The following is a 71,506-nucleotide window of genomic DNA, read 5'->3' as shown; positions in this document are numbered from 1 at the left end:
AAAGAGATATATTTATAAAAAATTTAAGAAAGATATATCGATAAATCTAATAAGATTCTATGCTAGATTATTCAATAATTAAACATATTTATCATAGAAACATAAAATCTAATTCGATTAATCTTATGAGTCTAAGATTATGCTTTAACGTTACAAGATCCATCGGAATATAGATCCTATCTATTAATGAGAAAAAAGAATGAATAAATCGGGATTAGATTAATTTCCAGTAAAACAAATCCAGATAAATAGGCTAAGCTCGAATATAAATCATTTTGATAGAGGGTTGCTCATGATATATTCAAATAGCGGAATTAATTATTTACTGTAATCTAATTTTACAAATGATCTTACACAATTCCTAGAAAACCTTTTATTCTAAGTCTTCTCCCTATATCAATATTAATATATCCAAAACATACTCAATTCCCGTATAAGGATCTTTCTCCCTAATACTCCCTATATAAATATTTCTAAGATCCTGGAAATTATTTATAGGCTCCTGGAAATATATATTAATTAGTTATACTAGTTTTCGATTAGAACTAGTATAAAAACTAGTAGTTAATCCAGGTAGTTCTTTATTTCTATAAAAGAACCTCTTTATATTACTATATATTCTCTTCCTTTCTAATAACTATATATATAATAGCTTTTTCTATTATTGCCTTCTAGCCTCTTTTTCTATTCTTTTCTAAGCCTTCTTTAATTATTTTTAATTAATTCTATAATATCTTCTTCTAGCTTTATTATTTGCCTATATAATAATAAGTATAAAAATAATCTTATAGCTTTCTTTTCTATTACTAGTAAATACTTAAAATATTTCAAGTATTTACTTATTAATTCCTTTATCTTATATATTATAGTACCTAATAAGAAGAATTATAACCGTTATAATAAGGGTTCTAAATCTTATATATTAGTAAATTCTTTAGTTTTAATATTTATTAAAGCTAATATAATTTCAGATTCCTTACTATTTATTAGAGGCTTACCGGTTCTAGAAAGATACTATTATAACCTTTAAGAAATTTCTTAAAATATATCCTAAATAGTATTATACTAATAAGAATAATACTATTAATTAGATTTTTAAAAATTAGAAAAATACTAATAAGCTTTGGAATTCTTTTTCCTATTTTAATAAGACAGATAATAATACTATTTGGATTAGTATTCTAAAGATAAGTTTTTTCTAATATATTTAGATATTTACTAATTTCTTAAAAGAATACTATAATATTTATTTTTAAAATATTAATCTTATTACTAAGCTTATTACCGAAATTACTAAATAGTCTATTACTAGTATTTCAAATACTAATAATATAATACTTATAGCTATTTAGAACCTGATTTTAGAAGTTCGGGCCTTTTATAAGATATATATAACTATTATAAATTCCTTATTTACTTTTTTTAATATCCTTAATACTAATATTATTATAATATAACTATATTTTATTAAGAAATAAGCGGATTCCGGAAAGTATTAGCTAATTCTTTACTAAATTCTAAATAGGGCTAGTATTTAGTATTCTTATTTTAGAAATTAGGAATTTATAGGAATTAGAGTTTATTTATTTAAAATACCTATAGCTAGTTTACTTATAATAAATCTTTCTTAATCCTAAATCTTTTTCTAATAATTTAAATATAATTCTTATAAGCCTTAATAAAACCCTAGAAAACCTTTATAAATAAAAAACCTAGAGAAAGAATATTTCTATTATTATTCCGGGCCTTTTCTTAGCTATTTAAGTTCTTTCTTTCTTTTAAATAGTCTTTTTCTTAGTAGTCCAGAATTCTTTTTAATTTTAAAAGATTATTAAAAAATAGTTTTGGATTCTAAACTATAGTTTTAGTTATATAATTTCAGAAGTTTCTTAGAATTTTTAAAATTAGGAAAAGTAAATAACTAGATATTATAATCTTTAGACTAGGCTTTCTATTTAATTAAATACTATTACTTCTTATTTCTATTATCTTATTAGTAATTAATAATAGTTTCTATTTCCTATTCTTATTCTTTATTATTATTTACTAATTCCAGAAGTTCTCTAAAAAAATATAGATATAATTCCTAATTCTTTTTTATTATATATTCTTTAAAAAAAGAAATATAAAAAGTTAGATATAAATAATTATATATATTTAAGGATCCTAAATAGACCTATAAATTTTAGTTTAAGTTTTCTTATCTTAAGTTTAATATTTCTTATTAATAGTATTATCTAGGCTTCTTTAGAATAGTATTTAGCTAACTAGTACCTATTATAATAGGTTTCCCGGTTATTTTATATATAATATTATAAATTCTTAAACTTTCTCTATTCTATTTTAAGGGTTTTTAGTCTCTTATATATAGCTAATATCTTTTCTATAATCCTATTTTCAGGATTCTATAGAAGTTAAGAATAATATCCGTAATATATATAAAAAGATATATTTTATAAAACCTAATATTTTAAGTTATTATATATAAATTCCGTAAAAGATAACTTTTTAAACTAGTTATTTTTTTAAGTATTATAATAATATCTCAGGTAGTATTTTAGGGCCTGGTTCTGCCTTTTTATTTAATTAATTATTTAAGAATAATAAGCTATATTTAAATATTATTTATATATTAAGTAAAAGTAGAAAACAGACTAGAACTAGCTAGTAAATACTATTTCTTAATTAGAAATAATTCTATTAGGGAAGCTAAAGATTAAGAAAATATATTCTTATATAATCTTAGTAAGTTCTAAAGAATTAATAGTCTTATAATATATAATATATCTTATTATTTTAGAATACCGGTTAATAATTATAAGAATTATATTAAAATCAGGACCTTCTATTAGGTTCTTATATAATAGCAGACCTATAATAAAATCTATAGAGATCTTATTCCAGGATCTCTTAGGCTATAGTAAACTACTAAGTAAACTATATAGTAAATATCTCTTTGCCTTAATTCTCTAGCAAATATTATATTCTTAATAATAATTATAAATATTTCCTTCTATATTCTCCTAATACCAGGACCTTTTAAGGAACTCGAAAGTCTTTTCTATTCTATAATATCCGGTTATTGGGTTATTATAATAAAGCTTTATAACTTCTTAATATAAACCAGGATTATTAGATATAATAATTTTTAAATAATACCTAAATAGGCCCGAATTATTTTTCTAGATTTCTTTTCTTTTAGTATCTTTCTTACTAAGCCTCTATTTTATAATATTCTAATATTAAGAATTATTTTTCTAAATTACCTAAATAATATCCAGAAGAAATTCAAATAAAGGAACTAGTACTATAGCTCTTTTAGTAGCCATATATATTTATATATAAGAAATTAGATATTTATAACTATCTAATTCAAAAACTCAAAGAACTAAAAAGTCTTTAGTTCTATTAAGTAATATGGTTATAGATATCTCTATTATCTTAGCTATAATAATAGAGCTTTTAAGGTATTTCCTTATATTTTACTTCTTAATTAATTTTATAATTAAGGGATCTATAAGATAATCTATCTGCTTATTTTATAATAAATATTTCTTCTTAGCTATTATAAATATAGCAAGTATTAAATAATACTTATTTTAAAGAAGAAACTTTTTAGATATTTATAAGAACTTCTAAATCGCAATTATAAAAACTCTTTTTAGCTTATTCTAAAAAGTCAGAAGCCAAGTTATATTAATAGGACCTTTTTTATAATTAGGTCTTCTACTAGGTCTATTTACTAGATTTGAGGTACTTTTATAGTAAATAATATTAAAATTATATATTATAAGATATATTATCTAATATACTTAATAGCTTTCTAGATACTTTATTTCTATAAAGTATTAGAGATTATTATAGTCTATAATAACCTTAATTATAAACCTGGACCCTTTAAAGTAATAGTACTAATATTTAAAGGCTTTAATAATTATAAATAGCTCTCTATTATAAGTACTATAGTTATATTTGGCTCCGGAAAGTTTCCGGAACCAGAATACTACTAGATACTAGTATTTTTTCGGATTATTACTAGGATTAACTTATTATAAAATAGTACTAATAATTATAAATTTCGATATATTAGTTTTAATATAAATCTTTTTAGAAAAGTCAAAATAGACTAGAACAGGTATTATAATAAAAGCTTTTTTCAAAATCTTAAAGCTTTTAGCCGCTTTATCTATTTATATAAAGGGACTGGATTTCCGGCCCTTTTCTATTTCTTTTAAGAGGTCTATTAAGCCTATAGTTACCTAAAAGTAATAGTAAATAAACCTATAATAGAAATTAGTAAATCCAAGAAATACTTGGATATTATAGAATAATTCTGGTTCTAGCTATTTAATAATACTATAGATCTATTTAGGATCTATATAAATATCTTCTATTCTAATAAGAAAGCCTAAAAATTCGACTTCCTTAATATTAAATTCGTATTTACTAAGTTTATAAAACAAGTTATTTTTATATAGCCTAATAAGTATCTAATAAATATAATTATAGTATTTACTTTTATTTCGGGAATAAATAAGAATATTATCCAAATAAATAATTACGAAATAATCCAGGAGCCCTATAAGTATAGTATTAATATATACTTGAAATATAGCTAGTATATTAGCTAGCCTAAAAGATATTATAAGATATTTAAAATAGTTATAATAGGTCTTAAAAGCCGTTTTCTATTTATATTCTTTATAAATTCTTACCTAATAATATATATTCTTAAGATCTAGCTTTATAAAAATCTTGGCTTCTTATAGTCGGTTAAAAGTCTTATTAATAAAAGGAAACGGATACTAATTCTTAATTATAACTTGGTTAAGTCTATAATAATTAATATAAAGATATAGTTCTCTATTCTTCTTAGGAATAAAAAGAATAGGTACTTTTACTAGGCTTTTACTAGGCCTTATCTAATATTTATAAAATATATCCTATAAATATAAATATAATATTTCTAGTTAGGTTTCTAATAGATTATATAAAGGCCTATATAAGACTATACTATCTATATTAATAGAGTATTTAATACTACTAAGATTAGGAAGTTCTAAAGCTTTATTAGGGTTAAAAACCTCTAAGAAATCTTTATATTTATTATTCCAGAAATAAATAGATACCTCTAAGACCCCTTTCCGGAGGATATTAATTTACTATATTAAAAACTCCTATTTAGTATTACTAGAACTATATAATAAAGTAAAGACCTAATAACTATTATAAATATATAAAGCCTATTATCTAGGATAGTTATATTTGCCTTTAGTTAAGAATAAGACTTAAAGTACTAGTTTAAAGTACTAGTTAAGTTCCTTATTGAATTCTTTTAGTATTAGAATCTTAATATTATTAGGCTATATAAATATATATATCTATTATTTCTTAATATAGTCTATATATTATATAAGAATTACTTTATAAAATTCTATACTAAAAACAAGACTATAAGAGCCAATATTCTTATACCTATAAAACCGGAGCTTAAAAGAATATATCTTATTATAATTATCTATAATAAATAGCTTAAGATTATAGGTTTAATAGATCTTGAATTAGTTTCTATAAAAGATTATAAATTCTTGATTATATTTAGCTAAGATAATAAAATCCCGGCTTTAAATCTAATTATTATTAAGGAAATTATAATCTAATCCGGTATTACCGAGTTTACTATATATTTCTAAGGCACCTATTTCTGGCTATATTAATCTTACTTAAATAGTTATATAAAGTAATATACCTTTTTTATTATAGCCAAAATTATTAATATTTAAGATTTAGTCTTTCCTTTTCCCTATTTTTTAGAAGAGTCTTCTCTAGAATACTTCTCTATAGCTATAGTATTAATTTGCTTCTATAAATACCTTAACTCTTTTATAGTTTTGGCCTTATTAGGGTTCTACTAAGCCTATTTAGTATATTTGAAATACTTTATATTTCCTAAGAAATATTCTTTCTATTTATAAGTCTAATAAACTATACTTGAAATAGAACTAGTACTTTATTAAGGCCTTAAAGAGACTGAAATATTACCTGAGGATTTCTTATATAATTTTCGGAATTTATTCTTTTTTTTTTAATAGCCTTATAAATTAGAATTTGCTAAGTTAGGGTTTTTGGAAATAGAATTACTCTTATTAGATTCTCTTATCTTTATTCTTCTTAATTTAGGATAAGTAGTATATTTTGCTTTCTAAGCTTTCTTAAGCTATTCGGAAATAGATACTATCTTATTTCCTAAGAGAATAAATATAAGTATCTAATAAGTTTTATAATTAGATAAAGTAGTATTAAGAGTCCGGACCCGGTTTCTTTTAGGATATAGGTCCTGGTTAACTTCGAGACTAATTATTCGAGTATATAATTTAATAACTATCTTATTATTCTTCTAATAAAGATCTCGGAGTTCCTTAAAGGTATCTTATTAATAGGTTTAAGATATTTGGAATATATTAGCCAAATAGGCCTTAAATTGCTTTTAATAAACCTTATATAATAGTAGGCTTTACTTTATTATAGCTTTCTAAATATTATAAGATTTGTTCCTAAAGGCACTTATAGTAGAGTTAACTCTAGAAGAATATCTATTATAAGTTCAAGGTTAGGTTCTAAAAACTACTTCTTAAAAAAATACGAATATTCTCTATTTCTTAAGGAACTTTCTATAAGATAAGTCAGATATTCGGACTTTAAAAAGCTTCTTTTAGTCTAAATATATTTTCAGGATATTATATAATAGCTTCTAATAAATAGTATTAAGATTATTCTCAAAACTTATTATATTAGAAAAGGAAATAGGTTTTAATCCTATTTCAGGAAGTTCCCTAGTAAGAATTACTAAGGAAAATAGAATAGATTTATAAATAGAGTTTCTATAAAATATAGTAAATTATAAGATATCTCTAAGGATACTCTTATATTATTCCAATTATAGGATATATTAGTTAATTATATCTACTAATTCTTGCTTTTATTAGAGTACTTTAACTTTAGTATATAAGCCCTATTCTATAGCTTGAATAGTAGCGATTTGGGTATTAATCTCGGTATTTTAATTATTACCGGAATTATTTATATTATTATTACTGGCTTTCAGAGGCTCCTAAGGGGCCCTATTAAAAGTATTAAACAAGTCTTTATTATTACCCATATCGGGATTAATCTATTCGATTTCCTCTATAGGAATAGCTCCGGCAAGAGATTATATATTTTACAGATTTCGAGATATAATTACTTATTAAACTACCTTCTTTAAAAATAGAGAGATTAGCTTATAAGATATTTATTAGTAGATAATAAGATAATAAAATAAATTAGTAAGTTATGAAACTATAGTATTAAATTTAGTATAGAACTAATCTCTGTCTCTCCTATAAGGTCCAGGGAAGCCCTCTCTAAATAGGAGGCCCTAATAATATATATATAATTAGTAATTTATAAGTCTAATACTTATAATATAAATAGTAGTTAGTTATAAAATCGAAGGGCCTCTAATCTCCCTAATTAATACTCGTAATATCCGAGGTTTGTTATATGCCCTTAAGTCACGTGCGACCCTATATATATTATACTATTTAAGGTTTCTTAAATATATATAATATAATTAAACTACTTTTTTTAAGCTATTAATATATATAAGTATTTTCCCTATTCTTTACCTAAAAAAGAAAAGGCTATTATTACTTTTCTTCTATACTAAACTATATATACTTCTTATATTAAAGCTATTATTTAAAGCTAATAGATTTCCCTAATAATCTAAGAAATAGATTAAGTAATTCTTATTAGCTTAGTATAAGTATAAAGTACTTTTAATAATATAATTAATATTTTTTAGTATTAAATAAGCTTATTTCTTTTTTATTTCTTACTAATAGCTAATAGCTTTATAGGCTAATTTATTACCTATTTCTTAAAAAGATTTTAATAAGAATAATAATAAGAATAATAGAAAGTAATTATAAAGATAGAATATTTATAGGATATAGAAATTAAAGTTTTAAAGGTTCTTAATAATTTTTATATAGCTTTTCTAAGAATAAATATATGATTTTTAATAGTTTCCTAATAAAAGTATTTATTTTTTATATTTTTATTTAATTAATAATATTATAATATTACTTTTTTTCAAGTATTCTTATAATTCTTGAACTATATTCTCTAGATTATTTAGTAGTTCTTATATATTATCTACTAGTAAATAGCCTTTCTAATAAACGAGATATTCTCTTTCTTTTCTATCCTTTTTATAGGCTATAATAGATTTTATCTCAAATTCCTCTTTATCCTTAATCTCGACTAGTTCTAGTTCTACTATAGTACTAGCTTATAGGTATTATAGTTCTAAGAGAGAAATATAGAAAATATTATAAATCTAATATAATAGTAATAATTTTAAGTAATATATTTATTTATATATTTCTATAACTTCTAGAATTTTAAAGAAGCCGAGATATCTATTTACTAGCTTTATACTAGATTATAGCTATTAAATATTCTTTATATAAAATATAACTCTATTATATATATTAAACTTCTTATTATAATACTTTTTCTATATATCTATTACTTCTTATTATTACTTCTTATTATTACTTCTTATTATTACTTCTTATTATTACTTCTCTAGTACCTTTTATTTTATTTAAATTCTTTATACTCTTTCCTATATTACTAGTATCTCTCTTTCTAGAATATTGTCCTTAATATATAATTTAATACTAGAATAGAATTTATATAATATATAAAATAGAGAAATTCCTATTATTAAATATATAGAGTTATTATATATGAATTCTATAAAAGTAAGCTTTACTATCTAGTTATTTTACTAGTAACTAGTATAGTACCTTAAGTACTATTCTAGAGTTTGGTTTAGATTCTCTGTTTATTTATTAGTTTATAAGTAAAATACTATATTTAGCTATTATTAAACTTTTAAATAAAAGTATAAACTTAACTAGAACTTATTTATAAAAACCGATTTTTTATTAGAGATTATATTTATAGGTATACTAAAGCCTTTAATAATATAATATATAAATAGCTCTACTAACTCAGAAGCCGAGATTTCTTTAGTAATTAGAATATATTATACTATTTTCGTATATTTATTAATAATAATAAGTATAGAATTATATATCTTATTATAAAACCTAAAAGGAAATAGTCCTATAATAAAGTCTATAGTAATTTCTTACTATAGCTTAGAGAAGAAAGGAAATAAACTAAATATATTATATAGTAAATATCTCTTTATTTTAGTTTATTAATATATAGAGCAAGTTCTAATATAGTTTTTTATATTCTTTTTTATATTTTATTAGAAGTATTTTCTCTAGAGAATCTCTAATATCTTACTAGTACTAAAATACTTATTTATAGAATTATTATAGTTAGCTTATAGTAATTCTTCTTTAAAAGCCGGCTTATTTAATATATAAATAGTATTCCGATATTTTAATAACCCAGATATATTAAGTCCCTAAGTCTTAATAGCTTTAATAAAAGTTCTTTTTAAGAACTATTTATATTACTAGTATTATATTAATAGATTAAGTCTTTAGTATTATAATAGTAATTTAAGTAATATCTCTCTGCTTTTCTTATATATTATTTCGGACCTAGCTACTTATATAGCTAGAATCCGTAATATATACTATTTATAACTAGCTATACTAGTAATAGGCTTAAGTAGTAGTATCTCCGGTACTATTCTATTACTAAAATAGACTTCTTTTTCGGAATTTCTTAGTATTTCACTAATTAAGAAATGCCTATTTCCTTTTTCCTGGGCCTTAAATTATAATATTATAGAAATAGTATAGTATCCTATTACTATTACTTATAGGGCTTTCTATTCTATATTTTATAGCTTATTATAAAATATAGGTAATAAAGTATCTTTATTTATATCTATTATAAAGTCTGGCCTTTTTAATAGCCTATTAGTAGAGTTACTATATCCTGGCTAGTATTCTAAAATAAAGTCGAAGATAGCTAGCTTCTTTACTTATCTTATTTATTAACTATTTAGTCTTTTCTTAGTTATAAAGTATTTTAAGTTATTATAATCTGTCTTAATAATAATAGTATACTAGGTATATATTAGGTAATATTACTAAGTATAGAATACTAGAATAATAGCTAAGAGTTCTAAATTATATATCTTATATTTGCTTTTAATTATAGTCATTTTCTTTAAATAAAAGGTAATAGGGTACTATTTAGCTTCTGTTTCCTTACTAAAGAATTAGGAAATTATATCTATAATTGCAAATCCCAAAGTATTTATTTCTATATAAATCTTTAAGGCTAGGTTAAAATAATAAAGAATTAGTACTATTATAAATATAATTTATAATTTCTTAAAAGCCTTATCTGCTTTATTTATCTAGCTAAAATAATATTATGGGTTTTTACTAGTTTTTAATAAATTAGTTAATTCTTTTACTACCCTAGAGTATTTATAAATAAACTTCTAATAAAAGTTAGTAAAATCCAGAAATACTTGAACTTCTCGAATATTATTCTTTAGGGCCGGCTATTTCCTAATAACTATAATCCGGCTAGCTTTTATTTCTATATTATCTAGGCTAATTATAAACCCCAGGAATTCTATTCTTTCTATATTAAACTTGTATTTTACTAAGTTTATAAAGAGCTAGTATTATTATAACTACTTAAGTATATATTAGATTACTATTATATATTATTCTGGGTTCTCTAAATAAATCAAAATATTATCTAGATAGACTATATAAATAATATCTATAAGGCCTATTAGTATATAGTTAATATATATCTAGAATATTACCGGAGTATTAGATAGTCTAAAGAATATAATATAATACTTGAAATATTTATAATATATTTAAAATACTATTTTTTACTTATTATTTTCCTATATTTATAACTAATAATAAGTATTTTTTAAGTCTAGCTTTATATATATCTTTGCTTTATAAAGCCTATTTATAGTTTTACTAATAAATAGTAATAGTATTTGGTTTTTAATAGTAATCCTATTTAGATTCCGGTAATTAATATATAGATATAGGCCGCCTCTTTTCTTTAGAATAAATATAATTAGAATACTAGCTAGGCTAATAAAATAATGGATTTATTTCTTTTTTAGGCTAGTATTAAGATATTCCCGAAGAATTTCAAGCTTTCTTTCTAATAAAGTATATATAGAACTATATAGTAATTAGGATCCTAGTTCTAGATCTATATAATATTCTATTATATAATAGTTAGGTAATATACTTATAGTTTTTATAGAAAATACTTAGAAAAGGTTCTAATATTTCTTGGGAAATATAACTATTTTATTAGTAATAATAGTAGTAATTCTTTAGCTATTTATTATAGGATAGGTAATTAATAGAAAAACATATACTTTATACTTTATTACTTTAGTAAACTTTCTAATATTTAGAACTTTAATCTTTTATAATTAAATCTAGTATTTTTATATTATTTCCCTAAAGGAAATTAGAGAATTAATCTAATAAAGCTATAGGAATTCAAGTATTATATTAATATAATTTAGATTAAAATTATATAATATAAAGTATATATTAGTCTTTTTTTGGTTTCCTAGTATATTTTTAGTAGTAATCTCAAGAATATAATCTTTATATAAATAGATTCTCTTTCTTTTTAGTAAAAACAAGGAAGTTACTTTTAATATTAATAGAATACCTATATCTAAAGCTAATTTTCTCTTTATATAATTAGCCTTTATACCCGAGTTTACTAATACTTTAATTCTTTAATTATTTTTCCTTATCTTAATAATAACCTTAATTATTATTCTTATTTTAGGGGCCTTGCTCTCTATAATATAAACGAGTATAACTACTATAAGGCATATCCGTTTCCCGGCTTCTTTAGTTCTAGGTATTTATATAACTTATAGCTAGACTTATTATAGTTATAATAAGTCGGTTTTCCTTAATTAGGGCAAATAGTAATATAATAACTTTCTTTCTAGTAAGTAAAGCAAATTATACCCGGTTTTATAAATCCTAATACAGGTACTATATTAGACCCTATTACTATATCTTTATTACCTCGGTTTTATAAACCTTATAATAGGAATATACTTTTTTTCCGTTTCTCTTTATTATTCTCTTTTTCTTTTCTCTTATTTTCTTCTTTTTATAGTTTTATTAGCTTATTATTATATTCCCGTTAAATAGACAGGTTTAAATTATTCTTAACTTTTATAGTAATAAAGATAAGCTTTTTTCTTTCTTATAAAGTATTTCCTTAATAATTAATCTTATTCTAGATCTCTTGCCTTAAGCTACTAAATAAGTTATTTTACTCTTATAGTAAATCCGTATATCCTAAATTATCTAATAAGCTATCTAAGTAAGATATAAAGCTTTAAATACTTTAGCCTGGCTATTATTTAGTATTCTTAAACTTAATAAAAGTATTATTATTATAGTTTTCTAGATCTAAGATAGAATTCTTTATAAACTTAATAAAGATCTCCTAATCCGTAGTATTAATACTTACTAATTACTTCTTATACTTTCAGATATTTCTGGTTATATTCTTAAAATAAGAAATATAATATATAACCTTTATTATATTAGTAGTTTAGGTAATTCCGCCATTTTTATATTACTTTAACTCTGCCTAATAAAAGAAGTCCTGGGCTTTTTTAATATTCTTTCTCCGGTAAGTAGGTAGTTCTCGGGTTTTTAGAGTCCTCTAAACTAAGAATACTACCGGAAGTATAATAGGTTCTATACCGGATATCCGAATATCTTTAAGATAATAGATCTAAGCTTCTAGCTTCTCTAGATCTTTTCTCTATTATATCTCTATTTCTAATTTAGTAATATAATAGTAAGCCGCTACTAATTTCTCTATTATTATTATTCTACTAGCTAGTTCTAGGGATATCTGAGTTCTACTTTCTTCTTCTAATTAGGTAATATAAAGAGTACTTGACTAGATACTTCCCTAGATACCCGGTTAGGTTGCCCTAGTAGTAGTAGAGGTGCTTCTCCTGGTTAATACTCTAGCTATTAATATTTTATCTATTAATAGCTTAACTATCTTATAATAAACTACTTCCTAAAGATTAGATTAATTAGAATATAAGGCACTTAATAGTAGGGTAATATATAAATAGTTAGGATAAATAAGCTATAGAGTAATACTTGCAAGTATAACTAATTCCAAGAATTAATTCTAATAAAAGACTAATTAATACCCCTTTCCAAAGCTAGAAGTATCTCCTTATATATTTCCTAGTATTTAGCCAAGTATATAAAGCCCTTTACTTAACTAGGAAATGCGAGCTAATATAATTCGTATAATTCCAATTATAAGCTTTATCTAAAATAGGGAACTAGATCTATAATATCTAATATCTATTTATATACTATTATATATACTTATTATATTAGGTTACTTCTCTAGCTATTACTATAAAGTACTAATAATATAACCGAATTATATAGATTTAGGCTTATTCTTTAGCTATATAAGCCTATATCTTTTATAGTTAATTAGAATATTAATATATATTACTTATTTTCTATTAAGAATAATATTATAATCTCTAAGATTTAGGATAATTATAGGTATATTAATACTTTATTTATTAATTAGAAATAAGACTTTTATATATTTTTTAGTAAACTTAGCTAGCTTTTTATTAAAACCGTATATAATATAGAATAAGAAAAGAAGTTATAGTTCTATTTCTAAGAATTACTTTATAAACTAAATAAGCTTTATATTAATAAAAGTATAACTATTAGCTCTAGTATTAATAAGAGAAAAAAACTTAATTCCTAATTTATTTATACTAATAATATAAAGTATTATAAGAGTATTTCTTTTTATTAGATAAATTAAATTAATCTTTACTAAATCCATATTATAAATTCCTAAAATAGAGACTTTTTTTAGAAATACTTATTTCTCGGTTTTATACAGAATTAGAGCTTAAATTCTCTAAATATTTTACTAGAATAATATATTTTAATAGAATAAGAACTAAGCCCGGCTTAATTCTAGAAAGAGTTACCTTGGTTTTCTTATTATATAGAATTAGATAATATCTAATATAGTAATTAAACTTATTATAATTAAAGTACTTAATAATTAAGAAATCCTTAATCTTTATAAGATATTACTTATATTTATAAGGAGATATATACTTAATAAGAGTAATTAATATGGGCTCCTTAGGCTTTTTCTTAGAAGTATATTTCTTAGAAATATATAGAAATATAGTACTAGAAATAAACTTGACTAGAATAGTTCCTATTTTCTTATATTTCTTAGTTTTCTTATATATAGCCTTAATTTACTAATTATTAGTAATATAGTACTAAGTAAAACAAGTAATATTAATAGAAAAATTATTATAATATATATATACTAATTTCTAAAGCTTTAATAAGAGCTTCTTATTTAGTTTATACTTAATATCTTAAAAACTAATATTATTTTCTATAGATAATTATAAGAAAAAAGTATAGAACTCCTGAAATACTTAACTAGAATATATTTAAAGCTTACTAAAGTTATAATAAGTATTCTATATCTTATTAGGGTTAGAGTATAGCTTCTTTAGATAGGAATAGAACACTAAGAGCTAATAATACTAATTCGAACTATTTTTATTTATATAAGAATTAGTTAGGGCAAGAGTATTACTAATAAATTTACTAGAAATATAAATAATTTTGAGATTCTCTAAAAAATATAAATTAGTATTTCCTTATAGCTTATTCTTAATCTAAACTAGCTAGTTATTAAAAATAGTATAATTTCTAGTAAAGAGAATTAGATCTAAGAGCTTAGTAACTCTAGTATTTCTAAAGAAAATATAAGATATAGGAAATCCTAGATAGAAATAAGTAAGAAATAGTTCGGAATTCTTTTAAAAGAAGTTCGAAATAGCTAAAGCAAGCAAAATAGAAATAGTTAGAGCTATTATAAGCCAATCTATTATAGCTATATAGTATTTAATATTATTCTCGAGCTTAGTATTATAGAACTTAGTATTCTCAAAAATAGCTTTATTATAATTATAGGTATTCTTATATAAAATAGCTTTTTAGATATTCTCCCGGTAGCTTTTTATAATAATATTAATATTTGAGAATAAGGTATTAGGTTTCTTGGCCTATTTATATAATTCTCTAGTAATAATATAGTTATTAGTTTCTAGAAGCTTTATAATAAAAATAGAGAGTTCTATTTCTATAGACTTATTTATAAATTCTCTAGGAATATTAATAAGATATTTAGTTTAGGAAGGGCTACTAACGAAATAACTTAAACTAGTAAGAGCTTTACTAGAAGCCTTAATAGAAGTTAATATAGTTCCTAGTTATATAATATTCTGGGAAATTAACTTATTATATTTTTCTTTTACTATATTCTTTCTAGTAGTTTTATTACTAGTATATATATAGAGTCTATAAGGTTATAAGATAGGGCTTGAGAGTAGTAATTAGGTTACTGGCCTATAAGTGCCTATTATTCTAGAACTTGGTTAAAGAGTAGCCTTTATTTAAGATTCTTTAATTTTCGGGTTTTTAGGAGATTTCTAATATATTACTAGTATATATTTATAAAAATATAAATACCTGATTTCTCTAAGAATTCTAAAGCTTTTTGCTTTTATTATTCTGGAATTTATTATTTATATTTCTAAGGTTCTATTATCTTAGTAATACCTATATTACTAATAGTTCTAAATTAGTTTATTTAAAATCCTTTATAGAATTAAAGGAAGTAAGCTTTAAATACTATTATAGGTATAGTATTTAGGGCTTGGAAAGTAAGATAGAAGGTTTCTTATAAAAATAATTTAAAGCTAAGAAAGAGAAAACTAGAATATAGAAGGCTATAAGAAAGTATATATATCTTATAGTATACTAGTTCTAAAGGGGCTAGCCTTCTAAATATCTCTAGTATATTTCAAGTATATTTCTCTAGTAAAGTAGCTGTATTATATATATCTAGGAAATATCTAGTATCTAGTAAAATATCTCAGATACTAGATATCTGGGAATTATAATAATACTTATATATTAATTATTAATATTATAAATAGATTTAAAAAAGTAGGCTTTAAACTACTTTTATATAATATATTCTAGACTTCTTATATATTTTTTTTAAAAATATTTAACTAATAATATAGCTTTAATTTAAATACTAGAATATAATAATTAATATTAAATATATTATTTAAATAATAATATTTATAATTAAGGCGAAATTAATATTTTATTCTTAAAATAAAATCCTAGGCTTTTTATATATCTTTATTATAATATATTAATAATTTCTATATTTATAAAAATAGAAATAAAGTTTTTTACTTTTATAAATTATTTATATAATAATATTTTTATTCTCTTATAGGCTATTCTAGCTATTTCAGATATTTTATATATTTTATTAAGCTTTCTAGTATATTTTCTAAAATTATTTTTAATAGAAAATTATAAAAATTATAGAAATTATAGAAATTATAATATTTCAAATATTTTTTATATTTCTAATAAATTCTTTTAATTATTTTATAGTAAACTGCTTTTTATAAATTAGATTAATTAATATATAAAATATATAATATAATAAAATATTATATAAATAATTAAAATAAAATATAAAATATAAAATAAAATATAAAATAAAATATAAAATGAAATATAAAATAAAATATAAAATAAAATATAAAATAAAATATAAAATAAAATATAAAAATATAATTAATTTTAAAAACTAGTTTTTAGTAAAAAACTAATTAATATTTATTTTCTAAACTTATATATCTTTATATATAAAATCTAGTATTTTACTAAATATATAGAAATACTAGTTCTAATTAGAAAATATAATCCCATATAAATACTAGTCTAATTAGACTATTAAATCAAGTTAGATATTTACTATTAATATATATATTATAGAAAAATATTATAGAATATTATTTATTATTATATTATTAAAAAAGAATATTAGTAATAATATTATTTAAAATATTAATTATTATTCTGAATTATAATAATAAAATTAATCTAATAATATAAGATAGGCTTTAAGCTTTTTAAAAGTATTTTAATAAATCTTATTAAATAAAAAGAAAATATTTATATATATAAGATTTAATAAAAGTTTAGTAATTTTACTATAATTATAAATAAATCTTTTATAAAAGTTATAAAACCCTAAAAAGATTTATATTTCTTTTATAATTCAAAAAGCTTTCTAATTTTTTATAATAATAATCTTTTTAGAATTAACTTTAATATTATTTATAAAAATAATAAAGCTAAAGTATTTTATATATATAATATAGAATTTATATTTCTTAAAATTCATTTATAAATCTATATTCTAGAAATACTAAAGGACTTTTTTATATAGAATTTATATTCTAATTTATTATTAGAATAAATAAAAATATTATTAAAATAAGTTATATAAAAGTTATTAAAATAATTAAATAAAATATTATTTATATAATACTAGTAAATAACTAGCTTATTAATTAATCTAAAAAATAAAACCTTATATTTATATAATTTATAATATATATAAAATATTATTAATTCTTCTAATTTAAAATCTATATAAATTTAATAGAAAGCCTACTAGATATTAAGCTTTATAAAGATTTTAGTCTAGCTAATTTTAGCTAAAGTTTTATTAATAAGAGAAAAAGAATAATAATTCTTATAAGTAATTTAGTTAAGCTTTTAATAGTTAATATAGAACTATTAACTTCTATTAAACTTTCTTATAAAAAGAATAAAAGCTATAAATAGTAATTAACTAGAAATAATAAAGCCTTTATTAAGGTTCTCTAGAAAATATTTCTTTATAGCCTCTAATTCTATTATTATTATCTTATATAAAAAACTATATTTCAGATATTTCTCTATTTTCTTTTTTAATTATATCTTATAATTATATAACTAATAAAGGAATAAAATATTAGAAGCTTTTTTAGAAAAAGTATTATTAAACTTAATATATTATTCGAAAATAATAAAATCTTTAATATTAGTTTTTAAAAGATACTTTTTTTATTATTTAAAAAGGCTATTAATCTTATAGAAGCTTATAATAAAGGCTTTGTTTTTGGATTATTAGAAGTTATAATATATATTTATAAATCTAATACTAATAATTTTAATAATAAGAGCTTTTATTAGTTTTCTTTTTATATATAGTTTCTTCTAATATAAAGTATTTATAAAATAAATAATACTAGCTAAAAAGTCTTTTATTTAATAATAGCTATTTTAAGTATTCTATTTATAAAAGTATTTAATTTTTAGTTTCTAAGAAATAGAAATAACTAATACTAGTTTTAGCTTTTTATTCGAATCTAATTTAGAATTAGTAGAATTATATTTAGAAATAGTATTATTAATAGAGCTAGTATATAGAAAGGAATTAATAATAAAGTTATTCTTTATATTATAATTCTCGATATAGGTCTATTTTCTAATAGTTTATTATTAGTTCTTTTTATTAAATATATAATTTCTGGTTTTAATATTTATTTAATAACTAGAATAGAAAATATATTTTAAAATAAGAAATAAAATCTTTTAAAATATAGAAATCTTTTATATAACTAAAAGTAATAGAAAGAGAATTTCAGGCTATATTAAATATTAGTTTTAAATATTAAAAAGTAAATTAAAATATTCTTTATTACACGGTGTAACGGTTAGCAAGCTGCTGTTTTCGGGGGGGTTTGGTTGCTGTTTTTGCAGGTCTGCTAACCAGCTCTCGGCTAACCGCGCACCCTCTTTTCTACTGGTGATACCCCGCTCATGCCAGGCGCCGTGCACCCATTAGCCGCCTACGCGAGAGTTGGTCTTCGATATTTCGTGCCATCTTCTCGACGTCGAACCCCCCCGTTTCTGGGGGGTCGCGAAGAAGCCAGAAGAAGCACCCTCTAGGCCCACTCGATTCTGAAGATGTACTTAAAGAGTGCCCTCGTCCTCCACCCTCTCCATCCCGACTTCTCAGTACCCATTATCCATTCACTTGTCTCCCAACCCTCCTCTTCTCCCCACCTCAAAACCTCATCTTTCAATCGAGCTCTCGTGGCAATAGTCGTCCCTTCTCCTCTATTGCAATCACCCTTCTACCCTCCTTAATCCTGTTAGTAACCGTCTCGACATCTCGATCTGCCATCTCCTACCCTCACCCAAGCTCTGTATAAGAATATACCAGCCTCGATATAATAAAAATTACTTATCTATTAACGACGAGTCCGATAGTATAAGCGACTCCGATATAAATAACCTTTTCGATAATAGCGATAATAAAGCGGATACAACTAGTAATACTAATCTAGACAGCGCTCTAGAGGTCAATAGTAATACTAATAATAATAATAATCTCTTTAATAATAAGGTATAATACCCGCCTAAATATTACCTTACTATAGTAGCCAATCTCGATATAGGACGGTTCCGGCAGAAGCATTATAGCCCCAAGATATAAAGTCGTCTTGACTAGGTCAAGAACTATTATAATTAGTAAGTCAAATCTAATTAATAATATAGGAAAACTCTACTAATATTTCTTTATTTCTAGGTATTATATTTTTATTAGACAGGATCCGGCCCTATATTTCTAGGAAGTCTCGGCCAACTTTCTCTATAGCTTCCTATACTAGATATATAACTAATAATAAGGGAAAGAAGGACAGAGGCGGCCCGGAATTAAGCATATAAGCTTACTAGAGATATTCTGGAAATAGTACCTTATAGTATATGGGCTCGAGATTAGTAAGAAGATTAATAGTATAATTCAAGTATAAGATCAAGATATAAGATATCCTATAACTTTTAGTAAAGCCTTTTAAAGTAAGGTTATATACTAATAGATCTCAGGTTTTTAAGGCTATTACTAAAGAGAAAATACTTAATAATATAAAGCAGGAAAGTACTATAATATATATTAAGGATCCGGCCAAATATATCTATATATTATTAGCTATACGAGAGATATTATTTAAGCTTAGCTAGCTTGCTCCCTTCGGATCTAATTAATCCTCTTTTATTAGCTTACGGGTATTACTAGTAATTACCTAGAGGCTCTTATCTAACTTTAATACTAATACCTCAAATTAACTCTAATCCGGGATTATAATAGCCCCTATTTATAACTCTTTATTAAGCTAATAGCTAAGTTTACTAAGGAATTTCTCGGTATAAAGAATATATATATTTCTCTATTTTTCCTTTCTAGATATAAACTAAATAGTCTCTAGTAATAAGTTTAAGATCCCAGAGATTATCTATAACCTAATACTCGTACTTAGCCCTTATATCTTTATACTCGGTATACTTTTTAAAATTCGAGTATTTAAATCTTCTAGTATTATTTCCCTAGAAAAACTATATAGTTTAAATATTCTTAATAGTATAAATAAGTAATAGCTCCTACTCAAGGACAAGTTAAATAATAATTTTATACTTTGCCAAGTTATAGAGACTACTTATAGTATTTCTCTTATATAGTAATTATAATTATTCTCTAATTTAGTTTACTATTAGGTAAAGATAGGTAGCCAGATTATAAGATTTATATAGGTAATAAAGCTATATATCCTCTATAATAAAGTAGCCAAGGTACTAAATAAAAGCCATAAGTATTAATCTTTAAACCTTACGGGCTATTAACTAATCTCAATTTTTTTTTATATAGCTAATATTAGTAATTCGCTTTAGAATCTTATTCTTTAATATTCTAGTATTAATACATTTCTTAAATACTACCTTAATTAGAATATTAATATTAATATCCAGAATATCTATTATGGCCAAGTGTCTTAGCGGGACCTAATAAGATTTACATACTTAATAAGCCACTCAATTAATCTCTATTAGCCACGGAAATTAATTATAGAGTAATCTTTATTCATTAATTACTATCCAAGTATTATTAAATTATACTATTACATAGCAAAACTATTAGGGGCCCTACGAGATTTAAAAAAAGAAGAAAAATACTAGAAGATTCATTATTGCCTTTAGAGCGAGAAGTAGTAGTAGCGGAGGCTTCTCTTAGTTAACCTTATAGACTATTTCAAGAAGGAGTAGCCAGTAATTAATAGCAAGCGGCAGTTATCTGGGAAGATAGTTAATAAGAATATGCGAGACGTATTAGAGTAATTAGATTAGTTAATACCGGAATACCTCCTTTTAATAGACGCTATCTTAATACTTCCGGAGACGACCCTCGAGAACGAGACTCAACGGAGAATCGCGGTAATTAGCGCCATAATAGCGTATTATGGCGTAGAGGAAAGGCCTCCTCCCCGTCACATTTAGCTTGGACGTCCGGTAAAGGATAATAGTCTTATAGTCACCCAAGGCGAAGAGCCTGAAGCTCTAAGCAAAGCAATAAGATCTATTGAGGGACAAAAGAGGCCGACCACATGTTGGATCTGTCTTGGGAATCCCGCGTTGACATTGCACGAGAGGATTGCCTCTTTCGCGACCCCAGGCTCCTTAAGCAGGCACTTTCTGAGGAAGCATGTGAGCAAGTTACAAAGAGGGGCACATATTGACTGTCAGACTCACAACGTCAGGCTGGAGGACCGAGTACAGTTACTGGTTCACGCAGAAAGGTTTCACGGAACCGTTTCACGCGGTCCGGCTGAGAGATTGATCACATAAATCATGCTTCAGCGACGGCGATAGAATATATTTCCAGAGGGGTTGCCAAATTTTGCATTTGTTCTTAATTGCCCAGTATAATTACGAAGATTGCGGCATAAAGTAACGGGATTACAGGGCCTTCGTACTGCAAGTCCATTTTCAGGCCACTTTCTACCACACTCACCCACTGAAGCCCCCTATATTTCCAGGCTACTCTCCTGTAAGCACGCTATAAACTATAAACAAGGGGTACCACACCTTTAGAAGGCATGTCCCCTGTGCTTACAGGGGCAGAGTCGCTAAAGGGTCCTATAATAGCTCTCTCACAGCGTCCGAGCGCTATAGTTGCTCCGCCAGCAATACCATAATCCCTGAAGATCTTCAAACCCCTTGCAAATGTCTCACAGCCCTTGTTTTCGGGGTTCGGGCCTGGAGTTACAATGCTTATAGCGGGTGTAGTCCCTTAAACCGCACCCTGGAGTCCGCTAAGACCCCTACGCGAGCGTAAATGCCCTGTAATCCCGTCACTTTATGCCGCAATCTTCGTATAGGTATACATCCAAGTAGCCTTTTCCTTACCGTGCCATCCATGTGCAGCACGAGGGCAAACAACAAACACCGTATCCACGTCTAAGGTATTTAAAATGTTCTATAATATCTTCGTGCATCATCTCCTCTTTTGAAACTTCCTGTTCTTGAGCAAGTGTGCGCCTTCGCAACCATCGTTGGAAACACCACATTATTTATCGTCTTTGTTTGTATACACTATTTATCTGAATCTTATTTGCGCAATGAGGGTGACTTTTGACGGGTCCATTCTCAATATCTTTTCCTTTCTTTGCCTGCTGTATGCGCAAATTGAGTAGAATTCTCTTAGCACGATACATTTCTCCGCGTTCTGGAAAGTCTTGAATCGACACTTCACGCTGTTACTGGTAGATTATTCGTGCTAGAATTCTTCTAGCACACGGTACATTCTCCCGCATTCTGGAAAGACGTGAATCGACCATTCACGCTGTCACTGTTTCACGGTTACGGTTTTATTGAAAATTCTAGGTACTGATAAAATTCTACCAGCAACCTTAGGAAAGGCGAACAGTTTTCCCGCAGTGGCATGGCTAAGCAGTCTAGATCTTGCCCTCTCTATTCGTTTTCTCCCTGTTAGGGGTATCAGGTACGGATTGGCACTAGCACTGTATTACTTTATATAACGTAGTTATTTGTTTTTCGCCATCTTTTAGAATGTATGTGCAAGGTTAAATGTTGAAAATTCGAACTTGGGTTTTCGCTTGCTTTCTCGTCATTGGTAATCTCAGTGGTCATGTGACGGGAAGGCTTGCGGTCAAGTGATTCGTGATGGTCCTCGTTCTGCTGGTAGAAATCTATTAATACAAAGCGTGTGGCGACTGGGTAAAGATTTTACCTCAAATTTAAGTGGGCAATTGATAATGAAAAAAAAAATTTTGGCTGCACATCACGTGTCTCCTCGGAGAGCACGGGTACTAAGACAAAAAAATTCTTGGCCAGGTACTTTGGGACCGAGGGGATTGTAGCCAAGGGGATTGTAGCAGGTAGCTGCAGCCAAGGACTTTGAGACCAAGGGTTTTGGGGCTCAAGGGATTCTGGTAACCCACCCAAAATCTTTCAGCCAATAGAATGATCCCGATCTCCTGGCTGTATTCTCCCAGGAGCTATGATCTCCTAGGAACATTCTCCTGGGAGCTGTGTTCTCTCAGGAGCTACAGTCTCCTAGGAACATCTTCCCAGTAGTCATGAGACACGTGATGTGCAGCCAACAATTTATTTATTTTTCATTATCAATTGCCCACTTAAATTTGATGTAAAATTCCAATTCTATTTTCAAGTTACATTACCTAGTCGCCACACTCTTTGCAACATTTATAGTATAAACTGTTTTGCTGGGTTTCAACTAGAAGCTATTTATGGAAAGGGTTCGATTTCGACCCCTTGAGGCTGTGGTCGAGCACGTCTGTTTGCAGCACTACAACGTGGAGTAGTAGCAGTTGAAGCACTACGACTTAGTGTACTACAATATGGAGTACAGTCGCTTACAAAATCGGCTTCCCCTCCACACTCGCTAGAAGATTCCGAGCCCCACATACCAGAAGGAGCTAAGCGCATTATCATGTGACCAGCAAGTCAGCAGCACCTTCGGGTCGCCGTCGTGGTCAGCGTGTCGCGAGGCTCTGGCATTTCAACCTCATTTCCTTCTCTCAGCAATATCGTAGCATTTTCCAAAACCACAGAGCCTTCGAGCTTGGATTTAAGCATTCTAAGATCTCTCGTTATAAAGCAATAACATCCCAATCCACATCAACAAGTTCAACCTGCGGGCTCTTGACAGCCTTGCGCTACACAGCAACCAATTTGCAATTGAGGCTATATAATAGTTGAAACCAACAAGCCCTCTATTCATTCTAGTATGCCATGGCCGACCCTTTCGGCACTGGAGCTGGGATCGTCGGCGTTATCGGTCTAGCTATCCAGATCACACAGGTAGTGGTCCAGTTTGGGATGGATTGGAAGGATGCACCAGAAGCAGTTAAAGCGTTTATGGCTGAGCTTCGAACACTGAAAACTGTATTGTCCGAAACTAATGTCAACATCCTTCTCAATACAGACTTCGCGGAAGCTTTTCAAAACCGACCCTCAGTACTCCTCTCGCAACTTGGACCTAATGCTCCCTCTACCAATGGTACGAAAGACATGCTCGAAATATGTCAGAAAGAGCTGGAGTCTCTGTTAGAGGAGCTAAGAAAGAGAGGCCAAGGACAACGGCTAAGCTGGGAGAGATTCAAAGGGGCTTTCCTAGCTAAGGACACTCGAGAATCAGTCCAAAACCTTTCGCGGCAGTGCCAATCGCTCAACAGTATGCTCTCAATCGATGCGGCCGTTTTAGGGGCAACCATCTATAAAGAGGTCAGAGAAGGAAGAAAAGAACAGCAGGAATGGCGTCAAGCTGACACGAAAATCACTTTGGCTATTCGAGACGGCGTAGATCAATCTAATAAGCGTCAAGAGAATCAAGAGCGAGAGCAAAATCGTCAGGCTATCCTAGACTGGCTCACCCCAACCGACTATACACCTCAGCAGAGCGACTTCATTAGCCGCCGACAGGAAGGAACTGGCCAATGGCTTCTGGACTGTGTAGAATTCCAAGAGTGGATGCACACCGATAAACGAACGCTATTTTGTCCAGGCATTCCTGGCGCGGGAAAGACAATTCTTACAGCCATTGTGGTTAATGACCTGGCTACACGGTTTACCGACAACGCAACCATTGGCATTGCATATATCTTCTGTAACTTTCGGCGCCAGGGCGAGCAGAAGGCTAAAGACCTCCTCGAAAGTCTACTTAAACAGCTTGCTGAAGGCCAGTCTTCTCTACCAGAGAGTGTGTTATCTCTTTACAGTAAGTACAAGGAGAAGCGTACGCATCCATCACTCGACGAGATCTCGACAACTTTGAGATCCGTGGTTGCTACATTTTCGAGAGTCTTTATTGTCCTCGATGCGATAGATGAATGCCAAGTGTCGGATGGATGTCGATCGAGACTCCTATCAGAAATCTTTGATCTTCAAGACAAGACTGGAGCGAAGCTCTTCGCAACCTCCCGACCGAATCTGGAGATCGAGAAAGAGTTCAAGGGATATCTCTCACGCGAAATTCTTGCCAGCGATGGAGACGTACAGAGATATCTAGATGGCCATATGTCGCAGCTCCGTAAGTTCGTCTCGAGCAGACCAAAACTGCAAGAAGAAATCAAGGATGAGATTTCAAGGACCGTTGAGGGAATGTATGTATCTTATTAACTTCCATCAGCAATGTTTTTATATTCACAATTGCTTAGGTTTCTCTTAGCAGAGCTTTATTTCCGCGAACTTGAGGATTTAACTTCACCAAAGGCTATAAGAGTAGCATTACATCAATTCCAAATCCAAGCTCAGGATTCTAGTGAGAATAAGAAGCTCAAAGTATTATCGAAGGTATACGATAGAGCAATGGATAGAATCAATGGGCAGAGAGAAGGCTTTCGACTACTTGCCAAGAAGGTTCTCTCATGGATCACTTGCGCGACAAGACCATTGACGACGTTAGAACTTCGGCATGCAATTGCTGTAGAAATCGATGAGCTCGAACTAGACGAAGACAACCTCCCAGATATCGAAGACATTGTCTCGGTGTGCGCCGGATTAGTCACAGTGGATGAAGAGAGCAATATCATCCGCTTAGTCCACTACACAACACAGGAATACTTCGATCGTACGCAAAGCCATTGGTTTCCCAGTGCAGACGCGGAGATTGCGACAATCTGCGTCACGTACCTCTCAATTAGTGTCTTCGAAGGCGAAGCCTGTCCAAAGGATAATGAGCTTGAGAAGCCATTACGATCAAATCAATTCTTCGAGTACGCCGCCAGAAATTGGGGACACCACGCTCGCAAGGGGCTTGCAACGACTCAAATGGACAGACTAGTGCTACAGTTTCTCGAAAGCGAAGTCAAGGTCGCAGGCGCGAGTCAAGCAATGCAAAACACCATGGCTCCTGAGGGAGTAAAAGGATTGCATCTTACAGCGTACTTTGGCCTGCGAAGTGCAGCAATCGAACTTCTGAAGAGGGGACATGACCTAGAAGCCACAGATTCTGACGGCCAAACACCGTTGATGTGGGCTATAGACAATGGGAATGACGAACTGGTAGAGGTGTTGCTACCAAAGGAGGCGAGCATTGATAAGTTTGATACGTTGAAACGAACAGCATTACACCATGCTGCATCGATCGGGCAAATCGTGTCCATGGACCTACTTATTCAACGCCAAGCAAACGTGGAGGCTCGAGACTTGCAAGGACAGACACCTTTGCTTGCTGCAGTTAGCAAAGGTCATAGGGCGGCGGTTGAATTTTTGCTACGCGCTGGTGCCGAGCTGACCGCGTTTGACGGAGAGAGAAAAAGTGCCTCGCATTTGTCAGTCGAGAGTGAATACTTCGGCACGGAAATAGTGGAACTGCTATTAGCGCATGGCTCACCTGTCGATATGATTGATGTCAACAACATGACACCATTGCATTGTACAGTACAGTACAATCGCAGAGACATTGCGAGCGTACTTCTTCAAAACGGGGTGGCTATTGACTTCGGAGTTCAGAGGAGGAGCTGGACGCCAAGGCGCCGGCATGGATCTACTGTGTACGAACTGAGCCATGCAGATATAGCTCAAGAGCTTTACACAAGCGATCTCAGAGGTTTGACTCCGCTCCATTTTGCAGCGTTAGTCGGCGATGCAGAGATGACGGAATTCTTTCTCAGTCAAGGTGCCGATCCTAATGCACTCTCACACTATCGAGAAACACCACTACATCTTGCGCTCTCCAAGAGCATCCAGGGGTCGAAGTATGAAGATGCATGGAATGAGGCTCGTTGGAGACTGGAAGATTTGTGGGATGTTGTGGAGCTCTATGACGAGGACGTACAAGAGGAAGTAGCCACTCAAATTACTAAAACGCGAAGAGCTGTGGTCGAGGCGCTTCTCAGAGATGATAGAACCAACGTCACATTGCAGGATGCTCAAGGTTTATCGTTATTACACAGAGTAAACTATAAAGAGCTGGACTCTCCACACATCGTTCGAAGCTTGATTCAGAAAGGGGCTAAAATCTCTGCTCGTAATTTAAAGGGACAGACGGCGTTACACCTGGCGAGCTTAGCAGGACATCTTGAATCAGTAGAGATCCTCCTCAACGAAGGAGCTGTCATAGAAATGGCCGACAACGAGGGCAAAACTGCAATTCACTATGCTGCCAAAAGCCGCAACGCACGGACTGTCGTATCTATCCTTGGAGCGTACCAAGGAGTTGTTCCCAATTTCTTGAACATCAAAGATAGTGTTGGAAGAACTGCGTTGCATCACTCAGTAGAAGAATCCTGCTCTGTTGAGTTCGATATGATACGAACGCTGTTATATCTAGGAGCCAGTGCCAACAACACGGATGACTATGGGAATTCGCCATTAGCGCACTATCTAAGTCAGTTCCGCTTTTTCACTGACCCAGTAATCTGCCAGCTACTGCTTATTCATGGAACTCATGCAAAGTCTGTCAACAAAGCAGGGAAGACTCTGGCCGAATTATACGCGACGTATGGGAAAGTGGAAGTTGAAGTCCTACAGCTTTTCAAGGACTACAACGTGGATATGGACAAGACAAACTCCAAGGGAATGAACCTGCTGCATACAATTGCGCTTAGAGGCTCTCTTACAGAGGAAGCCCTGATATTTCTCCTTGGAAATTTAGATATCCATCAGAACATGACAGACTTCTCTGGCAAGACAGCCCTACAGTACGCCATGGAAGAAGCAGAGCGAAAGCGCCATCCACACCTATTTGACCCCAACCGCTGGTCAAGGACGGCAGATATTTTACGGAAGCCCCGTCTGGCAGGTGGGGCTCAGAATCTTCTAGCGAGTGTGGAGGGGAAGCCGATATTGTAAGCGACTTGTACTGCAAGGTGACGTATGCGGTATGTTCGCACTTCAGACTGGAGTACTCCAAGTTGTAATACTACAATTCAGAGTACACCCGTTTGAAATACTACAATGTGGAGTATTGCAGAGTGACGTATGCCTTATGTTCGTACTTCAGACCGGAGTACTCTGAGCTGTAGTACTACAACTTGGAGTACTCCGGTCTGAAGTACGCAGCTTCGGTGTATTACAACTTGGAGCACGCTGAGTTTTAGCACTGGAAACTGAAGTACTATGATTTGTAACAAGAGCTATGCGTCGTGATGAGTAAATAATAAATTCATTCATCCATTTCATGATATTAAATGTTATCCTTCTCTTAAGCTTTATTTTCTGCGAAACCTCGTGCTTGCTAATCATATGCTATTCACCGAGACACCCCACGTAATATCATATCACTTGGCCTGTGGCGGCAATCCCAAGCTTCTGGCCCGAGCTTAATAATAAGCTTCACTGCCCGTCTGAGAATCTTTCTTGGCGGAATCTTGCTTGATGGAATCCTGCTTGATGGAATCCTGCTTGATGGAATCCTGCTTGATGGAATCCTGCTTGCTAGCTTCGAAATCCTCTGGCAAGAGATCTTTTGAAAGTGGATATGATTGTTGCTGTTTTTGTATTAGTATTTGTATATAAACCAATTATTAAAACTTACAATCTCTTCCCAAGAAGGCCATGCTAATTTTTTGCTAGATCTGTATGTGAAGTAACGACCAGACTGGTAAATAAAAAGTCCAATCTTTGCGTGATGTAATTTTCCAAATTCATGTACTTTTTTAAAGACAGTGTGCGCTTTCTTCTTCGGCAGTTCTCGCCTGTTCGTGATGAAGTACGATTTCGTGCTGGAGTAACCATAGTTGATTGAAGGAATATAAACAATTTGCGATAAAGAAGCTTTATATCCGCAAAATTAGTGACAAGGGATTTGAGGTGAAGTTAGTGAGACCAAGGGATTCAGCCCAAGGGAACGTTGGAGGGCGTCCAATTCTGGCCCCCTTCTCGCATCAAATGAATCGAACGGCCTTATTTTGGGGGGTAAAACGCCCACTACTTAGAATTGAATTGTCTCGACCAGTCCAAGCATCCATTAACTATTGATTGTGATGGTATATATTTTGAGGGCGACCATCCAAAAAGTAAGTTAGGGGGGTTTATCCAAGACCATCCAGCAAGCGAGCGGATCATGACGACCGACCCAGATGATCCCCACCCCAAGTGGATCTTCGATCACCGGATGGTCACTCTATCAAGGGTAGCGGATGACCTAGGGCCATCACCAAATGACGGCCTGGTTGGATGATTCTCCATTAGGATATCAGCGTCAGGGCGACCACCGGAGTCATCTTGGTGGTGGGGTCGTCTAATGGATCATCTTGTACACCACCTGGTTTTCACGCACCACTCAGTTTGTACACACCATTTGGTTTTTACACACCGTTTGGTTTTTACACACCGTTTGGTTTTTACACACCGTTTGGTTTGTACACGCTATTCAGTTTGTACACGCTATTCAGTTTGTACACGCTATTCAGTTTGTCACCACGTCGGGCAGGGCGAATCCTTCAACATAGATAGTTTTAAACAAAGAAGTTCAAGGGATAAGCTTGCCAGGTATAAAGGCACAGCTTAAATATCGATTGCACATTTAGACTTCCTATACCCGTGCTGTCAAGTCGACGGAAAGGTTATTGAACAGTTGAAGAGAGATTTTGAAGGTGAAGGATATATCACAGACGAACCAACCAACCGGGTTCCAGCTATTATCAACAATCCGACACCGTAGATGTTTATGCATCAAATCTCTTAGAGAGAGGGGACGCTAACGCAGGACGCTAACGCAGGACGCTGCTGCCGTGTTGAAGAGGGTTCAAAATGGGAATCACGTCAGCGCACAGGCTCGCCAGCGTTATCGGCACTTAAAATAGTTCGGCCAGGTAAATGATATTACCTTCGCCAGGCACCGAGGAGTTGTGGCCTGGCGCCTTACGAGTTAGGTTTATGCCTTAAGCTCGGAAGAGGCCTGTAACATCTCGACAAACATCAAAGCACCGATATGTCGAGCACAAATCCCCAGAAGAGACTTCTTGATGCACCTTTTGAAGACTTTGCATCGTCGTAAGTAATTAGAAGTATCGTTATCGTTCTATGCTAATATAACAGCCTCCTCCCACTCTATTCTGGCCCCCAAGTCACGATTCGCATCGGTTCTGCAAGCCACGAATATACTCTCCCGAAAGCCCTCCTCTGCAAGTAATCCCCATATTTCGCAGCTGCGTTCGAAGAAAACTTTAAGGAGGGCGAAGACCAGTCAACAACTTTAGAAGAGATAGATGGTGTTGTTTCAACTCGAAGCTTTCAAATGCTGTCGTAGTGGCTACGCCTCAGCCCAGTCGTCTCCGGCGAGTCAATACCAGAGGAAACCATTGTTAGATTGGCGGATATGTACGGCGTAACTGATATAGAGTCTCGAGTAGCTAGAAATATGAAGAAGGTTTATTATAGCCAACTCCTCTCCACCTTTAAAAGATTTCTTCGCGACGAGACTCGGACACGAACACCTATTGCCTCACATCTTAGCCTATCATGTAGGAACGAATACGGTATTAGTTTCAAGGATCCTATTAGTGGGGAGGTGTTACTGGTTGGGAGATAATCTATGAGGAAGAACCTGAGGAGGGAATGGGTATGGTGTTGGTATAGGAGGGATGATACGAACAGAGAGGACCACTATGTAAACGCGCGCAAATTACACTGTTTGGTCACTATGTCTTGATGTAATAGCCCTCAGATTCGAACCGCAACAACATTGCTATTCTTTCATATCAAAAGTTAGACAGCGCTGCAATCACCAAAGAGAAAACTATCCAGTATAAAGGCATCCCACAGTCCCCAAAACGAGGACTCTTACTATCCTAGACCCTGAGCAACTTCTTACCCTCTTCAAGAGCAGCTATCTCGTTTCTCAAGTTCTTCCGAAGCTGTTTCGTTGAATTGTCTTCTCCAGCGATTATATCTAACTGCGCCGCAGACAGCTCGCTAACGAACGCCGTCCCGAAGATACGTAGCGGTGAGATCGCTCCAGTCAAGAGGTGGAAATCGCTGCCCTGCATACACACAGTGTCTACAAAGCGCTTTCTCGCAACTGTGTAGTATGATTCCAGTCTATCATGGATCTCCTGGATGGTAGATTCAGCATTATCGATAGTCATCAACTGCCGAATCCGCTCGAATTTCACGACCTTGCGGTTGGACCCAGCCTTGGGCGTTGTAATGCTTCTCTGCGTGCTTCTCTAGCAGCTTCTCCAGACGGCGTGTCTTACACTTCTGCAAGTTCTCATAGTCGTGATTAGTCGTTAGAGGCTGGCCGAATCGCTCGACTTGAGGGCGTACTGGGGGCACTGCACTTCCGAACCGTTTCCTCATCATCTTGCGAATCAAAGCAGACTGTGTGCCCAAAACTCTCCATCTCTTCTGAGAACTTTTCCATGCGGTCGACAGCTAAAGTGGCAAGTCTAAGCTCAGGAATGCTTCTGAATACCTTGTTACGAGAGTAGTACGCATCCAAGGCGGAGTTAGTAATGTCTTGGAATTCTCTCGACATTTCGAGCAAGAACCGGCGCTGCTGGTCCGCCGATTCTCGGTCAACGCCAAGGCTCTCAAGGCGTTTGCGGCAGCTCGAAAGCTGTTGGATGATTTGAGCTTGAACCTTCGGGAAGATGCGGATTTAGAGGTAGGAAGCGGGATTATATAGGAGAGATTGTTTAAGGAGTGTACAATACAGAGCAAAGTAGTGAATTTATATAAGGAAAAAGCCTATAGATCTTACCCAAATAGGGAAAAACAAGTTTAATTGCAGTAATAGATTCGTTATAGCAGAACACGCGACCTTCCAACTGACAATTACCAAGAGAATAGAATAAGACGCAAAACCGTGTCCTTAAAAGGGCATTAATTTCTAATGAAATTCCTGAATAAGACGATAAGACAGACAACACTAGCCTTCCTCATCCATGGCGCCATAGCAGTCCTTGGTACAGCATAAAGGTGTAACAATTATCTCTGAAAGAAATCTTTCGCATATTGCCATTCCATGTTTCCCACGACTATATTTGCTTTATCCTTTGCAAGAACAACCTCGTATGTATTTTTAGAGCCTCCAGGCACATTACCCAAGTCGCCCGCAAGCATTCTAGCCTCGTTGGAAGCTTCTAAATACTTGTATGTATGGCCTGTAGCTTGAGTTGTTTCCTTCAACGCTGCCATACAAGCTCTATAACAGTGTCCGAGAGCGATGTTTTGTTGTTCAATAGCAAGTAAGAGCTTGGAATCCTGGGCTTGTGCTAGTTCTTGCTGCTGGGTAGTCGTAACGAGCTCTTGGCTTTGAGCACTAGCATCGTGGAAAGCTTGTAGGCCAATTTGAAGTCCTTGCATTTGGCCTGTCAGACGCGCCGCGACGGCCTCAATCTTTGCTTCAAGGGCTTTGGTGGCCTCGAGGTTTTGCGATGTGCTTTTGCTAGAAGCTATAGTTAGCAAATGACACATGAAGTGAAAGGCAGCTTACAATGAGGAGAATTCCAAAGCGATGGTAAGTGTTGACTTATAGCTAGCTAGCCGCATTCGAAATGCTGCGACCTCCTTGTCCTGAAACTGCAACTTGAGCCTATCTCGAACGCTGGTATGGCCATCCTTAGAATTGGACATAAGTTTATCGAGTTTGGCTTTGAACTCATCGCAGGTATCACGACACCCTCCCAGAGAAGGCTCGATCTCACTCAAGTTCAACTTTTGAGCTTCGGACCAGGCCGCGCCTTTCTCCCCTTCAGCTAACGCCTGCATCAAGGAATGTATTGTTTTGTACAGTACTTCGATGTCGGTATTTAGGTCGAGGAAGGTTTTTGGGGCATCCTGGATGTCTTTGATAACCTGGTAGAGCAGTTTGCTGCTGGAGTAGGCAAGCCCTGCTACAGTAATGACGCTTGCAGCAATACCCAATGATTCAGCCATGACGAAGTGTGAGTTGGGGTCAAGGTGGCAATGAAACAAGCAAATTTTAAGGGAGAAAGGTGAGAAATCTTGTAAGTTTTGGGATATCAAAAGTCAAGAGGTTTGATTTCTAATTAGGCTGCAGGGTGTTGGAACTGAGTGTACGCTGGTACACTGTAGTTTATATACCAGATGTATATATAGAGTGCTTACCCCGCGTAAGCTGAAAAATCAAGTCGTCAACCTCCAAAACATTGCAACACAGGGTAATCGCACATGCGGATCACGTGAACTAATCAATACCTAGGTACCTACACGTGTGTGCATCCCAAGGCCATATTGGAGGCGTCCTGAACCCAAAACTAGATAGAGATTTGTGATCAAGGACTGTAGTGGCTTCATATACTTTATTATGATTATATCTATAAGGGCTTTAGGACTTGCTCGTGAGATCTCGACCTCGTCGGCTACGTCGACTATCTTGATCTCACTCTTTCGAGTCTTCTATTCGAGGGAAAGTAGGAAGGAGGAGAGGAGAGGAGAGGAGAGGCGAGATCAAAGAAGAGGCTATCATAGATAAATATTGAAGCGTGGTAGAAGATGATGTTATCAAAGTAGAGACTTGATAAACTGTTTTTTTAAGGTCCCAAATACACGCCGAAATGAAAATAACTTATATAAGCGATACATCTGGTGAAAATTTAATTATGAAAACCCGCCCTGACCAGCAACCATTGATAGGTATTCCGGGGACGAAGACTCAGCACCTGTACTTGATGTCCCCTACGATTCATCTGGAGTATCTGCAGAGCCAAGATTGAGTTAGCGGAGGTGTTTCTGATGCATGTTACGATCGAGGTGATGGATCGCCATTTGATTCGGAGGGTTCGGATGGCCTGAAAAGAAGAGATTTCACGGTCGCAATAACCACCCACCGATACGGTGCAAGAAGTGGACAAAGCGGATAGCCAAGGAAGGCAGAAGGAGTGCCGGTTGATTCCCTACCTTGGTGGGTTTCGAACATACTAGGGCGGACTCAAGGAGGGTGTCAGAGGGTAAACGGATTCGTACAGCTTAGAAGCTTGGATTTTAGTACCACAACACTTCGAGTATATATCAAGGATGACGCGAAGCTTTCTACGAATTTTCGAACGATACGGATATATATTCCTGCGATACTACGGTGGATTCACGTTGGAAAATAGAGGATACTTCACTTCAGCTCGACCTAGACGATAAGTGCCATAGGAGGGAAGCAACACAGCGGATGGATACGGAGGATCAAGGACATTTTGGCATTTTGAAGTAAAGGGAGAAGGAGAGAAGAAAATAGGGGCCCTGTAATCCAGGACCCATTTCAAACTTAAGCCGTAGCATATATAGTATTGTGTTCAAAAACATCGTCTCATTCTCAGCAATTCAAAAAGGAGACCATCACTTAGTACCCGTAACTATTCCCAACGTGCCCCTCCGCCTCTTCACTTCCGGTAGTATTCGTCCAAGTTGTCGGCCCCTCACTTCCCATTGCCCCCGGCGCAATTTTGTGCCCAACATGCATCTTGGACTTCCCCTTCAAGTCTGTCCCGTCAAAGAAATTTCTCTTGTTAGAGGTTTCTTTTTCTAGAGCTTCATGAAGGAACTCGTCGTTGCTTTTGACGATACCCTTGAGCCATAGGATGACAATAGGTCCGCTACCTTTGATAGCGATAACTTCATCAGAGGAAAGCGTAGTCTGCTCGGCCTTGAGTGAAGGGAAGACCTTATTCAATCGTCGGATCTGGGCGGATACAATTTGTACAAGCCCAACGAAAGTATCCTGTTCGTATAGGCGAATGACATTGGGTTTGGGTACTGTGTTGTTTCTTGGTGTGCGCGTTTGGTAGATCTGTTGCAAAGCTTTATGTAATGTGTTCCAGCCGTCGGAAGACTCTCCAATTTGTATCTGGGAGTCCAAAATGTTGGTTTGTTCTCGTCCTGCCGTCTCCAGAAAAACTGACCCATCGTCGAATGCTTGGGAGAAAGCTGTATTGATCGCGGACAGGCACTCTTTGGCCCTTTGAATGGTTTCTTCCGAGCAATCCTCGGTCGATGGTGCAGACGACGAACTCTTAGTGAAGCCCATTGCTGTCCCCCAGCGGCTTAGGTGAATTGCAACTGCATCCAGCTTGCAGCAATTTTCTCCAAACTCTGCCTTAAAGGCTGCGCCGAAAGCAATTCCTTGAATCCAGCTATGGCATTTGGAATACTCGTGCTCGATTTCTGCAAGGTCGGTGTTTGTTTTGGAAGAAGTCATTGCGATAGAGGACAGAGGAGCTTCGTGAAACTTTGCGCAGCGTAGTGGTGAGTGGTGAGTAGCCGCTTGCTAATGGGGACACAGAGATATAAAGGTACAGTCGGTCTGATCCAAAAGCGACAAAACGGTCGCTCTTTTACGCCCATAATAACTTTTTAACCACAACCACAATTAATTAATACTAAGTGATGCGATTATAGAGTAGAACCAGGCGAAAGATACCTATTAATCAGATTTTTAATATAATTTGTGGTTCATTAATAATCGAGGTTCAAAGTGCACGGACCCTTTTTACTTTTTTTTGATTTTTCCTCATACAAAACGCCAATATATTTGCTCGCTAAGGTCACGTGATCCCCGACTTCAGGGGGAGATCGCGGCATCTCACCAGCCTTATTATTAATATAATAATAATAATTAAGCCCTATAAGCTTAAGTAAACCTTCCTAAATACTAAATATAGCTTTTTCTGGTATTATACATATTATATATATAGTAGGGCCCTAATTATATAGGTTTCAAGCTAACTTTTGGCCGAACTAAATCCATAAACCTTACTTATTACTTAGCTATCTTCTTTCCCTTACTTTTACATATTATCCCATTCGTTCATTACCTTTTTAGATATCGTTCCAAGCTCTTAATTAATCAACCAAGTACGGCAAGCTAAAAAAATATCCTCGTTATCTAGATAGGAGGCACTAGCTCTTTTACTACCCCTAGTTTCCTGTAAAATACCATGCCACTATTAATAGTAATTAAATAGCCCCCTAATTCGCCGAGCTAGTATCTTTCCATTATTAAAGCAATAATTACTAGAAGCTACTAAGAGTAATACATTAACCCTTCCAAGTCGATATTGCCCTAGCTTTAGAAGCTGTTAGGTATATTACCGGAGTAAGTATAAGTCAGTAATTATACGTAAAGTATATAGCTCTTTGGTTTAAGCTAGCTTAATATCCACATTATTAAGGATTTCTTAATAAGTCATTCGTATATCTAGAGCTTCGTCATCTCCGCAAGCGTTTCTAATAAGGGCATCCAAAAGTAGCTCGTTAGTTCCATTGTCTTTATTTTCAAGCCTTTGCTCTTCCCTTAATTACACATCCCTAGGGATATTAATTGGCCTCCTGACAATATCGAATTATAGCTTCTTTTATTTAAGGGGTAGTATAATTATAGGGGTCTTAAGCCTACTAGATTACTCTATAACTTGAGTATCTTTTGCCCTCTAATTATATATATGTCTTTATTAAGTTCTCAATAGCTTTACTAATTCCTTTATTATTTTAGAGATATAGGAGCCTCTAGAAGCTAGAAATAATATTAGTATACTTATATTATAATATAAAAATAAGAAAATAAAATAAGAAACTTACTAGTCTGTTCTATAAGTCTTTGCTCTCGCTATGCGAATATAGGCTTCTCTAAAATAATCGTCTCATTACCACTAATAATAAGCTTTCGCTGAGCCCAAAAGAGAGTCGAATCTTCAAGCTCTGCTTCGTTGCTTTGTTTAATATCTGATTTATCAGAATCATCCTCTATATTAGAGGGTTTCCCATGCCGTTCGTTAATAGATGCTTGGATTACAGCTTCTTTAGCTATAGTGAGAACTATAATTGAATCAAGAGTCGAATCAGCTTGCTTGCGTTTCTGAAGCCTCATAGAGGTAGCCATTAGAAGTATGCAAAAGGGGCACTTGATTGGGTTTGTGGTTATTGAGGTATTAATATAATTATAGAAGAGCGGTCAACTTAGGGGGCAGTCACGTGATAACCAAAGTAAAAAAACGGCCATACAAAACGCCAATATATTTGCTCGCTTAATCACGTGCATTATAACTTCCTTAATAATAAAGATATTATAATTTTGAGAACATAGAATTAATTCCTATAGTATATAGTATAGTTTTAATTAATACGATTTATATCAATTAGTATTGTGGTGGTTTTTATTTTTTTTTGTCGCTTTTGGATCGGACCGACTGTACACCAGGGGTTGACAAATATCGTGCACCACTCTAGCCGAGAACACCAAAATCGCACCAAAAGTTAATGCTTTTAAGATTATACAAAATTTATAACCTCAAATAAGTTCCCTTTAAACTAGAGAATGCAATAATGATTTAGACCTTTTGGACTTTGGAATAACTAAATTTCTCGCTGTATTTTTATTTTATATAATTCTTTATGCTCTATTTGCTCCTTAAAAACCCTACCAAATTTTATATGGGTAAATTAAGCTACGAATAATTATACAATTAAGATTATAATTAACATTTAGATTATGATTTCCTTTAAACAATACAATATCCAACTAGATATTCTAAACAGGCTCCAATTTTTACGGGATTCTATAAGAGAATAAAGCTTTGTCATAATTCTGAAGTTGCTGACTTTTGGTGTGATTTTGGTGTTCTCGGTTAAAATGGTGCACGATATTTGTCAACCCCTGGTGGTATGAAGACATTGCTTACGTGGCAATCTCGACGTCGTCTGGTCTGCCGCAGGGCGTTCAGATGCGTGGCCAATAATGGCGTCGCAAAAGGGCACGTGGATGTTAATACAATGCTGGCAAACAGCCATTGGTAGCGCTGCAAGGCAGAGATCACAAGGTCAATTCCATTCGTCTCTTCTACTCGTTCGGCCGGGCTCACCTGGTTCTCGCTTAGCACGCTTACCAGGTGAGGGAGGGCAATACGCAAAAACCAGCAATACACAAATGTAAAACCCCACCAAAAATCAATTATTCGCGCATGATTTTGGAAGCAACCGTACGTAATTAATAACTCGTTAAGAAGTAGAAATAGTTTCTTAATACTAAAACTTCTCCCCTCTAAAATTTAGAGCCAAAAATCCGTAGTTACGGGGGTGTCAAATTTCCCCATACAAAATTTTGCGGTGATTTGCGTATTGCTGGTTTTTGCGTATTGCCCTCCCTCACCTGGTAAGCGTGCTAAGCGAGAACCAGGTGAGCCCGGCCGAACGAGTACCCCGAATGTGATGAGGCGACTGAACTATTACCTCCGAGGAGTTTGCATGAAATCAATCTCTTCCCTCATGGTGTAAAGTCTGCATCATACAAAGATCACAGGCTACAGCATCAATAAAGCTCACCTAACCTTATAGTAGTTATGGATCTCAGAGAGTTGTTGAGAACTGCTGTGCTTCAGGGCAAGGGTATTTATTTTGGAGGCACGTGGGAAAATACAACTGTCAAGGACCACGCATCCCTCCACCAAGGCCATGATATCAAATTCTACACCGAAGGTAATGAATGAAATTCAACGGGGTTAGATTGAATTTACCATATAGAACTCCAAATACAAAGATGGGCGCTGATATTGGAGAATTCCTAGATCTAGACCCCGCCGTCCAACGTGAGACGATCCTGAAATGGCTAGTGACGACAGATCCCTCTAAGAACCTGAACGCAGCGGTAACAGAGCATATCGAAACAACTGGGGATTGGTTTTTGGGCTCCCTTCCTTTTAAATTATGGATGGAGGGTAAGAGCAGTTTGATTTGGCTGCACGGAATTCCTGGATGTGGGAAGACGATACTCAGGTACGAACATAATAATTATTCCTCAAGGCAGAGCAATGAGTATCCAATAACAATTTAATTAATCAGCTCCATCGTTGTTAAACACTTGAAAGACTATTTTAATCCGAACAAGGACGAGCCCAACAAGGACAAGCCCAACAAGGACAAGCCCAACAAGGACAAGCCTAACAAGGACCATCCCATTCTTGCGTACTATTACTTCGACTCGAAGCGTTCCGAGAAGCGGGACATATCGAGCCTTCTACGATCCCTTATTGGGGATCTCTGCTCGAATACCCTCGACCTGCCTGAGGATGTCCGAAATCTGTATTACGACTACACGGCCACAACCCCCTCAGAATCTGAGTTGTATGGCACATTTCGGTCCGTCCTTCCGCTTTCGGCTCAAACATATATAATTATTGATGCACTGGATGAATGTTATACTTCTCCGCAAGGAGAAGTGGTATCAGAACTATCAGACTACCTTTCAAAGCTAATTGCCCTCGAAATTCCCAACTTACACCTTTTGGTCTCCAGTCGTGACGACAAGCCCGCAATCAACGACCAATTGAAAAATGCAATTGCGCTCGGCGGCTACCGCCGCGATTTCGAGGTTCATAATTATGTTGCTGGTGATATCAAAACTGTGATCGAGTCGAGAATTGAAGAAATACGCAATTTGCGTAGATTGGATACTGAACTGAAAGCCTACATTGTTTCGTCCCTTAAGGAGAAGGCAAAGGGGATGTACGTTAGGACCACATCCCGAATACTTCAATAAGTTTTGACACCTTTCTAATTCTCTTTCTAGGTTTCAGTTGGTGAAATGCTACATTGATGAGCTCTGCACCGCGTTAAAGGCAATACCGCCATTTAAGCAAAAAGATGTAGTTATGGCCACCTTGAAAAATCTCCCTAAAGCGTACGTGGATGCATATCGGCGAATATTAGAGAGAATACCGCAAGGCGAGAAGAAGAGCGTAATTGATATGCTTAAATGGCTGGCGTTCTCGAAACGTTCGCTACGTCTTGAAAAGCTTTATGAGGTGGTCACACTGGACGCGCACGGTCCTACCGAATCCGTTGAGACATCCAGGATCCAAGAATACTTGATGGATACCTTTTCAAGTCTTATTAGAATCCGCGAGCATGACAAGACCGTGGAATTTTCTCACTACACAGTAAAGGAATATCTTCTCTTGGAGAAGAGTCATGACGAGGAGTATTACGTCCAAAGCATCGATGCACATATCTCTATCGCCCAATGCTGCCTTACTTTCCTGGAGCGATATGATATAGACAACTCAAGTCACGGGTCAACTGACAACAACTGTCGTTATTGTCCAATAACTCGTCCACTCATCGAGTATGCGGCCAACAATTGGTACCGGCATGCGCTAATGGTGCGGAATGAAGTCACAGCAATCCGCTCATCGAAAGAGCTTGTTGATGCAGCAAATGGGGTAACAATTAGCTCGCCCGGAGACTCCCCCGATGCGGCAGAGGTAATAACAACTCCGAAGTCTCCGGAAATATCCCTTTCGGAATGGGCGCAGTCGACAAAGTCAGTGATCGACAAGATAGATGCAGAGCCATACAACGGCACCCTGAAAGCTGCGGCGTATAAAGGTTACGCAAAGATTGTTGAGTTGCTCTTATTGCACGGAGCTCCCCTTGTTTCTGGAGACCATTCTGTTTTGCATGAAGCTGCATCAGAGAACTATCAAGAAATGATACAGATTTTGCTTGGATGGACAGAATATCGCTCTGCCCGTAAGTCATGGTGGACTGATAAAGGTGACCCGAGAGCAGATGGGGAGAAAGTAAGCCATGGAGATCTCGAGGCAGTGATGTGGATGCTTCTTGAGAGGAGGGAGAGTGTCGATGACGGGAATGGGAAAGGAACGACGGCACTGCTACCCCAGGAAAGAGCCGATATCGAGATAAAAGAATCTGGTGACGGCACACCATTGGCTAGGGCAATTAGAAACGGATCTGAGGCGGTCACCAAGCTTCTGCTCACGAAGGGCGCCAAAATGAACTACTGTTACGTACCCATTGAATGGAACGCAGTTGCACTAAAGGCGGAGAAAAGGGCAAGGGAAAAATGGAACAGGGCAAAGAACGTGGCAATTGCAAGCCAAATAGCAGCAACCGAAGCACTGTCACAAGGAGAAACTTGGAAGATGAGGAAACAATTGACAAAGGAAGCAGAGGCGAGCAGGGCAGCGGAAGAAAATGCAGAGAGAAAAATGAATAGATGGAAGAGAACGCCATTGTCACGTGCTGCAGAGTTAGGGCATGAGGGGGTTGTTAAACTACTACTGGAGCACAAGGCGGACATCAATGTGGAGGATAAGGCTGGACGTACAGCGCGGGACTTGGCGGCCAGTAACGGGCACGAAACGATAGCACAACTGCTGCTGGAGCATGAGGCGGACATGGAGAACTTGTAGGGAAACATGTGATGGTGGTGTAGCCTAGAGGATACAGTGGATGCCTACAAGTACCATAAGGACCTTCAGTCATGTAATGGCGAGGCCAACAGAGTTCGCGTTTTGGAGTTACTCGAGCTCCCGCTTAAATGCACGGCCCGCTTAAATGCACGGCCCGCTTAAATGCACGCCTAACCAGAAAACTAAAATATTTAATTATAAAATAACCACAAATTATATTTATAGAAAGTAAGCTATTATAGAATTACTAGGTACTCTATTTTTGTACTTTATATTAATTTTATAATAATTTTATAATTTTATTAATAATATTTATATTTTTTTGAGAAATAAGTAATTTATTAAAAGAATTAATAACTTTTATAATAATTATAAATCTTATAAAATCTTTATATAATTATTTTTAAAATAATTTATATTAAATTTCATAGCTTAAATATAATCTTTAAATGCCTTTTAAAAGAAGAAATATAATTTTAAAGTTTCAAAATTTTCAAAATTTAAGATTTATTATTTATTTTTTAATATAATTTAGAATAATTTAATTTAAAGGAAATCTTTTAATTAAATTTCCTTACTATAATTATAAAAGGAGTTCAAGAACTTAAAAGTATAAAAAATACTTATTATATATATAATTTAAATTTATTATTTAAGTTTTTATTAATAATTATATTTATTTAAATTCTTATATATTAATTAAAAATAAAATAAATATTAACTTTTAAATATAGTTCTTGCCTTGTAAGAAACTTATATTATTAAAAAATTTTAATAAATAATTATTTAATTTATTTAATTTAAAAATTATTAAAAAAAACTATAATATTTTAATATATAAAAGATTAAAAATTAAATAAAAATATTTTTAAGTTTTTTAAACTTTATATAAGTAATATAAGCTATTTTATTTAAGTTTAATTAATAGCTTTTATTTAAAACTATTATTATTAATAATCTTTTTATACTTGTTTAAAAATTAAAAAAATTAATATTTCAATTACTTAATAATATGTAAAATATAAATCTTTTATAAATAATTATATATATTAATATATAAAACTGAAAAAATTTGAAGTTATATTTTTAGATATTTTATTCTTATATAAATTAATTTTTAAAAATATTTTTTTAAGAAAAAATTTATATCTTTTATAAATCTTTAAAATAAAGTACTTATATTTACGATATTATAATTTTTAGGATTATATTATATCGCTCTTACTATTTTTATATATTATATTTCAAGAAGTAAGTTTTTTTTATTAATTAATATAAAAGTTATAAAGGTATTAAAAGTATAAGTTTTCGCGATTTTCTATGCAATTCGGCCGTGCATTTAAGCGGGAGCTCGAGTATCTATCGATTGCCGTCGCAGATTTATATTTTAGATAGATATTGGTAGCAATCTCATTTAATAAAAGTCTACCTATAGGTACATATTAGACCTTTGGTAATAGACTCTTCCAGCTCTCGTATTGCGGAATAAGTCTAGCCCGATTCGGATGGTGGCACCCCCGCCCAAATGGAGTTGAACTGCATTCTGGCCCAAAACACCACGCTTTACCGGTAGAATAAGCTAAAAAGAAATGAGAAGAATACGAAGTTAATTGAGCTCTATCGATGCATTTATCTTGCGAAGCTCTGCGCCCTGTGGAAGTTGAGAGTATATTAGCCCTGAGCTGTGGAGAGGAGGTTGAGTTGCGGCTCAAATAAGGTGTGGCTTGTGAACCCGATTAGATCTAACCGAATCGGGTTTCATGAGCTGGCAGACCTACGGCGATGGCTATTAGCTCAGGTGGTCCACCTTCAAATTTAATGCCAGGCAGCAAACCTCCTTGATTACCTCCAGAAACTCATGACTATCCAACGTCACAAGCCCGTCCTTCACATAGCCTCGAAGTCTCTCTACCTCTTGGCGGCTGCGGGCTGGTCCTGGGATGATGGAGACCTTGACGCTGCTCGTCGAAGCACGCCGGAAGATGATCTGTGTTGCGAATCTTGTGCATAAGCCGCTGTCTCGAGGGAAAGGGAGCTCAGAAAAGCTTTCGAGGACGGAGCTCTTGCCACTATAACTATCAGCACAAAAGCTCTTGGGCCAAAGCAAGTATACCTTGATTGATCCCCTACGACAGCAAGCTTTTCGATCCCGGTGTTAGCCACCACTTCTAATAAATGCTAGATGCGTTCTCTTACTTGGGGCAGCGCAACGAAATTTGATATTCCAAGCGCGCGCAGCCGATCGATGATGTCCAGCTGCACTGGAGATGCTAGATTCATGGTGGTCTCTGCCATGACTGTAGTGGAGATCTGCGCAGGAAGAATAATAGAGCATGGGTTTACTGATCATATAGCTTGATAGAGATCCAAAGCGTCTTCCATTAGCAAGAGCAGTGCCTATGTTGTAAATGCTTTGGCATCTTATGGAGGGGTGGCTCAGTATCAAGTTACTGAACGCAGCGCATCGCGTCGGAGTCCACATGTCTCCATCTCTACCACCACAGGAGCAGGGCGATGACTGCCTCAATACCCCTGACAACGTAGCATCAAGTTATCATACGTGGCCGCTGCGTAGCCCAGAGGGCGACAATTCTCTGTAGTTCGTGAGATACTCTTCACCTACAGGCGAATCAGGGCATCTTGATTGCGGTATTGAGAATTCTAGGTACTACCAACGTCGGGCGTAGGTGCTTGTGGATTGGTGGCCACGATAAAAAATGATTGGACAAGGTGATAGCACTAAGTTGAGGGGTTGAAAGAAATTATGCACATGCATATGCAGAGATTCAAAAGAAGCGTTTTGCATGTGCTCGAATGGCCCTTCCGAGCGGAGCGCTGGCAGTGCTTGGAAAATCAGGAATGTAATTCAATGCTATTCTAAGTACTAAGAATAAAAAAAGTCTTCTCCAAACCGATCCATCTCTTTCCAATCTATCGGAGATGAAAGATAATCCGTGTATGACATATTGCTTGGATCATGGTGATTGCTAGCAGTAAGATTAGGCAAATTCACATAATTGCTGGCTTGATGTTCAAGGTCCACAAGGGGGTGTGGTGAAGCATCACTCTCGGTTTGAGAAAGCTCGGAAAGAGCTTCGTCTGTCAGATAGGAGGCGTAATTGACATCGTCAGAGTACTCAAGTAGCTCTCTTAACGGTCGAATTTCCAGCTCTCCAGATCTGATCTGAGCTTCAGTTAACACTTCGAGCATTAGCGTCCGCTTCGGCAAGGATTGACCATCGATTAGGGCCGAGAGAAAGGACGAGAGATTCTTAATATCGGTCTTCAAACATGGTTTGGAAGAATCCAAATATGCTATTAATGCATCTTCTTGGGATGCTGTTAGTTCTCGCAGGCTAGGATCAAAGTTAGCCAATAACCAAGGACAAAAAGATCGAACAGCAACTCACTTTTCATCCCACAAATCTTGAGGCAATAGAAGCAGAATGCCTACATCATAAGATTCAACTAGTTTTGCACACGCCCGTCCTATCTGTCTCCAGTTCTCAAACCTTCTTTTAGCATTTTTACGTGTGTTGCCTTTCAACTGCAGTTGCGGAAGAAGGAAGTCGACAAAGGTATCGTTCACAGATGTATTGGTAGCACTAACACGATCACCTCCACTTGTTCTCCGTCTTTTCCTTCGAGGCGGGGCTTGTTTGCGAGCCGACGTCTCTTTGGCATATAGTCCAGCTATTCTTGCAAAGTATAAGCGTCGAGAAAGTTCAACAAAGTATTCATTCGAGGTTCCCATGTTCTTATATTGAAGTTGGTACTTCAGTAGCTGCCCTGTTATACTTGTATCTGAGGGATCTGCGGTTTGGGGCATGGCTCGTCGTTGCTCCGAAGGAGAACATCTCTGTGCACGCAAGTAGTACCATAAAGTGGCGAGGATTTCGGGGCCTGCGATCCTCTGGAACTTGTCCGAAGCCTTGAGAGAGAGCTTAGACAGCGCCTCCATCTTACCAGCTGGTGGCAGATATGCTGAGCCGCCGATCCCACAGTATGCTGTACGTTTTCGCTTCGTCTGTTCTGGTTTGGTGCGAATCGAGATATGAGAGGGTTCTGTACAAGTAGAGAAGTTAGTCATTTGGCGTAGAGCAGGTGAGGGGTTCTCTGTATTGCGCTCACTGAGGTCGGAAGGGATGACGTCCAGCGCCGAGACATTCCTATTACCGACCGCCAGTGTTTGGGACTGATCCTTTCCATTACCCCCTTCCATACTCTCATCCAGGGGCCTTTGCAAACAGTAGTCTACATTGTTAGCAGCAGGAAGGCTGACAGTGCCATCCACAACCATAGGACCAACAGGTACAGTCAGGCGACAAGACGTATCATTCGATTTTGGGTTGTGCAGCCCCGGCTCCGGCCACTGTGTTTTGACACCCATAGGACGGTCCGCGGTACCTGAATAAAGTCCATCTGAGATGGCAAGAGTTCTGTTATCACCTCTTTGGTTTCCGCCATCGTGATTCACGGTCCCTGTCCCGCCAACAATCTCCTCAGAAGCGGGTTCTGCAGGCTCATCATCTAGCTCCTCCGCAGGTGTTCCGACTGGCGTCAGCAAGAGCCCGTGGCCGGCGACCTGTTGCACCGCTGCCAGGAATGAATCGCGAATAGAAGGAGAGTGGTCCAAGTATTGAGAAATGGTGCTCTGCTCACGTTCTAACCATCGAAGAAAAACATCAACGGCCTAAAGGAGTAAGTAAAGGAAGCTGAAGAAAAGAAACTATACAGACCTGATTTACATGTTGAGGTAGAAGAACCTCGTTTCGATGGCACGGTAAGTTCAATCGAGCCATCCGACCTGCGACAACATGAAGGATGGTGGATGCAGATGTTTGTGAGGCGACGGCGGCGTTCAACTACGTCTGATTGGGGATGACTCATCTGCAGAAAATCCTTGGCCAACCAAGGGATTTCGGTCACATTTAAAGGTGAATCGTTCTAATATAAGCATGTACTTTACAGTCGTATTGTAGCAGTCTTTTTTAAGAATGTTCCAAAATCCCATCCTTAAAATAAATGTAAATCTGCAGCTATAAGCTATTTTTGGAACGAGATCCGCTCCGAGAATATCTTAAGTAAGATTGTGCCAACTCAATGTTTTAATATTGACGTGCTCTCCGCCTCATTCAAGCTACGTCTTCTCGTAGCTAGACTTTCGTGTGATACCTGCGTACATTTCCGTGAATGGCCTGAACTACCCTAGCTTCCAAGTGAAGATGCTCACCACGTGATATTTCAAATTCTGATATTTTTTTGACTAAGACGGATAGCTTATAATATTTATTTGTTTAGTTTTTCTCGCGTATAATCGCATCTTTTCCACCTGATTATTAATCATAGGCACCTTGGGTTTAATGGCTACCTTTTTGAGAAGGTGCCTTGGAAAAGAGACGCACCCAGTATTTAGTAGGTACGTTTTTAAAAAGGCACCTAGAGAAAGAGAGTCACCTAATATTTGGTAGGTGCCTATTCAAAAAGGCAGCTAGAGAAAGATAGTCACCTAGTATTTGGTAGGTGCCTATTCAAAAAGGCACCTACGAAAAATGAGGCACCTTTTGTTACGGGACCATGTATTACAGATTATACCACGTAATCGCATAATCTCCTTTTCAAGATCTTTTGCTTGTAAACTTCTTTTACTCTTTATGCATCTTGTAGTCTCGTACCTGAAAGCTGGAAAACGTGAACTTTAAGTTTGTACTACGGATACCAGGTAATGGCTGGGTTTACGATTAGTTATGGGAGTGGAAGCGATACTTTTCCAGAAGATATATGCTGCTAAGGAACTTCTCCGAGGTGCTACGGTGTCCTATAACTTACTTTCGGGGATACCGTAGCTTTTAGAAGAAATCTTCTAGGAATCAGTTATCCTCGGAAGTTTTCTTTTAAAAGATTTCTCCTATATAATATACGCTTCTCGAATATTGCTTCTAAATATGCCTGTCTTCTCGAAGAATTCTTCTATGCTCTCTCCTCTCCCCGAAATATTCTTCTAGTATTCTGAATCTTCTAGGTATAATGCCCTTTTGAGAGATATCTTTTAGTATTTTAATGCTCCTAGAATTAGCCATCTCGTTTAGATTCGTATTACAAGATGCTCGATCTAGCGCATATGTTATCTAAGAGCAAAGTATATCCCCGTAGTCGTATACGGCTGATTTTCAAGTGTTAATTTTTGCCTGAAGGCTTGAAGGACAAAGGCAATTGCGACTTCATAATTGTTCGATTGTATCTATATACGTATACTTAAAATACGGGTATAGGCAGTCTAAATGTGCAATCGATACGAGAGCTGTGCCTTTGTACTTGGTAAGCTTATCCCTTAAAATTCTTAGCACTCTTTATGTTGAAGAATTCGCTCTGTTTAACGTGGTGATAAAACAGGTAGTGCGTGCAAACCAAGTAGTATGTCACGGTTCCATGAGTTTGACAGTAAACGTGGCATATATTGACGAAGAGGTCGTTCAGGGAGCAGCGATCTGGCCCCTGAGCGAGCATATATATTAGCGTACACGTGACTTCAGGTTCAAACCTTCACACAAACTGAATGGTGCGTGCAAGCCAAGTAATATGTACAAACCAGGTAGTGCGTACAAACCAGGTGGTGCGTACAAACTGAATGGTGCGTGCAAACTAAATGATGTGTACAAACCAGGTGGTGTGTACACACCACCTGGAATTGGCCGGCTAGATCATCTTATTTGGATGGTCTCTATTCAGATAATGCTTCAAAGTTTATGTCAACGATCGCCTCACTTTTGGATGGTTTCCAAAAGGGATAGGTCGGTGACTCATACTTATCTTCCTAAAAAGGACGCAAGAGAAGTTGACGCCAGGTTTAGCAGATCCAAATGAAAACCTTGCCTAGACCAGATAACCAAATCGGCAATGACATCAGGTGACAGGCATCCTTGGTGGCACGAACCAGCGAAAACCCAGCCCTACCCGCCTAAAACAGCTGCCCCTCACAAAGCGGCTGCTCAGACAAGCATGTGGAGGCGGGGCACGCTAGCAGGGGAACTCTTGGCGAAGCTTAAGGGTAGAACATCTCAAAACCTACTTTATCAAAGCTTGAATAGGATCAAGACAAGGTCTAGAATATTCTATCATAGTGAGTCACACGTTTCAATTACGCGTCACGAAACACACTCTAGAATACTGGTAACGCGCTATGGCACGTGGGAATTACGTGATTTATTATTCGATCCTAGAATTATTGGGTCATCTCACGAAAGACGGATACAGAAAGTTTTATTTCTGCGGAGAGCAGGCTGCTCGCGATGGCCTATAATACTTCTGGGTGGACACTTGCTGCATTGACAAATCGATGCGTACTTCAAACTGGAGTACTCCAGGTTGTAATACTACAGCTCAAAGTACTCTGGTCTGAAGTACGAACATAAAGCATACGTCACCTTGCAGTACTCCATATTGTAGTATTCCAAACAGGAGTACTTTGAATTGTAGTACTACAGCTCAGAATACTCTGGTCTGAAGTACGAACATAAGGCATACGTCACCCTATAGTACTCCACATTGTAGTACTTCAAACAGGAGTACTGTAAATTGTAGTACTACAACTTAGAGTATTCTAGTCTCGAGTACGAACATAAAGCATACGTCACCTTGCAGTACTCCATATTATAGTACTCCAAACAGACTTCAAGGTGTCAAAACCGGGCCCTCTATAAATAACATCTATCTCGAATGTAATAAGGCATACGTTACCTTGCAGTACTCCACGTTGTAGTACTACAAAAGATGTGCTCTCTACTCCGAGGGTTCGAACCAGACCCCTCTATAAATACATTTGTCTGCTCGAAACCTAGTAGTAACCTGCCTTGATCGTCTCACTATTAAAATTGTAAAAAGGAATGCGAGTGACTGCGGGTTTGTTCGAGATTAGATTTATGTGACTAATAGTAAATTTACACTAGCTTGCCACCTTGCCACCTATTCCAATCAAACTGCAATAGGAAGGGAATGAATCTCGCATTGTTTACACCCAAATGAAATCGTCTAAAGCTTGGACTTCCTGTTGTGCTTGGCGCATGAGGAATACTGGAGTTGGGAGCAAAATTGGGCTCGCTAAGGCTTCCTTACGCTGACGCATCTGTTGCGTTGGCGCTTGACGAGCGCCAGCGTTGGGAATGGAGCAAAATTGGGCTCCCTTACGCTGGCGCACCCATTGCGACGGCGCTTGACGGAAGACAGCGCTGGGAATGAGTGAAATGGGCTCCCTTACGCTGGCGCATCTGTTGCGATGGCGCTTGAAAGATGATAGCGGGAGCAAAATTAGGGTCTATTACGCTGGCATATCGGTTGCGCTAACGCCTGGAATTCTAGGCGCTGGTGCCCCAAGAATGGAACTAGATGTTCTGACTTTTTTGGTCAGATTATTAATGCTAAAAATATCCTTAATAGAGTGGAGCCAATAATATTCTGGCCTTTTTGGTCAGATTATTAATACTAAAAATATTCTTAGTAGAGTAAAGCTAATAATATTCTGACTTTTTTAGTTAAATTATTAATACTAAAAATATCCTTAATAGGAAGCAAGGCTTCTAGTAAAACGCTTTTTGGTTATTATAGTATCCAGAAGAATACTCCTAAGAGAATAAAATAATAAGGAGAAAGTTTCTAGAAGAGTAGTCTTAAGAGAATATTTCCTTGAGACAACTCCTAATAGAAGGCTCCTATATTAATATAATAGTAAGGAGAATATTTCTGGAAAATTATAGCTTCGAGGTTATTATAGCGGCTAGAATAGAATTTTAAAGAAGATAGGGCTCTTAGAAAAACACTTTTATAAGATAGCTCTTAAGTTATTATATTAGATAAAGCCTTTATATAAGTCTTTATAGTAATTGGATTTATACTATAGATATAACTAGAATAGAATAAGTCTATATTTCGGAAGAAATTAGAAATAGGCAAGCAAGTTAAGGGAAATAAGTAAGGTTATAATTAGATTTATACTATATTATTTATTTATATTATCTTATTATTTAGCTACTTATATTATCTAAGATTTATATAATTATTTATTATTTCCAGAAATAAAGAACCCTATAGTATATTATAAAGAATAAAACCGAGTAAAGTAGCCTTATAAAAGACTAGACCTTACTATATTTATTCTTAGAATTATAGGTTCAAATCTGGCTTTCTAACTTTTATTTTAAAAGGAAATAATTTAGGTTCTATATATTATAAATATAGCTATATTTAGAGATCTTATAGACTATATAAGAAGAACCTATTATATAAATACTATAATACTAAGTAAAATCTATATTTAATTATAAATAAAAAGAAAGTCTATAAATATATATATAACTTGCTTTATTTTAATTAAATAAGCAAATTATTTTACTAATAGATAAATAATTCATTGCCTTATATAGAAAATAAAACTATAATAGTTAATATAATCTAGTAAAGTCTCAGAGCCTCTATTTTCTAATATGTTTTTATACTAGCCTCTTTTATAATAAAAGCTAACTATAATATAAATAGTAAAAAAAAAATAGTTCTAATATAATAATAGAACTAATAAGATAATAGCTTTAATAAGATAATAGAATTAATAAAATAATAACTCTAGTATTATAGTATAACTAATAATATAATAGTTCGGGTATAGTAATAAAAGTAATAAGATAATAACTAATATTATAATAATATTAATAAGATAATAGAAATAGAAAGGCTATTATAGAAACAGGTTCTTAATTCTATAATTTAACCCAATTACTTTATAGAAGAAATAATATATTTACTTAAAAATAATAGTCTTTGAAAAATATATATTATAAGTAATAAAGCTTATATTATAGTTATATCTAGTTATAATTATTATACTTCTCTTCTAATACTTAAATTAAATATAAGTTGAATTTATTAGTATATAAATAAATAGATTTCATTTAAGCTATAGAAAGGCCTATAAAAATAGAATTAGTAAAGGCTAGGAACTTGAATACTATATATACTTTTAAAATTAAGCTATTTTTCTAATTTAATTTTTAATCTTAATTACAAGCCCGGATTTATAATATATTAATAAATATAAAAGAGGAAAATTAAATAAGTATAAAGTAGTATTTATATCTACTATTTCTCTAGATCTAATTACTTATATTATATCTAATTATACTATTTATTAATATTTTATATAAATAGATTATTAGATATTTTAATCTGCTTTTAAAGCAATTTATAAAGAAAGCTAACTAACTTATAATAAATATATTTATATATATTCTTTTATACTTTATTTTTCCTGTTTCTTATATCTATTATTTTTTATTAAAGATTAGTTATAGATTCGTTTATATTAATAATTAGATTATTTTCGGCTTTTTTATTTTATATATACCTGAATTAGTATTTTATTATATCTTAGCTAAATTAATTATAAATATATATATATTAAAGCAAATATATATTTATAAATATATTCTTCTTTATAGTTTATCTAATTCTAAGATTTATAGCCTAGTTTATTAGCTATAGCTAGTAATAATATTACTATTATTAGTTATAAGATATAAATCTATTTAAGAATTCTATATATATAATAGAAGATATTATTACCTATTTTGGGTTTAATAAAATATTATTAAAAATAAGAATTATTCTAAAGAATTCTATATATTATTTTAAGAGATTATTAATCTAACCCAAAAAGTTTTAGCTAATAATTAGAGCTATATTAGTATTTATTTATTTCTTATATTAAAGCCTTATTATTTTTTAAATCTTTAAGATTCTTTTAATAAAAGATATAGTTTAATAAAATAACTTCCTAAAATAAAATTTCTAAATTCTAATACTATTTCTTATATTAGTTTTTACTAGACTCTTAATAATATTTAGATATATTATATTTAGTTAAATTATAACAAAAAATTATAATAAGATTATAAGATATATAGTCTTATTAAAATCTAGTATTATAATAAGGCATTTTTATATTATTCTATTATATTATAATAATATTAAATATAGGAAAGATATAAGGAGATCTATTTATAAGTTTACTAAGTTCGACCTATTATAAATTAGCTTAAGAAACTATATATAGACTTATTTCTATAGTTATAATAAAGCGATTTTTCTATTACTAATTTTTTGAAATAATTAGTAATTAATCTATAATACTAATAGGTTTTCTTAGCTAATCTAAATTATTTTATAATAGTTCTAATAATAGTTTAATATAAATAGCTTATTAAATAATAGAAACTTATATAATATTAGAATTAAAAAAATTAGGTTTTCCAAAATTCGATTTATTTAACTTATATATTCTAGTAGTTTTATTATTACTATAAAGCTAATATTTATTTAGTATTTAGTTACTTTAAAATAGTATTAATCTTTTTATTTTCTCGATATAATAATTATAATATATCTTTTTCGAAACTTCTTAATAAATATAAAGCTCGAATTATTAACTTTCTATTTATAAAAGATATAGCTAATCTAAAACTTATATTTTAGGGTTAAGTAAATATTTGTATTTAAGGCTTATTTAATACTTTAGTTAGAACTTATATTTAGAATAGGGTTTTCTTAATTTAATTATATTTAGATAATATAATAAATATAAAGAAAGTTAGTAATTATTTATAGCTTACTAAATATATTAAATATTTAGAAATATTTATTAGGGGCTTTAACTTTAAGTAGTATAAATAGTTATTAGAATTAAAAAAGAAGAAAATAAAATAGAAAGTAAGAGACTTACTAGAGAAAATTAGCCGGAATTTAGAAATATATTATAATTCCATACTTTTATATTATACTTTCTTATTTTTTTTTTCAAATATAGATTTACTTAGTATTATATTAATATAATATCTATTTCCTGAATCGGACTTATATCTTTATATAGCTTGGGATTTAATAGTCGAGGTATAGAATTCGTTATATAATTAAAATTCTTTCCTTAATAATATAATAATTACTAATAAATACTTTATTATATTTTATATAATATCCAGATACTTTCTATTACAAATTCGGATTATAGTTTTAGATCCTATACTAATTAATCTATTTTTTAATTCAGAAATAACTAATAAACTTATTAGAAATAATATTAGAGATAATAATAAAATATAGAAATTTATTATATAAGGTAATAAATCTAGAAAATATAAGATAAAGATATTATTTACCTAAGTTCGAAATCTTTATATTAGTTTAGCTAGATTTTATAATCTATTATATAATAGAGTCCTAAAGCTAGAATAAGTTCTTGGCCAGTTTTTGAATTATATATATTATTTATAATCTCTTAATCTTTTATAAAAGATTAAAAATATCTCTAATAATAAATTTAAGATTTAGTAATAAAAAAGCTTTTACTAAAATATATAGCCATATCTTAAAAGTTTATAAATTAGAAATATAAAAACTCTAAATAATTTGCTTTTATTATTTATCTCTAAATATATATCGAGTTTTATAATATTATTTATTATTTAATACTTTCTTAATTCTTAGCTTACTAGGCTCTTATTATAGAACTTAGAAAAAGGAAATAAAGTAGTAGACTATAGTAAATTAGTTAAAAAAATACTTACTAAATTTAAAAACGAATTTAAATTAAAGAAATTCCAGATTTTATTTAATCTTAAAAATATAAAAGTCTATAATAAAATATAAAATATAAAACTAGAATATAAGAATTCAAATAATAACTAGAAAATTACTTCTAGTTATCCTAAAAATATAAAGCTACTCGAAATATTTACTCGAGAAATATATTTATAACTAATAGTAAATAATTAACCTTAATAGAATAGTTACTAGAAATATTTAGATAAATAGAAAATTAGAGACTAAAAGATAGAATTGTCTCTAATTTACTAACTTATTTCTTATACTAGCCTTTACTAGACTCTTAATAATATTTAAATATATTATTCTTAGTTTAATTATAATAAAAAATTATAATAAAATTAAAAGCTATTAGAAGAAGCTATTAGTAAAGTAAATTCCGGGATTATAAAGCATTACTATACTAGGAAGTTATAGTAATTAGTAGCTAATTTTAGCTATATTTAAACTATACTAAAGCTAGCTACTAATATACTAAAAAGAATTAAAAATAAGAAAAAAGTTTTATAAAAAGAATTTATATTATCTTAAATATAGAATAATTTTAGATATATTATATATATAAATAGAAAATAAGCTATATTATAAGGTTATTATATATTGGAATTAAATTAGAACCCTTATATTATCTAGCCGCTTCTACTTATTTAGGTTCTAATTTTTTAGTTATATTACTTATTTAGCTACTATTTATATTATTTATTCTTATATTTACTTTATTCTCTCTAAGTAAAATATCTTTAAAAGAAGATAATAAGATTAATATTAGAAAGAAATATAAAGTGTAATATATAAAAATAACTTATATATTATAATATATTTATAAATATCTTATTTCTTAAGAGGCTTTTAAGATACTTTTAAAGTATTTTCTAAAAATTTAGTTTATATTATTTGTAATATTTTTAGAAAATAATATTTTTCTAAAGAAAAAGAAATAATAAATATATTATATTAATTTAATAGAGCTAGTTATAACTATAAGCCAAGAACCTTAAACTTTATTCTTTATTTTCTTGTTTTTCTTTCTAATCTATATTATCTTTACCTTATATTATTAATAGCTTTCCCAGATAATTACCTGTATTTTATAAGAAATAATAAAAGTTTAGCTAGAATAAATTCTAGCTATAGTATTCTTATAGTAAAGTCTTATACTAATAGCTTAACTCTTTTAATCTTTATTTTAAAATATAAAAGTAAATATTAATTAAGAGCTAGTATAGGTTTAATAATTCCAGAAATTATAAACCCCTACTAATTTTAAGAAAAGAATAAGAACTAAATAGAATTATATATTATAAGAATAAATAGTATTATTATAGGATATATAAAATAAAATATTTTTAAATCTAAAAGAATCTAAATCTGGCTCTCTAATACTTGGATTTAAGGAGCTAATTCAGGCCTTCTATTACCTAAATAAGCCTCTCTTAGCTAATATTTTAGAAGATTAAAAGTTCAAATATAGCTCCTTATTACTTGAATTTAGAGGGAATTAATTTAAGCCCCTTACTATATAACTATAGGCTTAAAATCGGTTCTTATATCTCTATTAGCTATTATATAAAAGTTCTTAAAAATAACTATTAGAATAGAGAGCTATTAATAAAATATAGCCTAGAATAATAAATAAGTCTTAAATATCTAAAGCCTAATTCTCGAAGTATATTAAAAGTAATCTAGATAGATTACTTATTAGTATTAATAAATATTATAAATATTAAACGAATTAATAAGGAGAAAAGAAGAAAGAGAAAAAATAAGAAAATAAATAGAAGAATAAATACTTTAATTATAAAAGCTTATAAAGTAAAGAAATTTAATAGTATTAATATAACTTTAACTATTTCTAAATATAATTAATATATTATATATAGATCTAGAAATTATATATTATAGCTACTATTTATAATAAAGATAATAAGTAAAGTAATTACTTATTTGAAATATATAACTAGTACTAATACTTATTTAGTAAACTATTTATTTTCTCCTAAAGAATTTATTACTAGAAGATATTAAGAAATATATTTCTAAATATACTAAAAAAAGAAAATTATCTTAGAAAAAAAAATAGAAAAATAGTAAATAAAACTTTTATAATAGAGATAATAGGGTATTAATTTAAAGATAATAGCCTTTAAAAATATATATTACAAGTAATAAATATAACTTAGAAGCTTATATTATAGTATTTATAAAGTCTTAATAACTTATATTATATCTAATTATATAACTATTAATATTTTAAAAAAGTAAATTATCTTATATTTCTATTTATTTCTAAAGTAATCTATAAAGGAAACTAGAGTATTTATAAAATATCTAGAATAAAAGCTTATAATTATTTCTTTATTTTATATTTTCTATTCTTTATAATTATTATTTTTAGTAAGAATTAGTTATAGATCTATTTACCTTAAAAGTCAAGTTATTTATTAAGTCGGTTTTAATACTTTACTTATTCTATATTTATCTAATTTAGTATTCTATTATTTTAGTAGGTTTATTATATATAAAAAATATATATATATTAAAAGAAAATATATACCTATAAAGATATTCTTTTCTACTAGTCTTTTTAGTTCTTTAATTCGGGAGAATAGTATTAAAAAAATAAGTAAGAATTATTAAAAAGAATCCTAAATATAATAGAAAGATTATTAATCTAATCTAAAAAGTTTAACTTATAGTTATATAAATTCTTAAATATTCTTTTCTAAATATAGCTATACTTTTAGAACCCTAATAATTTATAAAGGTTATAAGAAACTTACTTATATAATAGTTACTAATTATTAGATCTAAAATAGTTTAAAAAGACTTAGTAAAGCTATAATATAGGCAATTATAATATTAGAATCTTATAGGCCCGTTTCTAGTAATTCTTATCTAATAAGCTATATTAAAGGCAATATATCCTTTTTATAATATATAATAAAAGAAAAGCCTGTTTTTTTCCTTAATCTTATATAATATAATATAATAAATAGTTATTATTATATAATACTTTTAATATATAAAATCGAGATTATAGATAAAGTAATTAAAGCTAAAATAATTATAATTAATGTAATTATAATTAAGGGTTTTATAAATCAAGGGTTTTATAAATTAAGGGTTTTATAAATTAAGGGTTTTATAAATTAAGAAATTCAGTTAAAACTTATCTATTCTTAAGACTTATATAATCTTAAGACTTATATAGTCTCAAGAACTTTCTTTTAAAACTACTATATTCTTAGAATAAGGCTTTTAAAACTATATAGATCTTAAGATTATATAGGTTTTAAGAATAAATAATTTAAATATATAATTATATAAGATTAGCCAAATAATCTAATTATAAGCTTATAAAGTATATATAGCTATATAAACCTAATTACTACTATATTTGTAAATTACGAAATATATTTTCTTATTCTTTCTTATTTCTTATATTTATAGCCTTACTACTAGCTCTAAATTTAGAGCACCTATTTTCTAAGTTATTTTTATAATTTCTTTCTCTTATTTATAGTATATTTCCCCTATATATTTCTTTTTTAATAGCCTAAAAGAAATATACTTTTAGCTAGGCTATTAGTATAATTTAAAGCTCTAGTATTATATATATAGTAATATAACTAGATTAGTTATTATATTTATAAATAGAACTATAGTAATTACTAATTTAAAACTCAGATATTATAACTAATACTAACTTATAAAGTTTCTATAATATTCTTTTAATTATAAATCTACTTTTAATTAAATCTCTAATATAAGTTCTTTTCTATATTTATCTAGACTAATTTATAAAGATTCATTTTTCTTTTAACTAGCCTAATATAAAGTTAATTAAAAAAGTCTATAAAGAACTATAGATTATAGATATAATAAATATTCGCCGTTTAATTATAAAGATCTGAGATAAAAAGAGGTAAAATTAAGTAAATATTATTTTTAATTATAATATATCTATAAATAGTAAGAGATAACCTGAGCTTATAATATATAATATTATAACTAATAGCCTAGCTTTAAAAATTACTCTATTTTTTAATTCATATATAAAACTAAAAGTAAATATATAAATAGAGATATAGAGATTATTAAATACCTTATATAGCTTGCCTTTTCTAGATTAAATAAATATTTAAAAAAGCTAGTATAATAAGAGTAATTTTCTTCTAGTAAATATATCTAAATCTAATATAATAAAAGACTAATATTTTTTTAAAATATATATTTATTATATAAGTTCTATAGTAATAAACTTTTAGGTTTTAGTTAATAAATATAAATTAAGATATTTTATAAAATAATATAGCTTTTATATAGAAATAGAACTTTTTTATTATAAGAAATTATAAATTTATCTTTTTTTTATATTTCTTTACTATACTATTTTCCTAAATATTTAATTATTACTTCCTAATAAACTTAATAGTATTTGAGCTAAATAATTATAATAACTATTTTATTCTATTAGCTTATTAATTTACTAAATTTTATATAAATAATAATAAGAATTAATAATATTTTCCTAATACTTTATAATAATATCTTATATTAGATATAAATACTAAGTTTATTAGATAATAGTTATTATATATATAATACCTCTTTTATATAAATTACTAATTAGTTACTAGTTTTTAAAATATTTTAAATATTAAATTTATAAATAAAGAAAATCGAAGTTATTCTTAAAGTATATCTTATAAGTTTATAATCGAAATATTAAAAGTATTAGAAATTAATAAATTTAATTTTTATTATTAGTTATTTATAAATAAAAAATATCTTAAAAAGTAAATATAAACTTTAAAACTTGTAATAAGTATTTAAATAAATTAAAGGTTATAACTATTCTAAGACTTTTTACTTTTATAATATTATTATCTCTTCTAGTTTATAATATATTAGGGAAATATATTCTAATATATATATAATATTATTTTAAAAATATAAATTAAATTATTATATTCTAGTATAAGAAAATATTACTAGCAAAGGCTAACTAAATAAATAGTTATTTAAGTTAATATCGGATTTAGTATTCTTATATCCTATATTAATAATATATTTAATTATTAAATTCTGCTTTATTATATTACTTTTATAGAATAGTTATATAATAGAGAGTCTTAACTTCTTATATACTAAATAGTACTTCTTTTAAGGAAACTAAGTTAGTATTATATAATACTATATTTAAATAGTACTAATAGGTAAATTAAGCTTAATATTTTATAGGTTTTTCTTTATAACTAGCTTTATTTCCTTAATCTCTTTATATATAAAAGTAACTATTTACTAAAAATAAATTAGCTAAAAATAGAAAAATAATTAGATCTATAGGAATCTTAGACTAAATTAGATAATAGTTTAAGTAAAAAGAAAAATAAATAAAAATAATATAATTAGATATTTACTATTTTTTTACTTATAATAGAACTTATTTCTTCTCTTTTTATAAAAGTAAGAGCTGAAATTATAAGATAATAAATGAAATTATACGAAGCCTTATATAAAGGGCCTATAGCCTAAAGTAGTAAATACTAGGGGTTTTTAAAGCCTCGAACCCGAATTTATAAGTAATAATTTTTATATATATAAAAAAATATATATATATAAAAAACTACTAGCTATTTTTAGATATTTTTAATATATCTTATATTATATAAAATGAAATAACTAGAGCTTATAAGATATTTTAGATATCTTAAATCTTTAGACTTAAGAATATATATTTAATTATTACTATAATACTATTATATATATTTAAAATAATTAGATTAATCTATTCTTTAAAATAGCTTAGAATATTTAGTAACTCTCGAATTACTAAGAATAATAAATTATATAACTAAGAGTTCTTATTAGTATTACTAAAATATAAAAGATAATAGTAAGCTTTTATATTAAAAAATATAATATTAAAGTTATAGAATTATAAAAAAGTTAGTTAAGGTTATAAAAGATTAAAGAAGACTAAATTTAGAATTATATATAGGCTATTATAGTATTATAAGAGAAAGTAAAATAATTTAGTCTTAAAATAACTTTAGTAAAAATATTAATTCTATAATAAGAGATTTAATAATAATAATAATAATAGAGCTATATTTAGTATATAAAGTATATCTAAGCCTCTTTTAATAAAAGAATATTTGTATAATTAAGTAATAAAGTTATAAAGTTATAGTAATTAGTAGCTAATTTTAGTTACCTAAACCTAACTAAAATTAGTATTATAATACGACAGGCCGTACTCTCTAAAAATTATACTATTTTAGTAGTTTTAAGGTTTTAGTTATATGATAAAGGCCGCGGCCTTTTATATGTAACTTGCAGAAATTATATAAGAAAGCTAGTTTTTCTATAATCCTAGAGAATAATTCCTTATAAGTATTTAATTAATTAAGCTTTTATATACTATATACTATTTATGCTTTACTATTTATACTTTTAATTTATTATTTTACTATTAAGTCACGTTTTGTACTCTAGTATACTTTATATGGGTTTTTGTCTTATTATAGTTTCTCTTTTATAGTATCTAATAGGCTAGATAGAAGCTAATAACAAATTCCGCTAAAGCAGATTCTAGTTTTGAGAATAAAAGGCTAAAAATAAAATAATTAAAAGAAATTAGTAATATAAATTTTTAGTAAAAAAAGATATTATTATATATAGAATCTCCTTAAATACTTAATATAAAAAAATTGCCGGTATTATTATTTAATTATATTATTCGTCTAATCTATTATTAGGGGAATAAGATTAGTTAGAATTACCTATTAGCTTATAATTCAGATAAATATATTAGTAAGAAACTCGAAGATTATAGTAAATAGCTAGCTATTAGGCTAATATATAAATGAGCCCGAGAGAAATTCTAAGAGGAAATCTATAGGAAAGATACTTCTATAATAACTAGTAGATATTATTACCTATATAATAGCTTCTATATATAATATAAGAGATAATTTATATAAAAGTTAAAGAAATAACTAAAGGAAAAGTTAAAGAAAAAGCTTAAGGAAAAGACCTAAAAAAATAGAAATATAAGAATTAATATATTTTCGAGATATTTTTAGAGAGAAATTAATATAAAAATAATTAAGAAGCTTATTTCTCTAAAAGAAAATACTTTCCTAAAAAGCTAAAAGAAATTTATTATTTAAATCTTATAAATAAAATATTAAGAAAAAAAAAATCAAATAATAATAATAATAATAATAATATATTATATAAGTATATAATCTATATATTATATATATAGACTTATTTATATTAATAGTTATAGTTTAGTAGAATAATTTATTTTCTTTTCTTTAAATATAGCCGGTCTACTAATAACTTACTAATAGCTATAACTTCCTTAAATATCTATATATTATATCTAGTAGTAAGTAGGCTATTAATAATGAAATCTCTAATTTTAGTATTATTATAATAGAAATAATTAATTCAGAAATAATTAAAAGAGTTTAAATTCTAGTAAAATTAGTCCAGATTAAGTAATAATATTGCTAGTAGATTAAGCTTAAATAAAGTAGTAAATATAATACTATTATAAGTAATTTCAAAGCTATAAATAAAAAAGATTAAAGAGATTTATACTATTCTAATAAAATAATAGAGATTTAAACCGAATATTAAGGTTTTATATATAAAAATATATCTAAATTACTAATTTATTTACTTTTATAAATATCTAATAGCCTCTGGAATTTATAGGCCTAAATATAATAAAAGAAAGTATATAGTAGTAATTATAATAAGAAATAGGCCTGAATTTTCTTTTATTTATAAAGGCTTTTATAAGTTAACTAAATCTAATTTAAGTATATTAGACCTATTATTTATAATCTTTTCTAGTAAAGGTTCTATAATAGTTTTTAATATAAATATAATATAAGAAAATTCTATAATTAAAGGTATTAGTAAAGCTAGAATTCTTCTTTTATATTTAGATAATAAAATAGGGATTTAGTATATTTAGTAAAATAAAGTAATATTTAATTATATAGTATTAGGTAAATAATATATATAGGTTTTATAGTTTTATTTGAAATTAGTTCCTTAATAAGCTAAATTAAGATATCTTATAAATTTTGGAATATTACTAAAGAATATATCTAATTTCTCTATTTTTATTATAATAGCCTTTAAATATTACTAGCTAGAATATTATTAAATTTAAAAATAGTATTAAAAGAGTTCTAATTACTAAATAAGTAGTTTTACTTCTCTTTATTTTTCCCGCTTATAGTATTAAATATATTCTAGTTATAAAGCTTAAAATTAAATATTAATATAAAGTTATTCTATTAATTCTAATTTATACTAAAATTATAGGTATTAAAACTATTCTAGTTTCTAGTATAGTAATATAATTAGTTATTTATATTATTAGTTCGAGATAGCTATATATAATTACTTCTAGAATTTAGAGAATTAATACTAATATAATTTCCTACTAATAATATTAATTTATTAGAATATAAATAAAAAATTAAATTTCTAAAAGCCTAAATTATTATAGGCTTATTTCTAGTAATATATAAATTTACTTATATATTTACTATATTATTAGTATTTGTCTAGAGCTTAATATTACTTATTTATAAAATATTAATAAGATTTAGTAGCCCGGGAAACTTAACTTATAACTTAAAATAAAGTTATTATCTAATAACTTTTACTAAATAATACTATTAGTATTATTCTAAAAAGAAATAAAGTTTTCTATAAAGAATTTTTCTTAATCTAAATAATATCTTTCTATATCTCTGAATTAGCTTACTTTTATACTTATTAGTAATATAATAAAGAAAAAGAGAAATAAGAACAAAATATCTTTTCTTAATATAGGTTTCTTATATTTTATATTAGAGGCTTCTTTACTAGATAATAATTCTATTACTATATTTACTTAATTATATTCTGGCTTCTATTATATTTTAATATTATATTCTTATAATCTAATTCTTCTAAAAGACTTAATAAACTCCTCTAGTTATTATATAGTATTTAAATATAAATACTATTTTAGATCTAATACCTTTATATACTTTTATATATAACTAGTAATATTTCTATCTTATTATATTATATAATCCTAAAAGTATTTCTTAAACTAATTAATATAATTAAATGTTTTATTATATTTGTATTTAATATTATAAATTATATCTAATTTATTAGCTATTTTATATACTTTAGAAAGCTAAAAGCTTACTTATTAAGGAACTTATATATTTTATAATACTAGAGTAAATAGCTCTTTTTATTATATCTCTATTTTATATAATTGAATTATAAATATTTTAATTTAAAATTAACTTTATTTTCTCTATTAGAAGTAGTTAAACCCTCGGTTTCTCGAAGTTATTAATAGTTTAAAAGTAGTATTTATTAAAGCTAGTTAAGAAAATTATTAATAAGTTCCTATATAAAATAAATTTAGATAAAGTAATAATATAATTATATATAAACTCTATTAGATTTAAGATATTTTTTAATATAATTTTTTAAGGTAAATACTTATAAGTAATAAAAATAATTCTATTAAAATAAATAATTAGTTATATTTATATTAATTATAATTAAAAGCTATATATTATATTTTATAAACTAATATAAAAGTATAAGCCTTATAGCTCTATCTTAGCTTCTATTATTAGTAAGTAATCTAACTAGTATAATTATATATTAATATAGCTAGAATTAGATAGTCTATAAAATATAATAGTATAAATTATCTAGTAGTATTTATATCTTATAAATATTATATATAGAAGAATTAGCTAACTAGATAAATTTTATTCGAATACTATTAATTTATAAGCTAGGCTAATAAATTATAAGCTAAAGCCCTTATTATTATATAATTACAAACTTAATAAAAGATAAGGTTTAATTAAAAACCGTTCCCTAGATAATTCCTTAGGTAATTCCTTAGGTAATTCTTTAGGTAATCTAATAGAAATAATAACTCTAATTTATTAATTATATAAATACTACTAGAATTTATATTTCTTAATAAACTCAAATATAATATATATTATCTCTTTATATAATAAACCTATAAGCTATTATAATAATCCTAAACTATAATTCCTCTATAGTATTATCTTAACTTATTTAGGGGAAATCTTAAGAATCAGAAATATATTAAATAAAAATACTTCTAAAGAATTAAAATATCTTTTTATTATAATACCTATAGTCCGAATACTATTAATACTTTATATTAATATCTTATTTCCCCTATTATTCTATAATAAATTAATAAAGATATCTTAATTATTCGGGAACTAATATATTATACTATAATTATAAGCTATAAGTTTATCTAAAAAATAATAGAATTAGCTTCTTTAATTAACTATTCTATATTAGTTATATAAGAATAAACCTTTATTATAAATAATAATATAAAAACTAATAAATATATATAAATAAAAATTCTTTTTAAAGTTTTAATTATTATATTTAGTATTTTCTAATATTTAACTTTTTAAATATTTTCCTAAACTTTTTTACTTTCTTTATATCTTACTATTATATATAGAAACGTCTATTATTTATCTGAAAATAGCCTATTATTACTTATAAAATAAAATAATAATAGAATATATTAAGAATAGTTCTTTACTAATCTAAATTATTTTAGATATTTAAGTCTTAATTCCGAACTTCTTATTTCCAGGGTTTATTTATATATTTACTATTACCTAATAATATCTCAAAATTAATTTAAGAGTCTATATTCCTTTATTCTATTTCTTTAGGTTATTTATATTCGCTTATAAATATATTTATAAATATATATAGGAATTACTAGAGACCTATTATAATATAAATTCTTTTTTATTTAAATAAACCTATTTTCTAATAATTAGTAACTTTAATTATTTATTTTTAATATTATAAAAATATATATAATATACTTATATTATGGATATTTTCTTAGAACTTTACCTAGAATACTTTTTTTTATTTTATTACTACTAACTTGGCCTTATTATTAAACCGGTCGAGAAATAATTATTTAAATAATAGAGATATAAATAAAAAGATTCTATATTATATATCTTAGAATAGATGCTTTTTTATATAATATAAGGGCTATTAGCTTATATTCCGGTATTATTTTTTAGCTAGAGAATTCTATAATTAAAAAGATATTTCTATTTTCTACTTTAGTAAATCTTTATAAATTCTTAAAAAACTATTTAATAAATATTATATTAAGTATTTAAAGCTTATTTAGGATAAAACCTGTATTTATAAGTACTAAGATAATATTTAAATAAGATTTATAATATCGAAAATAAGATATATCTCGATTATTATTCTTAATAAAAATAAAAAAAAAGAATTACTAGAAGATATTAAGAACTTTCTTATTCTAATATTTCAATAATAGTATTTCGATTATAATACTTCTTACTAATAGAATTACTTATTATATAAACTTTCTAAAACTAGAAAATCGTTTCTTTCTTATATAATTACAGAAGTTTTTAGTTTAAATATCTATATTCTTAGCCTTTCTAATATTAATAAAGCTAGCCTAAAGAGTCTATTTACTAAACTTTTAAATTACTATATTTTTCTTTTAGAAGATATTAATACTATTAGTTCTAATTAAGATACTAAAACCAAAAGCTTTTACTAGATTATAACTAGCTCTCTTTTTTAATAAAGTAAATCTATTTCTAGAAAAGTATTTTTATTTACTTTCTTAAATATTATTAATAATATAGAATTATAAAAAGGCCAAATTCTAATTATAACTACTAATTATATTATATATCTTAATAAAGTACTTATATAATCTAGCTATATAAATAAAATAATTAAGCTTAGGCTTACTAATAATAAAATAATAACTAATTTATTTTATTTTATTTTTAAGTCTATATAAGAGAATACTTAATTAAGAGATAATATAAAGGTCTATAAAGCTATAGTAAATTAGAATAAAGAGGCTAAAAGAGTTAAGTAATTATTAAAAGAGTTTACTAATAAGATACTAGAGCTAAAATTTAGCCTAGTAAAAATTTTCTTATTTTTTTTTAGAATATAGGAAATTACTAAAAAAAAGCTATTAATAATATAGAATAACTTATTTTAATAGCTATTAAAATATAGTTAAAGCCGCTAAGAATATCCGAAGATACTAAACCTAAAGATATCTAGTTAATATATATCTAATAAAATATAAATAAAACTTTACTAATAATCTATTTAGGTAAAATAAAGAATTAATAATAAAAGTCTTAATTAAGGTAATCTAAGAATTAGTTAAAGTTATTATAGATATAGAAATAACCTCTAGTTATATCTTAAACTATATTTACTTTTATATATCTCTCGAGAATTCTTTAAAGATAACCCTAACTAGGCCCTATTTACTAGCTTCCGGTTATATGTTTTTAGTAAACTAGCCCTTAATATAGGTTATAACTACTAAGTATATCTAATAGTTCTTAGATATTCTCAAATTTTTTAGTACTTAATAAAAGTCTTTTCCCTCTTCTATATAGTTATCTAGTAAATCTAGAAAACTAAAAGCCCGAGCTTTTAAGCTAGAGTTTAAAACTATTAATAAAATATATATATTTAATATTATATAAATCCAAGTATACTAATATAATTCTCTTATATAGCTAGAATAAGAAAGTATATAAGTATTTAATTAAGGAATTACAAAAATTAATAAATAAAGTAAATAAACTTAATTAATATATATTTATTATTTATATTCGAATTAATTAGTATATTTACTCTAAATAAACTTTATATATTTATAAAAATATCCTAGATAAAAAAGCAGTAACTAATACTATATATATTAATATTAAATTAGAATAGTTATAAGATATCTTAAGAATAGTTCTAAAAGGCATTTATAAAACTAGTATAAAGGAAAATAAATCTTTAATAAGCTCTTTTTCTCTAGTTATATAAAACTAATTTACTAACCTAAACTTAGATTAAGTAAACTTTCTTATATTACTATTTTCCTAAAGTCTAGTTATACTAAAATAATATTAATTCTCTTAATCTAATATATATAAAATACTTTAATTTCCTTATCTAATATATTAAGGTAACTTATATAAATACTAGAATTTATTTATTACTACTTTTTATAAATAATAATATTCTAATAAAATTACTAAAGAAAATAACTATTTTACTTCTAAAAACTTAGAAAAAAACAAGAATACTTATTAATACCTTAAAAATACCAGATTTAGCTATTATATTTTAGAACTAATAAATTAAGAATAATACTTTTTATTTTACTATTTTATAAATAGGAAATACTATTATATTAAATATAATTAGATATACTAGAAAATTTATAAAGCTAGTAATTATAGTTTATATAATAAATAAAATATTTAAAGAATTAGAAATACTAGTTCAGGTATTTAATACTAATAGAATTATTTAATTTAAAAGTAATAGTATTAATATTCGGATATTACTAGCTTATAAATATATTATATAATTTTTATATTTCTAATTCGTATTTCGAGAATTATAAAAAAGTATTAAATATAAAGAAATAATTAATATTAGAACTAAAATTAATATTTTCCTTAAAAAGATCTCTAGAAATATTAGTAAAATAATATATAATACTATAAATTATTAAATATTTATTATTATTAAGGCTAAATTTGAATTTATAAAAATAATAAAACTTAGAGCTAAGATTATAAATAAAATAAGATATAAAAATATGTTTTTTTTAATTAAAAAAGCTTTAAAAATCTTATTTAGTTAATTATTCTTAGTAAAGATAAAAATAAATATTATATATAAGAGTAATAGTTTATAGAATAGAAGATTTACTAACCCTAAAAACGACTAGAATACTTGTATTATTATAATTATTTTATTTTTATAAAATACCGGGAAATAGAAAAAAATAATAGTTTAAGAATATTAAGTTTCTAGAATTAAAGAATTAAGTAATATAAAATAGGAAACTAAAAATAAAAAGAAAAAATAGAGCCTAGTATTATAACTAGTAATAATATTAGAAAAAACAGGAAAATACCAGGATTTCTTACTAATTCTTTTATTTTGGATTTAGAAGTTTAGGAAATTAATAATATTTTTAGAGAAACTAAAATAGAAAAGACTTTAATTAGAATATTATTAAAAATAATTCCAGATTTAATAGAAAAAGAAATAATAAAAAATATTAAATAAAGATATTTCTAAAAGAGAAGTAAAATAGTACTTCCTAATAATAAAGAAATATATTCTCGAAGCTAAGAAATATAGAACTTAAAACTAGAAAGAATTCTGGAATATATAGAAGTTTAAAAAAAATATATTAAAATATTAGATAAAAAGATATTTTTTATATCTAACTAGAAAAAAACTAAATAGAAAAGTTATAGATTCCGGAAATTAAATAAAAAGAGTACTAGAGAAAATAGCTATAGCTTTTAAAGAAGAAAATAATAACTATAGTTTATTTCTAGTTATAGAAATATATAAAATAAAGAATAAGAAAATTTAATTAGTAAATACTAATAATAGAACTAGAGAAAGCCTAGGTAAATATCCGGACTAGTTTAAGAAATCTAAAGCTAGAGAATACTTATAGAAATATACTAGGAAATCTAAAAACTACTTTTTACTAAAGATATTAGCTATTTTAAAAGATTTATAACTTATATTAGAATATCTTAAATAATTAAATATTAGTAACTAGCTCTGGGAAAAAGAACTAGCTATATTTCAAGAATTAATAATTAATTAAAAAGATATAATTATATTTAATTAGAAAGAAATAAGAAAAGTCTATAAAAATATTAACTTATTTATTCTAATTAAAACTATTAAATATAAAGCCTAGTAAAAAAAGAATTTCCTATATTTTAAAGCTCTAGTACTAATAGTAATAAAAATACTATTAGAATATTTAAATTATAGAGTTTTTAAGAAATATAATAGATTTTACTAAAACCTATAGTTTTTAGTTATAAAAAAGGTTACTAGAACTTATAGACTAATTAATACCGCTATAAAAATAAATTTAGTAACCTTATAAAATACTAACTTATTTTTATCTATTAATAAGATCTTAAAGAAATTTACTAGATATATTTATATTTCTCTAATTAATTTCTTTTCCGGATATAATTAATTTATATTAGATATTTATAATACAGATTTAATTATATTTATAATACCTTTAGAACTACTAAAAATAACTATATTATTTTAGGGAGCTACTAATTCCGTTATTTAGTTTATATGGGTTATTATAATTATTCTAAAAAATCTATTTCCTAAAATTACTATACTATTTATTAATAATATTAGAGTTAAGAAACTATATATAAACTATAATAAATAGCTTATTTTACCTAATATTTAGTATTTTATATTTAAATACTTTTAAAATCTAGATATAATTCTAAATAGAATTAAATAAACTAAAACTAGTATTATAAAAAATTATAGTTCTATTATAATAATATAGTTATTATTAGCTTTATTTATAGAATACTTAAAAGAAGTCTTTTAAGCTCAGGAATTACTAAAATCTTAAAATAAAAATATTATAATAATATAATAGAAAGTAAGGCATTTATTAGAATTATTATTTATTATTATATTTGAATTAAAGGCTTTATAATTATTACTAAACTCATTTATTACTTAATAAGGAAAGATATAATATAGAACTAGAATAATAAATAAATATAAATTATATAAATTCTTTAAAAAAAGCTTATTACTATTCTAATACTCTATAAGTTATATTATAATTTATTAGAAAATTAGAGAATAATTATATTAGTAATAAATATTAGCCTAGATAAATAGAATAGAACTTTTAATTAATATAATAATAAAGGAAAAAAGAAAGTTATATAATATAAGTCTAGAATCTGAAATAATACTAAATAGAAATATAATATTACTAAAAGAAAATACCAAGAACTAGTAAAATATTTATAGAAAGTATAATTCTAGCTATATAAAATTTACTTTATTCTTAAACTAGATACTAATATACTCGTTATATAGCTAAATAAAGCGGCTATAAATCTTTCTAGAGCTCTAGTTACTTATTAGCTAGTATGAATTTAACTATTCGATTTTAAAATTAAGTATATTAAGAAAATTAAATATATTATTACTAATAAATTATTAAAATACCTATAGTAAAAAGATAATACTAAAAATAATAAGAATATTAATAAATAGTTAATAATAGAGCTTAATACTATTAGAATAGTATTTATTAAATAAAAGATTTAGTTAAAGGAAATAGTTCCGGTTTAGTTATATAATATTATTTTAAGGAATTAGACTTTTAAGACCTTTATTAGATATTTGAATAATAATATCTAGTTACTAGAGATTAATAATTAAAGCCTTATTATATCTAGAAATAAATTAGTAATATTAAAAAATAATAATATCCGGAAGTTATATAGTAAAGGCTATAGTCTTTTATATATAACTTCTAGTAAAATAGTAAATAATAATACTAATTTCTATACTTTATTTAATAACTCGATTATTTTACTAGATTTCTTAAATAATAGCTATTTCAAATAATACTAGAATATTATATAATATCTTATAATATTTTTTAGATTAGAAAAAATATCTAGAACCAAGTTTTAAAAGTTAAATAAAAAAGCTTTGAATTATAATATAAAAGATTAATTATTATAGAGAATTATATCTAAAGTATATTTATCTCGACTTATTATTAATAATTAAGAATAAAAAGAATTTATTATTAAAGAATTTTATAATAAGATTAGATATACCAGAAAGAAAAGTACTTTTTATTTAGTAGCTAGCTACTATTACTAGAAAGATTACTATAATTATATACGGAAGTATATTAATACTTATAAAGTTTATTAGTATAAAAGTAAAAGAAGATAAGAAAAAGCTATATTTCTTTTCTATTATCTTAGAATTAATATAGTTAAACTATTAGACTATAAAGAATATAACTTATTAGTTATTACTAAAAACGACTTCTTAGAATAAATTAAAGCTAGATCTTTAAAAAACCTAACTAGTAAAAAGATTACTAAATTTATTTAGAAAGAAATTATTTATAAATATAATTTATTTAGGTAGCTTAAAGTAAATAGTAGATTAGAATTTAAAGAAATAGTAATTCAGGAACTTAATAAGCTAGGAATTAATAGAATTATTATTTTAGCCTATAATTCTAAGGAAATAGTATAATTAAAAGAGAATATTAACTAATTATTTAAGTATTTATTATATTTATAATAAGTAAAAAGAAGCCTTAAATAAATTTATTAT

At 29.1% G+C, this 71,506-nt stretch overlaps 10 protein-coding genes across 10 annotated transcripts; 5 read left to right on the top strand and 5 right to left on the bottom strand.

The window, feature by feature from the left end:
• Window positions 1–24,425: 24,425 nt before the first annotated feature.
• K444DRAFT_547044 (ankyrin) lies at window positions 24,426–26,582 on the top strand (the record flags this gene model as incomplete). The annotated part of the gene is made up of 3 exons (XM_024876275.1): window positions 24,426–24,672; window positions 24,748–25,516; window positions 25,571–26,582. Coding segments are annotated over 3 exons (2,028 nt in total), but the record flags the coding sequence as incomplete, so codon positions are not given.
• A 36-nt stretch (window positions 26,583–26,618) lies between these two features.
• Window positions 26,619–27,296, top strand: K444DRAFT_486737 (ankyrin; the record flags this gene model as incomplete). The annotated part of the gene is made up of 1 exon (XM_024873124.1): window positions 26,619–27,296. A coding segment is annotated over one exon (678 nt), but the record flags the coding sequence as incomplete, so codon positions are not given.
• Window positions 27,297–27,341: 45 nt separating this feature from the next.
• Window positions 27,342–27,584, top strand: K444DRAFT_477094 (ankyrin repeat protein; the record flags this gene model as incomplete). The annotated part of the gene is made up of 1 exon (XM_024872945.1): window positions 27,342–27,584. A coding segment is annotated over one exon (243 nt), but the record flags the coding sequence as incomplete, so codon positions are not given.
• A 2,700-nt stretch (window positions 27,585–30,284) lies between these two features.
• On the top strand, window positions 30,285–30,815 carry K444DRAFT_621823 (uncharacterized protein). The gene is made up of 2 exons (XM_024881982.1): window positions 30,285–30,353; window positions 30,399–30,815. Exons 1-2 carry the CDS (start codon window positions 30,292–30,294, stop codon window positions 30,490–30,492), a joined length of 156 nt encoding a protein of 51 aa, XP_024727344.1. The 5' UTR covers window positions 30,285–30,291; the 3' UTR covers window positions 30,493–30,815.
• An 850-nt stretch (window positions 30,816–31,665) lies between these two features.
• K444DRAFT_479575 (uncharacterized protein) lies at window positions 31,666–31,959 on the bottom strand (the record flags this gene model as incomplete). Its single annotated transcript, XM_024872975.1, has 1 exon — window positions 31,666–31,959. A coding segment is annotated over one exon (294 nt), but the record flags the coding sequence as incomplete, so codon positions are not given.
• Window positions 31,960–32,291: 332 nt separating this feature from the next.
• On the bottom strand, window positions 32,292–32,939 carry K444DRAFT_547107 (uncharacterized protein; the record flags this gene model as incomplete). Its single annotated transcript, XM_024876280.1, has 2 exons — window positions 32,292–32,751; window positions 32,800–32,939. The coding sequence occupies 2 exons, from the start codon at window positions 32,937–32,939 to the stop codon at window positions 32,292–32,294; spliced, it is 600 nt and encodes a 199-aa protein (XP_024727342.1).
• Window positions 32,940–34,553: 1,614 nt separating this feature from the next.
• On the bottom strand, window positions 34,554–35,483 carry K444DRAFT_621820 (uncharacterized protein). Its single transcript, XM_024881981.1, has one exon. The coding sequence runs from the start codon at window positions 35,341–35,343 to the stop codon at window positions 34,660–34,662; it is 684 nt and encodes a 227-aa protein (XP_024727341.1). The 5' UTR covers window positions 35,344–35,483; the 3' UTR covers window positions 34,554–34,659.
• A 3,167-nt stretch (window positions 35,484–38,650) lies between these two features.
• K444DRAFT_670160 (ankyrin) lies at window positions 38,651–41,540 on the top strand (the record flags this gene model as incomplete). Its single annotated transcript, XM_024887592.1, has 4 exons — window positions 38,651–38,786; window positions 38,876–39,025; window positions 39,176–39,812; window positions 39,877–41,540. 4 exons carry the CDS (start codon window positions 38,651–38,653, stop codon window positions 41,519–41,521), a joined length of 2,568 nt encoding a protein of 855 aa, XP_024727340.1. The 3' UTR covers window positions 41,522–41,540.
• Window positions 41,541–43,418: 1,878 nt separating this feature from the next.
• Window positions 43,419–43,795, bottom strand: K444DRAFT_491672 (uncharacterized protein; the record flags this gene model as incomplete). Its single annotated transcript, XM_024873210.1, has 3 exons — window positions 43,419–43,590; window positions 43,635–43,660; window positions 43,718–43,795. Coding segments are annotated over 3 exons (276 nt in total), but the record flags the coding sequence as incomplete, so codon positions are not given.
• A 547-nt stretch (window positions 43,796–44,342) lies between these two features.
• On the bottom strand, window positions 44,343–46,320 carry K444DRAFT_621818 (uncharacterized protein). The gene is made up of 2 exons (XM_024881980.1): window positions 44,932–46,320; window positions 44,343–44,877 (listed from the first exon to the last, which is right to left on the bottom strand). Exons 1-2 carry the CDS (start codon window positions 45,909–45,911, stop codon window positions 44,406–44,408), a joined length of 1,452 nt encoding a protein of 483 aa, XP_024727338.1. The 5' UTR covers window positions 45,912–46,320; the 3' UTR covers window positions 44,343–44,405.
• Window positions 46,321–71,506: the final 25,186 nt, after the last annotated feature.

This window comes from Hyaloscypha bicolor (genome assembly GCF_002865645.1).
Source record: "Hyaloscypha bicolor E unplaced genomic scaffold K444scaffold_183, whole genome shotgun sequence".
NCBI lineage: Eukaryota > Fungi > Ascomycota > Leotiomycetes > Helotiales > Hyaloscyphaceae > Hyaloscypha > Hyaloscypha bicolor.
The sequence above is the reverse complement of the archived record's forward strand: the minus strand, read 5'-3'. Positions and strand labels throughout refer to the sequence as shown.

What these genes read in the sequence shown, in the direction of transcription:
- K444DRAFT_621823 (XM_024881982.1), top strand. Translation starts at nt 30,292, where the DNA reads ATGTCGAGCACAAATCCCCAGAAGAGACTTCTTGATGCACCTTTTGAA. An exon ending in TTTGAAGACTTTGCATCGTC is followed by an intron (nt 30,354 to 30,398) that starts GTAAGTAATTAG and finishes CTAATATAACAG; the next exon opens with CCTCCTCCCACTCTATTCTG.
- K444DRAFT_621820 (XM_024881981.1), bottom strand. Translation starts at nt 35,343, where the DNA reads ATGGGCTTCACTAAGAGTTCGTCGTCTGCACCATCGACCGAGGATTGC.
- K444DRAFT_621818 (XM_024881980.1), bottom strand. Translation starts at nt 45,911, where the DNA reads ATGGGTGTCAAAACACAGTGGCCGGAGCCGGGGCTGCACAACCCAAAA. An exon ending in CAAGATTTGTGGGATGAAAA is followed by an intron (nt 44,878 to 44,931) that starts GTGAGTTGCTGT and finishes CTTTGATCCTAG; the next exon opens with CCTGCGAGAACTAACAGCAT.